Source organism: Macaca nemestrina, chromosome 20, assembly GCF_043159975.1.
Source record: "Macaca nemestrina isolate mMacNem1 chromosome 20, mMacNem.hap1, whole genome shotgun sequence".
Taxonomy (NCBI): Eukaryota; Metazoa; Chordata; class Mammalia; order Primates; family Cercopithecidae; genus Macaca; species Macaca nemestrina.
Window position 1 is genome coordinate 20,954,157 of NC_092144.1, and position 50,962 is coordinate 21,005,118.

The following is a 50,962-nucleotide window of genomic DNA, read 5'->3' on the forward strand; positions in this document are numbered from 1 at the left end:
GACTACAGGCGCCCGCCACCGCGCCCGGCTAATTTTTTGTATTTTTAGTAGAGACGGGGTTTCACCGTGGTCTCGATCTCCTGACCTTGTGATCCGCCCGCCTCGGCCTCCCAAAGTGCTGGGATTACAGGCGTGAGCCACCGTGCCCGGCTTGAAAATATATATATTTTTAAGTAACAAATATAGGTTAATACAAAACTCATACATAGAAATATAAGTAATTTTACATCTTCCATAATAGCTCTTCACAATTCTTGTATTTCTCATCTAATATTGTTCAAATAGACTTTATTTATAATTTTGTAGTGGATCTTAATGTTTAATATATGAGATTTTATGATAGGCTTACCAGGGAGTTTTTTACTCAATGTGTAAATTGATAGGGCACAAAGTTACAGAGGGAGAAGCAAATGTTTTTAAAGGATTATGAGAAACAGCAGTCACAGGAGTCATTCCTACATTTATTGACTGACACGTATATTGTTACTTTAAGAGAAACTGCATCTAACTTTAGACTGCGGTTTATAGAAGATGCTACTGTTACAAGAAAGGGGTTCTGATTCAGACGCCAAAAGAGGATTCTTGGATCCTGTGCAAGAAAGAATTTAGAATGAGTCAGTAAACTGAAAGCAAGTTTATTAGGAAAGTAAAGGAAAAAAGGAATGAGTACTCCATAGGCAGAGCAGCCCTGAGGGCTACTGGTTGCCTATTTTTATAGTTCTTTCTTCATGATATGCTAAACAAGGGGTGGATTGTTTATGCCTCCCCCTTTTAGGTCATCTAGGGTCACTTCCTGACGCAGCCATAGCATCTGTAAAATGTCAACAGCGCTGGTGGGAATGCAGCACTGAGGATGACCAGAGGTCACTCTTGTGGCCATCTTGACTTTGCAGGTTTTAGCCAGCTTCTTTACTGCAACCTGTTTTATCAGCAAGATCCTTATGACTTGTGTTTCATGCCAACCTCCTATCTCATCCTGTGACTATTTTTTTTTTTTTTTTGAGATGGAATCTTTGTCACTCAGGCTGGAGTGCAGTGGCACGATCTTGGCTCACTGCAACTTCTGCCTCCTGGGTTCAAGCAATTCTCCTGCCTCAGTCTCCCCGAGTAGCTGGGACTACAGGTGCATGCCACCACACCCAGCTAATTTTTTTGTATTTTGAGTAGAGATGAAGTTTCACCATGTTGGCCAGGCTGGTCTCGAACTCTTGATCTCAGGTCATCCGCCTGCCTAGGCATCCCAAAATGGTGAGATTACAGGTGTGAGCCACCACACCCAGCCCATCCAGTGACATAATGCCTTAACCATCTAGGAATACAGTCTAGTATGTTTCAGCCTCATTTTACCTAGCTCCTATTGAAGATGGAGTTTCTCTGGTTCATATGCTTCTGACATGATGAACCAGTAGCAAGTTATATCCAGAACTGCTCACTGCAGAGGATTCTCTTTTCTAGCTGTGCCATAAAAATTATGCTCTCTATAACGGTAGTAGATTTAGGTGAAGTGAAGCCCCCTCACTGCCTCCCTACCCCTTGCAAACTGCTGGAAGCAACACCTTGAGCATGGTGAGGAGGGCATGACATTGTTGCCTGCCTTGCTGCTGTTCACCTCTACATGCTAAGTCACTGCACACCTCGCAGCGGAGCTCTTCCTCAGTACTCAGCACCACAGTCTGGAGGCCAGCAGCCATGTATGCAGAATGGGCCAGTGAGGAGAGCACTCTGCGGGGACACAGGAGGGTTGGCCAGTTTCCTCACTGCCTGACCCTGCCTGCAGCCCTCACCTTGCACGTCCAGCATGTCCATCTGCAGGATGCTGCCGAACTCATTCTCCACCACACTCTCCAAGACCACGCTACACGGCTAATGTCACAACTGTGGGTGGATGCTCAGGTGAAAAAACTGAATTACAGGTTCTGCTCTGGAAAGCCCTCTACCCTAGACCTCACCACCACTTCCTTCCAGACCCAAATGTCACACCACTGCCATCAGGCCCACCTTGATGTTCTGGTTTTTTTTTTTTTTTTTTTTTTTTTTTGAGGCAGAGTCTGGCTCTCTTGCCCAGGCTGGAGTGCAGTGGCCGGATCTCAGCTCACTGCAAGCTCCGCCTCCCGGGTTCACGCAATTTTCCTGCCTCAGCCTCCCGAGTAGCTGGGACTACAGGCGCCCGCCACTTCGCCCGGCTAGTTTTTTGTATTTTTTTAGTAGAGACGGGGTTTCATTGTGTTAGCCAGGATGGTCTCGATCTCCTGACCTCGTGATCCGCCCGTCTCGGCCTCCCAAAGTGCTGGGATTACAGGCTTGAGCCACCGCGCCTGGCCTCACCTTGATGTTCTGATGTGATCCTCTCCGTGGAAGCTCTTGTGGTTTTTTAATTCAGAAAATGGAGGAAGTACGATGCTGGTAGCTGGACGGTGGACGCAAATGGGTTGGGTGGCTGGCTTGGCCAGCAGCGTCTTGTCACCCAGAACCTGGTGAGCCAACTGGCAGCCTGCAGCCCCAGAGGTCCAGGCATTCACCATCCTCTATCCTCCTCCCCTTTCTCCCTCCCCCAGCTCATTCACTTGTATATCACACTGGCCCCCTGGGCCACCAGCCCTTTCTCATGTCCCCACACTCATCAGGCAAGGGCCTCACTGTGTGTGGCTGCCAGGCTGAAGATGGGGGTATGTCATCTTGACTAGGTGTGCCATTTACATAGCCTGCGAAAACATGGCCCTCCGACCCTAACCTTATATTATGCAAATGTGGCTTCTACCTGGAGGTCACCATGACACCTACACATGTGCTTTCACCTGATGGCCACTATGATACCCGCACACGTGGTGACAAGAAATAGAGAACAGAATCCGCCATATTGAATGTACCTGGCTTCCAGGTACAGCTGCCGGCATTTACATATGAAAGCTTCTAGTTTGAATATCTAAGTTTGCAGGTCAGACTTTTCAGGTTGCTTTTGGTTAGAGAATAATTGATTTGGAGGCTGCTTTTTACTAAAGAGAAATTCCACTGAGAATTAACTTTTACCCTTTCTAGTTGTCTAAAAATAATTTCTTAACAACTCCTTTATTATGCCCCACTCAAGAGATGTAACCCTAGCTGTTGGTAGAGGGTGTTGGATGGTGATTCTTTTTGACTACTTCCTGCTGTAAAGGGGCATTATGTGGGGCAACAGCAGTTGGGGCTCCTCCTGAGGTTGATCTAGGGGTTCTTGGAAGAATTGCATATCCATGTGTGGCTCTGTTTGCAGCATCATTTGAAGTTTGATTGCTTCTAGGCAAAAAGAGATAAATTTTACAAGAAAGTTTAAAATATAGGGTTAGAATATGAGTATTAAGATTACCACTGACGGGGCGCAGTGGCTCACGCCTATAATCCCAGCACTTTGTGAGACCAAGGCAGGCAGATCATGAGGTCAGGAGATCGAGACCATCCTGGCTAACACGGTAAAACCCCATCTATACTAAAAATACAAAAAAAAAAAAATTAGCCCGGCGTGGTGGTGGGCGCCTGTAGTCCCAGCTATTCAGGAGGCTGAGGCAGGAGAATGGCGTGAACCTGGGAGACAGAGTTGCAGTGAGCCGAGATTGCACCACTGCACTCCAGTCTGAGCAACAGAGCAAGACTTAGTCTCAAAAAAAAAAAAAAAAAATTATCACTAATACTGGGGGTGCTATAGACCATAACGATGACAGTAGAGTTTGATATCTGTTAGTTATCCCAATGTACTGTAATACCGGTTTGCCTCTACTAGATGTCTCTTTACATTACCAGAAATGTTAATATAAAAGTAACATTTTCCTTGAGAAAAACATACATTTTCCCCCTTTGATTAGCAATTAGGGAATAATTTTAGGTTTAGGCCATTTTTTTATAACTTGTGATATGATTGAGAGAAATACGTTATTGAGTGGCTAAAATAACTTTAGTGTTAACCTTGGCAATTCCTAAGTTCTCTTATGACTTCCGTAGACAATCTTACAATGTATTTTAACTTTCTGACTTGTCCTAAACATCCTTCCTTTAAACAGCCAGTCATTTTCTTTTCTTTTTTTTTTTTTTTTTTTTTTTTTTTGAGACGGAGTCTCGCTCTGCCGCCCAGGCTGGAGTGCAATGGCCGGATCTCAGCTCACTGCAAGCTCCGCCTCCCGGGTTCACGCCATTCTCCTGCCTCAGCCTCCCGAGTAGTTGGGACTACAGGCGCCCGCCACCTCGCCCGGCTAATTTTTTGTATTTTTTAGTAGAGACGGGGTTTCACCATGTTAGCCAGGATGGTCTCGATCTCCTGACCTCGTGATCCACCCGTCTCGGCCTCCCAAAGTGCTGGGATTACAGGCTTGAGCCACCGCGCCCGGCCCAGTCATTTTCTTTTAGGACAAGAATTGACCATACAAGATTCTTTCTTATATAAAATCTCTTTCTGAAAGTGTTTTTCCATAGCTTAGAGTACACCATATTACTAATCTTCAATAAGATGTCCTTTCAAACTTAGTGATAGTAAGTTTCTTCTCTTTTTCTTTCTTTCTTTTTGGTGGGGGGAAGGGATGGAGTTTCACTCTTGTTGCCCAGGGTGGAGTGCAATGGTGGGATCTGGGCTCACTGCAAACTCTGCCTCCCGGGTTCAAGTGATTCTCCTGCCTTAGCCTCCTGAATAGCTGGGATTACAGACATGCAGCACCACGCCCAGCTAATTTTGTATTTTTCGTAGAGATGAGGTTTCTTTATGTTAGTCAGGCTGGTCTCTGAGATAGGGAGTTTGGGAGTTCTCCTTGAGAACTCCCTATCTCAGATGATCCACCCACCTTAGCATCCCAAAGTGCTGGGATTACAGGTGTGATCCACCATGCCTGGCCTCAAAACTTTCATGCTGACTTCTTGTCTGTAACTATTACTCTTGCTGTACGTGAAACAACCTGGACTAAATATTTTCTGCAATTATTAATCCTGTTATTAAGATAATAATTAGGCAAAATATAGCAGTTGCAATTTTACAACCAGAATTTCACATTGTGGGTGCCATATAGTTCTATTGCAAATAAGAGTGAACACAATTCTTAAAAAAGTAGCATAGTAAATAATTTCTGTTTAAAACTTTACTTGCCGGCCGGGCGCGGTGGCTCAAGCCTGTAATCCCAGCACTTTGGGAGGCCGAGACGGGCGGATCATGAGGTCAGGAGATCGAGACCATCCTGGCTAACACGGTGAAACCCTGTCTCTACTAAAAATACAAAAAAAAAAAAACAACTAGCCGGGCGAGGTGGCGGGCGCCTGTAGTCCCAGCTACTCCGGAGGCTGAGGCAGGAGAATGGCGCAAACCCGGGAGGCGGAGCTTGCAGTGAGCTGAGATCCGGCCACTGCACTCCAGCCCGGGCTACAGAGCAAGACTCCGACTCAAAAAAAAAAAAAAAAAAAAAAAACTTTACTTGCCAAGATATAACATTTCCCTTTGGGGATCTACAAAGTTACAATTGCAATCCTATGTATAATTAAAATTTCCGTGGCCGGGTGCGGTGGCTCACGCCTGTAATCCCAGCACTTTGGGAGGCCGAGGCGGGCGGATCACAAGGTCAGGAGATCGAGACCACGGTGAAACCCCGTCTCTACTAAAAATACAAAAAATTAGCCGGGCGCGGTGGCGGGCGCCTGTAGTCCCAGCTACTCGGGAGGCTGAGGCAGGAGAATGGTGTGAACCCGGGAGGCGGAGCTTGCAGTGAGCCGAGATCGCACCACTGCACTCCAGCCTGGGCGACAGAGCGAGACTCTGTCTCAAAAAAAAAAAAAAAAAAAAAAAAAAATTTCCTTGCAAATATGCATTAAAAAGAAGTGCTAATATTTGGTGGTAAATTTTGAGAGGAAAGGTAGAAATGACAAAAAGTATCAGATGAGGTAGGAATGGGGTTGAGCAAGGTGCATAACCCTCACTCAGTTACTTATCTTTTTATGATTTTCAGCTTAAGGTCTTCTATTTCTTCACATTTATATTCAGGACGTTCCTCCAAGGGCTTTTACCTTCAGCTCTTCAGGCTTTGATTTGCATGTGATGTATTCAGAATTTGATACCTGAAATTTGACTGCTGACGGGGTTGAAAGAAGAACTATGTAAAAGCCTTCCCAGCTTGACTTATGGAAAGAGAGAGAGGGGAAAATTTGTAATAATACCAAATATCCTGGGTTAAATACAGAAGGTCCTATTTATTGGGGTTGGGCTTCTGCTAGTTGTATCAATTTCTGCTGAAAGGGAGCTAGAGAGGTTACATGCTTAACCAACATAGAAGTTTTCGCTTGAAAATAATCTCTGAGCACAGTGATAAGTTTTATCCTTTTCTAAATGAAAAGCTTAGCAAAGGATTTTAAGGACTTTCCATTGGCTGGAGGCTGTCAAATGGAGTTTGACATCACCTGACTGTAGTCATCCAGAGGGCTGGGAAGAATACCCTCAAGAAGTGGCCTATTTTATTTCTGCAGGGGAATACTGAGGTTTAATTTCTGTTATGGAGTCTTCCTAAATTAGAAGATATTGAAGTGTGTTGATGTCTTAAGGCTTCCTTGCCGCTGACTTAGCAGCCTGATCAGCTAACCTATTTCCTTTGGCTACTTTATTTGTTCCTTTGTGATGTTTCCTATAATGTGTCACAACTATTTCTTGTGGAAGAAAAACTGAGGATAATAACTTTCTAATTTTTTGGTGATATAAGAGATTCATCAGTGTTAAAAGAATGTCTTTCAAATGACAGCATGAGCATGGAGAGCTACGAAAGCATACTTGGAGTCAGTGTAAATGTTAGCTACCTTCCTCTTACTTAATTTAAGCGCTCTTGTAAGAGCTACTTGTTCAGCTAATTAAGTGCTTGTGCATCAGGAGAGATGTTATTTAGAGTGACGACTGCTTATTCCGCCTCACGTATTTCTTGCTTTACTGGCTGTTAGCTAAGGGATCCCCCTGGAGGACAGTAATTTTGCCACATTATGTTGGGTGTAAACAATTACATTATTTTCTAGGGTTGATTTGGAGGCTTTTCTGACTAGTACAGCCATTGCGACAATGGCTTGAAAGCACGTGTAAACAATAGGTCCTCTTAACTGCAATGAAGGGGTGGAGAAAAATATTAGATTAGATTTTTTCCTGAGATTCTCTTTATAGTCATGCTATGGGAGGAGGGGAGATCTGAATTAGAGTGGAGAAAAGAGAGAGACTGGCTCTAGTGTTTAAAAGGAGGTTTACTTTCCTTCCTTTAATTTCCAGAATCACCTGGGGTCTCCTCTGCTCTAATGGCAGTTTGGGCTGTTAGAGCCAAGGTTTGAGCCCTGGGACACTCAGTCCTGCTGGACCATCTGTGAGACTGGTTCTGAGCCCATTGATCTTCACTTCTGTGGGCAGTTTGATCTCCATTGGTCACCACCACAGGCTGGACAGGATGAATATGGCTTCCTCTTGCCATCTGGGGACTCCTTCTTGAAGTACCCTGGCTTGCCACACTGATAGTAACTAGTAGATGCACATTGGAGATCCTGCACTTTCCAAGCCTGCAAAGAAGCTACTAGAGCCTTTGTCAGTCTCCTGTGCTTTCTCTCTCTCTAGAGCCTCTTCTTGGTTTCTATTACAAAAGACCAAAGTGGCCACCTTCAGGAGGGTCTTTTAGGTGCTATTGGTCCTATAGCTTGCTTCTGTAGTTTCCTTCTAATATATGAAGCTGACTGTGTAATAAACTTGTCCTTTAGAATGAGCTGTTTCTCAACCAAATCAGGGGATAAGGAGGGTGCCCTGTTAGTGCCTCTCGGCAATTCCATAAAGGCTGCAGGATTCTCATCTGGCTTTTGGTCTATCAGACACAGTTTAGAACAGTTAGGAAGTTTGGTCTTAGTTCTTTGCAGACCCTCTAAAATGCATATGAAAAAGTGTTTCCTTTTCCATTCATCCGCAGAGCTACTGGAGTCCCAATAATGGTTGTCAAGAGAAACTGCTTCACTCCTATTGGAAATCGTGTTTTTGCTATTTCTTCATGTTCCCTATCTCCTTTTGGTGTATTATAGGAGTTATATTGCTCATTTCTGAAAATCTCTGCTGCCTGCAGAGCTGCCTGCTTTTCAGCTGTGGTTGGGGTTTGGTTTAGAAGCTGCATAACATCCTTTCATGTGAGGAGATACACTTGAGCAAAATTCTGGAAACCTTCTTAAACCTATTAGAGTTGTCAGAGAATTGGCCCAAGCTTTCCTTTACTTCCCTAAGATCCCATAATAAGAAGGGAACTTGAGGTGGCCCCAAATAAGGGAAGTTCCCAGTTGGTTCTCCTGTAAGTTGCTTTTCTAATTCTGGGGGATTATTCTCTATTGTCCTGCCTGATATGCCTGTTAAAATAGCGGGGTTGATTTTACAATGCTTGCAAAGGTTCAGTAAAAATGCCATGCCCTTACCTTGTGCAAAAGAAAATGAGTTGCTTTTCTCTTCAAAGTCCTGAGGTTAAAGAATTTCTAGTGTTTCACAGTGCACTCCAGAGTGGTGCAAGCTGAAGACGGTCTGTTATCCATCTAGAAAAAGAAGTGAGAATAAAAGCATCCTTTTAGTTTTCCTTGTCTCATTGTTACCCAGGGTGGAGGGGAAGACAGTGTGAGTGTCTCCATGACCATTCTCTTTTCTTGGTTCCTGGCACCACGTTAAATATTCTGCCCATGGTTGTAGGTGTGACTTTCCAAGCCACGAAACCAGATGAACTAAGTGATGGGATTAACCGTGCTTTATCCATGCAACCTCAGCTTATCCACCTGCCATCCCCTTTGACTTTCTAAAAATGTGTGATCTTCCTGGCTCCCCAAAAAATGAATCTCCACAGAGGCTGAAATAGTCGCCTTTGGGCAAGGTTTCTTTAAAAAAGGGAATGTGCTAGATTGCCTGCTATTATGGCTCATAATAAAACATTCACCCTTAAGAAAGTGTTTCTGGTTAAAATTCTCCTTACTAATTAAGTACTATTCTAATTGGAGACAGATTAGGTGGCTTAAATGAAGGTAGGGACCTAATGGAGATTTTTCCTACTGATGGGACAGTATCAGAGCTAAAATTTGGCTATGGAGGTCATTTTACTCCTAATTGTTGAAGGCAGAGCTTTCCCATTCACAGGAAGGATTTTTCTAGCAGCACAAAAAGAATTAGGAAACTAGGCCAGGCATGGTGGCTCACGCCTGTAATCCCAGCACTTTGGGAGGCTGAGATGGGCAGATTATCTGAGGTCAGGAGTTCAAGACCAGCCTGACCAATGTGATGAAACCCCGTCCCTACTAAAAATACAAAAATTAGCCAGGCATGTTGGCATGCACCTACCTGTAAGCCCAGCTACTCTGGAGACTGAGGCAGGAGAATTGCTTGAACCCGGGAGATGGAGGCTGCAGTGAGTCAAGATCATGCCATTGTACTCCATCCTGGGCAACAAGAGCAAAATTCCGTCTCAAAAAAAAAAAAAAAAAAAAGGTAAAAGAAAAAGAATTATGAAACTGCAGTGTTATGGTAAAGGACCAAGTGTCTCATGAAGAGAATTTCTATTTTCACTAGGTGGCACTGTTGGCTTAGAAATACCATGTGCTCACAAGAGAAAAGATAGATGCTTATTGAGTTACTATCTGCAGCGTTTACCAATCTTTCCTAACAGAAGTGTTTCCCTGAACTGTAAAAATTCCCGCACATTGCACACACAGAGACAATAGGACACATCGTGACAGCAGATAGAAAGAAAGGAAAATTAGGGAAAATTTTGTGACAGGATAGCTGAAGATCATTTACCAACTCCCGGATGGGCTGTCAGAGGCCGGGTTCAGTCCAGAAGCCCTTGAATAATGTCAGAATGTGCCCTGGACAGTAATCCTTAGTTGCTTCAGACTTCTCCCAGCCTCACATGATGGTTAGGACCTCAGTGAATAAAACTGGTTTGAAGAAAGCATTGAGATTAAAGGACAGATTTGAGGTTCACTCCATACTCACCAATCTGATGTTTGTATCTTCAGTTCTGATCCTGATCCCAAGTGAGAACCCCCAAATGAAATAGCTTTGTTCTCTGGGCATCTACCCGTGGTTCTTTGTCTTGCATCGAGAAAGAATTCAGGACACAAACACACACAAGCAGTGGGTTTAGAAGCAGAAAGCTTAATAGACAGAAAGAAGAGAGAGACAGAAAAATCTTCGTCATTCTGAGAGAGTGTGCTGCCCAGGACAGGGTCTTCAATCTGGGGCAGAATGTGATTGATTTTGTATAGTGGCTTGAGGAGGCAGTGATTTATTTACATAGGTTATGATTAATTTACAGGGGATTTGTTTGACTAGGTGTGCCAATTACATAGACTGTGAAAAGAAAGGCCCTTAAAGTATCCACCCATACCAGAAGGTATTGGGATGCCCTTTGGTTTTGGCATGTGGGTGAAGTTCACCTGCCAGATATCCCTTCCCATCCTTTGGGTTCAAAGAGGAATAAGCTGTCTGTTGAAAAGATTATGTTTAAGATAAACTTCATAAGCCTTAACAACCTGTTGAGCTGTTTTGCATAATTTCTCCCCTGAAAACAATCTCTGGGCATATTGGTAAGTTTTATCCTTTCTGAAGTGGAAAGCTTGGTGAAGGATTTTAAGGACTTTCCATTGGCTGGAAAGATATTTCCAGAAGGTATTGGATGCCCTTTGGATTTGACATGTGGGTAAAGTTTTTCTGCCAGATCTCCCTTGAATACCTTGCCATTCTTTGGGTTCAAAAAGAAAGAAGCTGCCTGTTGTGGAGATTATCTTTCAGATAGACTTCACAAGACTTAACAACCTGTTTGATTATTTTGAATAAGTTCTCTCCTGAAAACAATCTCTGGGCATATTGATAGGTGGTATCCTTTTCCAAGTGAAAAGCTTGGTGAAGCATTTTAAGGATTTTCCATTGGCTGGAGACTGGTGAGTGGAGTTTGCCAGTCTCTGACTCTAGTTATTATGAGGTCTAGAAAGTGTACCCTTGAGTAATGACCAATTTTATCTCTGCAGGAGAGTACTGAGGCCTAATTTTTTCTTTTGGAGGTCTAATTTTTCTTGTGGAGCCTCCCCAAATTAGAGGGGTATGAAGTGTGTTGATGCCCTGAAGCTTCCTTGCTGTCAACTTAACTGCCTGATCAGCTAAAATATTTCCTTCGGCTACTTCTTCTGTTTTCTTTTGTTGTTCCTTACAATGCATTACTGCTCTTTTGTGGAAGGAAAATTGAGGATGATAACCTGTTAATTTTTTGCTTTTCATTTGACTTTGGATTTTTGCACTCCTAATATTAGGGTGTTACAGGGTTTGAGGAGGCCCTAGATTATTATTAATAATGGCTTCTAGCCTTTTTTTAGCCTTTGGTTTTAGGAGATATTTTTTCTGGTTAGAAAAGAAAGTGGAATCCACCAGGCATGTTGGCTTACACCTGTAATCCCAGCACTTTGGGAGGCTGAGGTGGACAGATCACTTGAGGTCAGGAGTTTGAGACCAGCCTTGTCAACATGGTAAAACCCTGTCTCTACTAAGAAAAGAAAAGAAAAGAAAAGAAAAGAAAAGGAAAAAGAAAAGAAAATTAGCCAGGTGTGGCAGTGCATGCCTATAATCCCAGTTACTTGGGAGGCTGACAGAATTGTTTGAACCCTGGAGGTGGAGGTTGCAGCGAGCCGAGATTGTGCCATTGCACTCCAGCCTGGGAAAGAAGAGTGAAAACTCTGTCAAAAAAAGGAAAAAAAGAAAGGGAGAAAGAGAGAGAGAGAGAGAAGAAGGGAGGAAGGAAGGAAGGATCCTTAAGGTGGATCCAGACTGCCCTCATGTTTGCAGCTTGACCTATTCTCCTTTGAATTGCTCACACTTCTGGATTAATATTATCTATTATCAGGGAAAGACAAAGAATTTTTCCTGGCGCCGTAAGGATGCTGGTCTCCATGTGAGCTAGAATGTCTCTACCTAATAGAGGAGTGGAACTTTCGGGTATGATTTAAAAGCCATGCATAAATAATAGGACCTTTTAACTGCAATTAAGGGGTTGAGAAAAATATTGGATTAGAATTTTTCCTGAATTGTCTCTCATGGTCATCCTATAGAAAATGAGGAGAAGATTAGAGAGAAGAGAGAGGCTGACTCCAGTTTCCGGAAGAAGGTCTACCTTCCTTTTTTCGATTTTCAGAATCACCTGGGGATCCTGTGCTGTAATGGCAGTTTGAGCCATTGGAACCAGGGGTTTGAGCCCCGGGACCCGTAAGTCCTTCTGGACCATGCCACAGGCTGGACAGGGTTGAGGTGGATTCCTCTTGGTGCCTGGGCACTCCTTCTCAAGTGCCCTGACTTGCCATGTGGGGAGCAGCTAGTGGATGCACCTTGGGATCCTGGACTTTGTAAGCCTGCAAAGCAGCTACTAGAGCCTTTGCCCTTCTCTTGTGCTTTCTCTCTTTCTTGGGGGACTCCTCCTGGTCCCTATTATAAAAGACAAAGGTGGCCACCCTCAGGAGGTTCTCCAAGGTGCTGTCTGCTCCTATAACCTGCTTCTGCAGTTTTCTTCTATCAGGAGCTGCCAGTGCAATAAACTTGTTCTTTAGGATTAGTTGTCTCTTAACTGAATCGGGGGATAAAGAAGTGTGTTTTATTAGTGCCTCTCTCAGCCTTTTCCAAAAAGGCTGCAGGATTCTCATCTAGCTTCTCGTCTGTCATGGACAGTTTAGAGTAATTAAGAGGATTGGCCTTAGTTCTCCATAGGCCCTTCAATATGCACCTTAAGAAGTGTTTGATTTTCTATTTATCTGTGGCATCACTGGGATTACAATCAGGATTCTCAAGAGTTACTGCCTCTCTTTCTATTAGGAATAATGTTTCTCCTATTTTTTTATTCATTATTTTATTTTTTCCTTTTTGGCCTACTACAGGAGAAATATTGCTCAGCTCCAAAATTCTCCACTGCCTGCAGACCTTCCTATTTTTCAGGTACAGTGAGGGCTTAGCTTAGGAGCAGTATAACATCCCTCTATGTAAGGTCAAACACCTGAGGTAAATTTTAAAAGTTTCTATATACCTACTGAGGTCATCAGAAAATCGGCCTATCTCCCTTTATTTGACTAAGGTTCTGTAATGAGATGGGAATTCGAGGGGGTCCTGAATAAGGGGGATCCTCAGATGGTTCTCCTGGAAGTTGCTTCTCTAATTTTGGAGAATCATTCTTATGGGCCTGGTTGATATGACTGCTAAAAGAGCTGGGTTCATTTTGCAATGCTTGCAAAGGTCTAGTAAGAATGTCATGCCCTTGTGCAAAAGAAAATAAGACACTGCTTTTTTTTTTTTCCCCATGTCATGGGGTTAAAGGAGTGCCAATGCTTCTGAATGCACTCAAGAGGAATGCAGGCCAAAGATGGCTTGTTACCCACTAGAAAGAAAAGAGAAAGGCATCCTTTTAGTCTCCTTCCTTTCCCTTGAAGTGGCCCAAGGTGGAAAGACAGTGGTTTTGACTGTGGTGGGACACTCTGCTCCTAAAAAATTCACAAAATCAGAAACTCCTTGAGCTATATTTCTAGTTACTATTGGCATTTTCTGATCTTGCCTAACAGGATTACTTTCCTGAACTGTAAAAAATCCTGCAGCATTGCACACGAAGAGAGGATAGAAGACATGGTGGTCACAGATAGGAAAAAAGAAAACTGTGATAGGGAAAGTTTGGAAATCCTGTTGCCAACACCCAATCAAGCAGTCAGAGGCTGGGGTCAGTCCAGAAGCCTTCAGATAAAACCAGGGTGCGGCCCAGGAAGGAAATTCTCAATTACTTCAGGACCTCTACCAGTCCCAAGTGATGGCTAGGTCCTCAATAAACGAAAAGAAGTTCGAAAAATAACCAATATTCACAGCAACCTGAGGGCACTGGGGGATTCATTATGTTCTCCCCTGTCATCTGAGACTTGAGAATGGCAGCTCACCCTAAAGGCATTCAGATGGCCATAGGATGCCTGGCATTTCTGATTTTATTTGATTTAAAATGTAGGGTGAGACCCTCAAAATAAAAGAATAAATAAATAAATAAATAAATAAATAAATAAATAAATAAAAAGTTGGAGTCTACTTTTTAAAAAAATTTTTTTGACAGTCTTGCTCTGTCACCCAGGCTGAAGTGCAGTGGCATGATCTCTGCCTCCTGGGTTCAAGTGATTCTCCTGCCTCAGCCTTCTGAGTAACTGGGATTATAGCCATGCACCACTACACCTGGCTATTTTGCATTTTTAGTATAGACAGGGTTTCACCATGTTGGCCAGACTGATCTCGAACTCCTGACCTCAAGAGATCCTCCCACCTCGGCCTCGCAAAGTGCTGGGATTACAGGCATGACCCACTGCACCTGTCCGAGGTCTGCTTTTATAGTCACCCTTCTGATAATCCTGGACAAGCCCCTACAATGAAGCAGTGTCATTCATCTGGGGTAATACCTGAGGTTCTTTGCCTCACAGCAAGAAAATTAAGGATGCAAACACATGAGGAGTGAGGTTAAGAGTAGAGGTTTAATAGGCAAAAGAAAAAGAAAACCTCTCTCTCCTACAGAGACAGATGGGCTCTCCAGCAGGTCTTCCAGTTCTGTGGTGAAACGTGTGGAGTTTTATAGATGAACTTGAGGAGGTGCTGTTTGATTTACATAGGGCCCAAAAGATTGGTCAGACCAGGTGTGTCATTTATATAGTGTGTGAAGAAGCTGGCCACTCTACTTTAATTTTCTATTATGCAGATGGGTTCTTTACCTGGCCAGTGCCATGTTGCCTGTTCCTTTACTGTACATGTGGTTGACCAAAAAAAAGGGGGAATATGGTGCTTCCATTTTGAAAATGCTTGGCCCCAGGTAGCCTTTTCCTATTGGCACAGCTGCCGACATTCATCCATGCAAGATTCCAGCTTGCTTATCTATGTTTGCAGCTGGATTTTACAGGCTGCTCTTTGCTGGAAAAAAATCATTTGGGAGCTGCTTCTTGTTAAAACGGAAGCTTTGCTGAGGACTCTTATCCTCACAATCTGCCTAAATAACTTCTTTTGTGCTCCTGTATCAACAAAAGCAAAGCATAGAATGATGATTGACTGGGCCTGGGGGTGGAGAAGATGTTGGCCATAAGTAGTAAGTACTCCCTACACTTTTTTAACTTAACAAATAAGTTATTCTCCTCTCAGTTTTGATTCACTAGGAAATTGAATCATATTCTGAAAAATCAAAACTGAAGGAATATTTGTTAAAGCAATAAAGGTTTTATACTGAAATTTTAGAGGCTTAGAAAAATAATATATTTACTGCTCATATCACAATCCCTACAGGTTGTTTTGTTTTGTTTTTTCTGGTTAAGGGGACTTCTAAATAATCTTTCAGGGATTATATCTTCTTTACTCTTCTACCTGCATTCTCCTTTCTTCAGCCAACAAATGATGCAGAGAAGACACATTTGCTTCTTACCCAAACATAACTTTTACCATTAGTCAATGTGGGTAGAGCTGAGAATAGCAGTTTCCTGGCAGGACAGCCACTTCTCAGCAATAAACACCACACTGAAACAAAAGTATAAATCTTTCATCAAAACCTAATGTATTTTAAGCAAAATAAGTATATGCATCAATAATAAAATGCTCATGGTAAAATATTTCTTTGGTTGATTTCTACTGAGCTCAGGTAATATGTCACTGAAAGTTAGCAAATATCTAGCAGGAAAAAAATATTTGAAATAAGCATATTGTGAATGAAGTTATTCTGTCAAGAGAAGAAAAATATGATGACCTCATACTAAGTCTCATCTACAGTTACACAATGTCAAATGCAACTTTTTATTTTAAAAGTAGTTCATATAAGTATTCCACTTGTATTTACTTTTATTTTATATAAGTATTCCATTTATATCAGCTTCCTTCATTATTTCAATGTCCTCTCCATTTTATATCAGGGGAAAACAGTCCAGCTGGTTTCAGGAAAGCACATGGTGCTGTTGCTCCTTTAATGATGATGATAAAGAGCACTTGTTTGGTTGATACTCCTGTGCCAAACACTGTTATTTGGCCCAAAGTATTGGTTTTCTATTTCTCTCTAAATTTAGTAATAAAATAAAATTCTTGGCTAAGAAGACTTGATCTTATTCAAATATGTCTTATGAAATTTGGTTAAGTGTTTCTGACCTACCTGGAATATGGGAATTTTTTACAAATCCAAATTGAGTACTTTAAATAAACAATCTTTTACTAAAAGGCTTTGCAAGGCAGAGTAAGATTCATAAAATTTCTTTATAATATGAAAGAAATGTGTTAACCACGTTCCCAGTAATCACTCTGAACACAGCATTCTCAGTTCCCCGGAATTCACCCTTAGTCACAAAGGAGAAATTGGTATCCCTGTAAACAGGCACAAGAAGGTGCTGAGTGGAGGTGCACCAGGCTGCACATCAATGCTTTCCACATGCACCAATTAGCGTCCTAATTTTATTGAACTGTCATTTGCATGACTAGATACTTACTGAATCTAGTCATGCTATTTTTTTGACAGCTCCTGGCATCTGTTATCCATTAGTTTTATGCAATTATTTGCCTAGCTGAAAAAACAACCTTTTGTTAATTTACTCTAAATTGAGAAACTAGATTTGCAATCTTTAATTTTTTCAATGTTAAAGCAAATCAGAGAAGCAAAATGTGTATATGTAGAATGCATTTTCCTGCCTATTACAATGTTCTTGTATTGCCTTGGAAACCCTAAAAAGCCACCTAAAAATATTCTTTTAAAAATCTTTAGCCAGGATTTCAGACTTCAAAATATTAAAAAACTTAATAATTGAGCAAAACCAAAGTCTTGTGTTTGCATGTTAGTAATCTAGCCATTTTAAAAAGCACAGCAATTATGACCAATTATTGAAAAGATATGGTTTTAATTTTATCCCATTCAAATGTTTTTGCTAATTGTTCTTTTATGTTAATCTACGAGAAACTATCCGCATAACTTTTCCTGCATTCAGGAAATATTTATATTAGGCTGGGCATAGTGGCTCACGCCTGTAATCTCAGTACTTTAGGAGGCCAAGGTGGGAGGATCATATAAAGCCAGGAGTTTGTGACCAGCTTGGCCAATATGTAAAAACTCAATTTCTACTAAAATACCAGAATTAGCCAGGTATGGTGTTGCACATCTGTAGTTCCAGCTACTCAGGAGGCTGAGGCATGAGAATCGTTTAAACCCAGGAGGTGGAGGTTGCAGTGAGCCAAAATCAAACCACTAAACTCCAGCCTGGGCTGTTGTGGCAAGTTGTTTTTTCTCAGTGGCTCTTTTTGTTCCTCTGTAAAATGAGAATATTTATAATACCTATGGTATTAAGTTATTGGGAGAATTAAATTCATTGACACATATATAGCGTTATGGTTAGTGCTCAGTACAAACTATTAGGAAGATATTTAATGCTGAATTGCATTAATACCTGCTTAACACAGAAGTATCCTTTCATAACACAAATTTTTCAACTAGTAATAAATACATATTTAAATTAATTTTAAAAAATTTTGACACAGATACTGAATGGAATACTATTCAGCCTCAAAAAGAGGAAAATCCTATCATGCAAAAAAATATGGATAAATTCAGAAGACATTACGCTAGATGGAAGAAGTCTGAGACAGAATAATACTGCATGACCTCATTTATATGTAGAATCTAATAAATTTTAACTCACAAAAGTAGAAAGTGGAACAATGGTTACCAGTTGTTTCACTGGTATGGTGAGAAGAAAATAGGGAGTTGTTGGCTGGGCGTGGTGGCGCATGCCTATAATCCCAGCTACCCAGGAGGCTGGGGCAGGATAATTGCTTGAACATGGGAGAGGGAGGATGCAGTGAGCCGAGACTGCACCACTGCACTCCAGCCTGGGCAACAGAGTGAGACTCCATCGAAAGAGGGGAGGGGAAGGGAGGGGGAGTTGTAGACCAAAGCATACAAAGTTTCAAATAGACAGGGTAAATAGGTTTTGAGATATATTGCACAGCAGTGTGACTACAGTAAACTGTAATGTATTGTATATTTCAAAATGACTAAGAGTAAATTTCAAATATCTCACCACAAAAATGATAAGACAATTGATGTTACTTAACTGGACTTTTTCATTCCATATTATATACATATACTAAAACTTCATATTGTTCCCCATAAATGTATACAACTCTGATTTGCCAATCAAAAATACTAATACTTTTTTAGAACCAAAGACCAAAAAAAGCTTTAAGAAATTTGGCCAGAGAAGAAAATGCTTGTTCATCTTAAAATTTCAGGAAACACACACACACATATGTGAATATATGATAATTTGGCAAGGATAGTATTAGAAACATTCAACTACTATACAGCCTCAGACTGACTGAGTAGAACGAACATAGGTACAATCACTGATGTGGTTACCTGGTTTTTAGGCTTAACATTGATCACAATCTAACAGAATTGACAAATAAGAGCTAAATATTCTGTACATTTGCCATGTGTTGGATGCTCTTCTGGCACATTATTTGTATTACCTGCTTTAATTTTAACAAAACCCTAGGATTTAGGCACCATTATCCTCACTGTACAGCTGAAGGGTCAAGCAGCCCATAAACAGCAGAACTGAGATGCAATCAGGAACCACTTGATACCGAGTTTCACTCTTAACTATTATACCCTCTCATCCATTTTGGCTTTGAATTTTCCAATTTAGTAGACATAAAGAGGAATTTACAAACCACTTCTTTTTACCCTTAGATAGTATGTAGAACTTGATTTTGGTTTAAAGTACTCATTTCTAAGCCTAATGAACAAATGTGAAGTTTCTTTTAAACTTATTTTTAAAAAGCTAATTTTATTGCTTTTTCACTTTTTTTTTTTTTTTTTTTTGAGACGGAGTCTTGGTTTCTCACCCAGGCTGAGTGCAATGGTGAGATCTTGGCTCACTGCAACCTCTGCCTCCCAGGTTGAGAGGGTATAATAGTTAAGAGTGAAACTCGGTATCAAGTGGTTCCTGATTGCATTTCAGGTTCAAGTGATTCTCCTGACTCAGCCTCCTGAGTAGCTGGGATTACAGGTGCCCAAAACTACACCCAGGTAATTTTTGTATTTTTAGTAGAGATGGGGTTTCACCATGTTAGTCAGGCTGGTCTCAAACTCTGACTTCAGGTGATCCACCCGTCTTGGCTTCCCAAAGTGCTGGGACACCTGGCCACTTTTTCACTTCTATTAGGAAAAAATATTAAAGCTTCTGTTACTGCAAACTTACGAATTTTGTACAAATCTAAACAGTGCTAATTTTAAAAGGCCTGGGCTTGGAGAGGTGGCTCACATCTGCAATCCCAACACTTTGGGAGGCCAAAGTGGGTGGATCACGTGAGGTCAGGAGTTTGAGACCAGCCTGGCCAACATGGTGGAATGCTGTCTCTACTAAAAATACAAAAATTAATGAGGCATGGTGGCAAATGCCTGTGATCCCAGCTACTTGAGAGGCTGAGGCAAGAGAATCACTTGAACCTGGGAGGCAGAGGTTGCAGTGAGCCAAGATTGCACTCCAACCTGGGCAACAAGAGGGAAACTCTGTCTCAAAATAAATAAATAAATAAATAAATAATCTGTATGCTTAGGGTTATAAAAACCTATTCTCCACCTATACTTAGGAGATAAATAACTGCTTTCCAGTAAACCCAGTGGGGGCAACTGTGATTCACAATCATAAGCTATTAAAATATTAATACTATCATTTAGATAAAACTTTTTGGTATCTCCATGTTCAAGTTGTTTAATTTATAATAATTCAGGGACTATAAATTTTTATAAACTATAAAAAAGCTAAAAATATAAAGTATCAATTTACATTTCTATATGTTGAAATACTGCCATTATTTATTGTTGACATAACACATTTCAGATGTTTTGGTTGTAGAAACTAGAAATGTCATGGTTAACTCTGCTTTATTTCCTGTCTTCTTATTTCACACAAACACAGCAGCACAAAGAAAGCCAGAAATGCTACACATTCATTGCAAACACACCAGCACTTTTCTAGGGAAAATATATGTGTGAGCATATTAATATAAGATTCATGGCTTTTTAAAGTACAGACTTCTATATGATAGATAATAAAGACAAAATTTTAAACACTGCAATAGATTTTAAAAAGTACTCTAAAAAATACTTTCTGACCCATTATTTCTACTTCTTGTGATGGAGTAAGCATTTGCAGCAGTGTGGTCTGAAACTACTCTTTGATTCATTATTCTTAGGCTATGGACATTAGACTTTTATGCATTTTTTTAAGAAAAATGTCTTCTTTTCCTAATGAAAGAATTTAGCATGATTTTCACAATCTCACATTGTCTTTTACTTTATCTGCATACTTGGGAATAAAATATTTCTTGAGCTATAGGCCAAGAGCTTTCAGAGAGGCTAGCTTATAGAACATGGGGAGACCTGGTATAAAAACATTTACCCCTATGCTCAAAGGGGCAAATGATTCCATCTCTCAACCCTAATTACAACTAATTCAGAACTGGAGAAATGTAACATGGCATTATACCACGAAACATTTTATTATTTTCAGATTCAGGTGGTACATGTGCAAATTTGTAACAAGTATAAATCAGGACGTTGAGGTTTGCACAGTTAATAATTCCATTACCCATGTAGTGTACATTATACCTGATAAGCAGTTTTTCAAGGCTTGTCTCCCTTTCTTCCTTTTTAAAATTTCTAGTGTTTGTTTCCATCTTTGTTTCTATGTGCACTAAATGTTTTACCTCCCACCTGTGAGTGAAATCATGCATTTGTTTTTCTGTTCCATGTTAATTTGCATAGAATAATGGCCTTCGGCCCCGGCGCCATGGCTCATGCCTGTAATCCCAGCACTTTGGGAGGCTGAGGAGGGTGGATCACGAGGTCAGGAGATCAAGACCATCCTGGCTAACACGGTGAAACCCTGTCTCTACTAAAAATACAAAAACTTAGCCAGGCGTGGTGGCAGGTGCCTGTAGTCCCAGCTACAGGGGAGGCTGAGGCAGAGAATGGCATGAACCTGGGAGGTGGAGCGTGTAGTGAGCCAAGATCACACCTCTGCACTCCAGCCTGGGCAACACAGCGAGACTCTGTCTCAAAAAAAAAAAAAAAGAAAAGAAAAAAAGGCCTTCTGCTACATCCATGTTGCTGCAAAGGACATTACTTTATTCTCTGTGGACACACAGTATTCTATGGTGTATAAATGCCTCATTTTAAAATTCCAATCTAATATTCATAAGTACCTAATTCTATGTTTTTGCTACTGTAAATAGTGCTGCAATAAACATGTAAGTGCAAGTGTCATTTTGGTAAAATACTTTCTTTTCCTTTGGGTAGATACCCTAAAAAGAGGTTAATGGGTAATATGGCAATTCTATTTTTAGTTCTTTGAAAAATCTAGAAACTGTTTCACAGGGGCTGAATTTGCATTTCCACCAACAGTTTATAAAGATTTTCTTCTCTCCAAAACTTTACATCTCTATGATTAGAGATCTTGAGTAATTTTCTGCGTGTTTATTGGCAGCTTTTATGTCTTCCTTTGAGAAGTATTTATATCACTTGTCTGCTTTTTTATTAAATTTCTTTTAGATTCCATGTATTAATTCATTGCTGTATATAGTATGCAAATATTTTATTCCATATTGTAGGTTGTATGTTTGTTGATAGCTTTTTACTGTGCAAAACTTTTTAGTTTACTTAGGTGCCATTTTAAAACTTTTATTTTTGTTGCATTCATTTATAAGATGTTAGTCATAAATTCTTTCCAGAGGCCAGCGTCTAGGAGAGTACTTTCCAGGTGTTCTTCTAGGATTTTTGTAGATTGAAGACTCTCAGAGTTAAGTCTTTAATCTATCTTGAGTTACATTTTTTATGACATGAGGTAGGGATTCAGTTTTCTTCTGCATGTGACTAGCCAGTTTTTCCACTATCATTTATTAGATAGGAAGTTATTTTCCCTTTATTTCTGTACACTTTTTCAGTAAGTCAATTGTAGTAGTGTAGCTTTATTTCAGGCATCTCTCATCTTTTCTGTTGGTCTATATGTATACTTTTGTACCAGAACCATGTTATACTGATAACTGTAGCTTGCAGTACAGTTTAAAGATAAATGGGAGGTCTCCAGGTTTGCTCTTTTTGTCTAAAGTTGCTTTGACTATTTGAGTTCTTTGATTCTTCCATATTTTAGAATTTTTTTTTTTTTTTTTGAGATGGAGTATTTGTCGCCCAGGCTGGAGCATGCAGTGGCATGATCTCGGCTCACCACAACCTCTGACTCCTGGGTTCAAGAAATCCTCCCATCTCAGCCTCCTGAGTAGCTAGGATTACAGACATGCAACATCACACCTGGCTTTTTTTTTTTTTTTTTTCTTTGTATTCTTAGTAACGACAGGGTTTCACCATGTTGGCCAGGCTGGTCTTGAACTCCTGACCTCAAGTGATCCACCCACTTCAGCCTCCCAAAGTGCTGCGATTACAGGTGTGAGCCACTGCACCCAGCCTTTTTTTCTTAATTCTATAAAAAAAAATTGATAGTTTAATAGAAATAGCTCTTAATCTGTAGTTTGCTTTACGCAGCATGAACGTTTTAATTATGCTGATTCTTCAATTCATGAGCATGAAATGTCTTTCCATGTATTTGCTTTGTCTCTGATTTTTTTCAGCAGCTTTATGTTCTCCTTGTAGAAATATTTTGCTTCCTTGATATGATGCATTTCTAGGTATATTATTTTTTCTTCGCAGCTATTGTAAATAGAACTATGTTCTTGATTTTTTTCTCAGCTTGAATGTTATTGGTGCACAAAAATGTTACTCATTTCTGTATATTAATTTTGTCTCCTAAGATTTTGCTTTAGTCTTTTTTTAGGCTGAAGAGTTTTCTGGTGAAGTGTTCTAGAAAAAGAATTATATCGTCAGTGCAGATAATTTGACTTCCTTTTTTTTATTTGGATGCCTTGTTTGTTGGATTGCTCTTGCTAGGACTTCCAGAATTATGTCGAATAGGACTGTTTAGAGTGAATATTCTTGTATTATTTTTATTCTTTTTTTTTTTTTTTTGAGACGGAGTCTTGCTCTGTCGTTCAGGCTGGGGTGCAGTGGCCAGATCTCAGCTCACTGCAAGCTCTGCCTCCGGGGTTTACGCCATTCTCCTGCCTCGGCCTCCCGAGTAGCTGGGACTACAGGCGCCCGCCACCTCGCCCAGCTAGTTTTTTGTATTTTTTAGTAGAGATGGGGTTTCACCGTGTTAGCCAGGATGGTCTCGATCTCCTGACCTCGTGATCCGCCCGTCTCGGCCTCCCAAAGTGCTGGGATTACAGGCTTGAGCCACTGCGCCCGGCCGTATTATTTTTATTCTTTTTTTTTTTTTTTGAGACGGAGTCTCGCTCTGTCGCCCAGGCTGGAGTGCAGTGGCGCGATCTCGGCTCACTGCAAGCTCCGCCTCCCGGGTTCACGCCATTCTCCTGCCTCAGCCTCCCGAGTAGCTGGGACTACAGGCGCCCACAACCGCGCCCGGCTAATTTTTTGTATTTTTAGTAGAGACGGGGTTTCACCGTGGTCTCGATCTCCTGACCTTGTGATCCGCCCGCCTCGGCCTCCCAAAGTGCTGGGATTACAGGCGTGAGCCACCGGGCCCGGCTATTTTTATTCTTAAAGAGAATAAAAATAATCCAGCTTTTGCCTGTTCAGTATGATGTTGGCTGAGGATTTGTCATAGATGCCTCGTATTGAGGTATGTTTCTTGAATGCCTGCTTTTTGAGAATATGTTAATGAGTCAGTATTCAATTTTCTTGAATGCTATTTCTGCATATACTGTGGTATAATTTTTTGCTTAAAATTATCTTCACATGGTGAGTTACAGTTATTAGCTTGCATATGATGAAATATTCTTGCATTCATAGAATAAAGCTCACGTGATTGTGGCAAAATAACTTCATTTCTTTATGAACTCAGCTTCCTAGTATTTCATTGAGGATTTTTGTTTCAACGTTCATCAGGAGTATAGGCCTGTAGTTGTTTTTGTTGTTGTGCTGTCTTCACTACATTTGGTATCAAAATGATACTAATTTTACTTAGTAAGTTAGGGTGGAATCCCACCTTGGTGTTTTTTTTGGAAAACAATCAATACCACTAGGACCAGCTCATCTTTGCATATGTGGTAAAATTTTCTGTGGATTCATATGATCCAGGACTTTTTGTGGTTGGTAGTTTTTTCTTCTAATTACTAATTTAATTTCATTATACATTTTATGCATTTTTGCTCTCTTCAAGACTTCTGTTTATTTCTGGTTCAATCTTAGAAGCGGTATGTATCCATAGGTTTATCTACTTTCTCTAAATTTTGTAGTTTCCATGCATAGAGATAGATGTTCACAGATAGAATTAGTTGTGATTTCACAACTCTATTTAAACAGATGCAGAATAAAAGTTTGAAAAAATTCAACATTCCCTCATAATAAATCTGAAAAAAAATAGATATAGGAGAAATGCACCTCAAGCTGATAAATACCATTTACAACAACAAAAAAATGCACAGTTAACTACATACTAAACCAAAAAAAGTTTAAGATTTTACTCTAAGAGCAAGAACAGGACAAGGATGCCCACTTTTTTAGTCTTACTAAACATAAGTGAGAAGAAAATAAAACCAAATGCATCCAAATTGGAAAAAGTAAGTTAAATTATCCCTGTTTAATAATCTTCTATTTCTATATGTAATCTTAAGTATAGAAAGGCCTAAGACATTACTGAAAACTATTATAATAAACAAATTCATTAAACTTACAGAATACAAAAGCAATACCCAAAATTCAGTAGCATTTCTATACAGAATATATCAAAATGAAATTTAAAAACAATTCCATCTACAAAAACTTTAGTAACTATACTTTGAAATACATTTAACCAAAAAGTTGAAAGACCTGTACATTATAATCTAAAGAAAAGTAAAGTAATAAACTAAATACATTTTATACAAATGTAAAGGTGACAGTTTCTTAGGGAAAGAACAGTATCTTCAATAAACGGTGTTAAGGAAACTTTACATCCACAAACACAGCAATAAAACGAGACCCTAATCTCACACCACATATAAAAATCAACTCAAAAACATTAGGTTCTTAAACACAAGGCCTGAAACTCTAAAATTTCTACCAAAAAATACAGTGAAAGCACAATAACATTGGCGTGGGCAGTGAATGTATTTAACCTCAAAATCCCAGATAACCAAATGAAAAATAGATTACTCCGATTACTTTTTTTTTCTTTTTTTTTTTGAGATGGAGTCTCGATATTTTGCCTATGTTGGAGTCCTGTGGCATGATCTTAGCTCACTGCAACCTCTGCCTTCCAGGTTCAAGCGATTCTCCTGCCTCAGCCTCCCAAGTAGCTGGGATTACAAGCAAGCGCCACCACACCCAGGTAATTTCTGTATTTTTAGTAGACAGGAGGTTTCACCATGTTGATGAGGCTGGTCTTGAACTCCTGACCTCAGGTGATCCACCCATATCAGCCTCCCAAAGTGCTAGGATTACAGATGTGAGCCACTGGGCCGGGCTCTCACATTACTTCTAATTAAAAAGCTGCTGCACAGAATCTGATAGAATAGAATGAGACAACTAAAAAATGGGACAAAATATTTGCAAATCATACATGTGACAAGAGGTTAATATCAAAAAATATAACAAACTCAAATAACTATACAACAAAAAACAACGACTAAAAATAAGCAAAAAGCTTAAATAATTTCAAGAAAAGACATATACATAGCCAAAAAATATAATAAAAAATGCTCAATGTCAATTATTATCAGAGAAAGGCATGCCCCCCCCCAAAAAAAACTATGAGATATCAGCTCACTACTGATAGAATGATTTTTATTAAAAATAAAAGAAAGTCTTGTCATAGATGTGAAGAAAAAGGAATGCTTCCACACTGTTGGTTTTAATGTAAATGAGGACAGCCATTATGAAAAACAAAAGAGATCTCACAAAAAAACATAAAATCAGAACTATTACATAATACAATAATTTCAATATTGGACATATATCCACAACAAATAAAATCAGGATGAAGAAACATTTGCACTTCTATATTGTTTGCAGCACTCCTCACAATAGCCAAAATACAGTCAATAGTTTGACATCTAATGCGTAAATAAAGACAATATGGTATACTTATACAATACTATTCATCTTTTAAAAAAGAAAATTCTACTACTTTCAATAACATGGATTAACCTGGAGAACATTATATTAATTTAAATAAGCCAGGCACAGAATTAATAATATCTTATGATATCACTTACACATAAATTCTAAAAAACAATGTTATTGCTGTAGAGAATATAAAGGTGAATGCCAGATGCCAAGGTATTTAGAAGAAATGGAGTGTTGGAAAAAAATATATAAAATTATAGTTGAATAGGAGGAATAAGTTCAAAAGATTCGTTATACAGCACAGTGACTATAGTTCATTATAATGTATTTTTATTTTTGAAAAATGTTAAGACAATGCCATGTGACCTCTCAACAAAAATATTAACTATGTGAGGTAAAGCATTAATTACCTAGAATTAAGCATGTCACCATGTATACAACTTCAAAATATTGTTTTGCAGAATACGCATTTTATCTGTCAACTTGAAAATATATTTTTAGCTTGGCATGGTGACTCATGTCTATAATCCCAGTGCTTTGAGAGGCAAAGGTGGGCAGATCACTTGAGGTCAGGAGTTCAAAACCAGCCTGGCTAACATGGTGAAACCATGTCTCTACCAAAAATACAACAATTAGCCAGGAGTGGTGGTGCATGCCTGTAGTCTCAGCTACTCAGAAGGCTGAGACAGGAGAATCACTTAAACCCAGAGGGTAGAGGCTGCACTGCACTCCAGCCTGGAGTACGGAGCGAGACTGTCTCAAAAAAAAAAAAAAATCATAATAAATAAATAAATATATATGTGTGTGTGTGTGTATATATATATAAATTAACTGTATGCAGTGGCTCACATCTGTAATCACAGCTACTCAAGAATTTGAGGCATGAGAATTGCTTGACACTGAAATGCAGAAGTTTTAGTGAGCTGAGACTGTGCCACTGCACTTCAACCTGGGTGACAGAGCAAGATTCTTGTCTAAAAATTATCTCTCTATATAAAATTATATGTACTATATATAATAATTATAATTATATATATTATAAATATATTATATATAATTATATATTACATATTAATAACAATGTTTCAGATACTGTATTTTTGTCATTAACAGCTCAATAGTATCAAAAATATATAGTTTTTGTGCTGTTTTTGTCATTTGTCAGCCATGAACATAGGAACTCTCATATTTATTTATTATTTATTTATTTTTAGATGGAGTTTTGCCCTTGTCACCCAGGCTAGAGTGCAATGGCAAAATCTTGGCTCACTACAACCTCCACCTCCTGGATTCAAGCAATTCTCCTGCTACAACCTCCTGAGTAGCTGGGACTACAGGCGCCTGCCACCACGCCCAGCTAATTTTGGTATCTTTGGTAGAGTCAGGGCTTCACCATGGTGGCCAGGCTGGTCTCGAACTCCTAACCTCAGGTGATCTACCCACCTTAGCCTTCCAAAGTGCTGGGATTACAGGCATCAGCCACCATGCCCGGCTGAAGAACTCTGATATTTAACAGCATTTTCTGATCCAGCAGAGTGTATGGGAAGAGCCAATGTAAGTTAGGGCTTTTAATTCGAGCATGGGGCACCTGGAGTTTCTGTTGTTGATGGTAATAGTATGAAAAACACTAAAAGGTGAAGTTGTTGCTTATGGTCCCATGAATGGCCACTCTGTGAACACAGTAAACTAGCTTTTATGCGAAGTAACAGGAAATATTTTAACCCAAAAGCAGCCATGTTCTCCAAAAGTTTTCCAGAGAAAATGACCAAGGAGTTGACTGCAGTTGGGTGACTAAGAATAAAAACTGTAGACTAGAAAAAATGAGAAATTCCTCCAAATTGTAATATCAACATGAAAAAAAAAATATTACTTCAAATATCAAGTCCACAGATGTCATTTTATTATTTTGCCAACTTTAACATTCACACTTAAAAACTAAAAATTCTGCATAGAAACATAAGTAGTTGTCCTATATTATAAAAAAGTAAATTTGAAATTGTTCACTTACAATCAACTCTCTTAAAAATTAAATTTCTAAGATACATATTTTAGTACACTACATTTTCCACAGTTTATGTGAGAATCTAACACGATTATTTATTTATTTATTTATTAGACAGTCTTGCTCTGTCACCAGGCTAGAGTACAGTGGCACAATCTGGGGTCACTGCAATCTCTGCCTCCTGGGTTCAAATGATTCCCCTGCCTCAGCCTCCCAAGTAGCTGGGACTATAGCGTGCAATACCACACAGGGCTAATTTTTTTGTATTTTCAGTAGAGACAAGGTTTTACTATGTTGGCCAGGATGGTCTTGATCTCCTGATGTCATGATCCACCTGCCTCGGCCTCCCAAATTGCCAGGATTACAGGCTTGAGCCAACAAGCCTGGTTGGTTTTTCTTTTATAAACAAATAAAACCATGCTAACTGATATATTCTTCTCACTTCTGGAAAGTATAAATCTTTTATTTTAATTAACTGATCTGAAAGTTATATTGATAAGCAAACTCTCTGGTTAAAACCAATTTTTCAGTGCATTAAAGAGTACCAACTTTCTCATCAGAACCTACAATGTACCATGTGACATGACATGGTATATAGACACCAGTGAGAACCTGCAGCCATAACAGAACAAGAAGAAAAAGGGCTATGATACATGCATAGTTAGAATAAACATAAAAAGTAGGGGGGGGGGAGAAGATAATTAAAGCAGCAGAATTTATTTTTAAATTCAGCATGATTCAGCTTTATAGTCTGGAAAAAAGTGTCCTCTCCATATCAAAAATCAGTGTTATATTTTCATCATTGATTTTTTTTTTTTTTTTGACAGAGTCTCACTCTGTCACCCAGGCTACAGTGCAATGGTGCTATCTCAGCTCACTGCAACCTCTGCCTCCTGCATTCAAGCAATTCTTGTGTCTCAGCCTCTCAAGTAGCTGGGATTACAGGCAACTGACATCATGCCTGGCTAATTTTTGTATTATTGTAGAGCCGGGGTTTCACCATGTTGGCCAGGTTGGTCTTGAACTCCTGACCTCAGGTGATCTACCCACTTCAGCCTCCCAAAGTTGGGATTACAGGTGTGAGCCACCACACTCAGCTGATATTTTCTATATCTGACTCAAAGTTATGAACTAATTTCAGCACAAATATTTCTGCCTTATTATGAAGCATCTGTTACACAGCAAGCACTGTCATGGTTGATACATTCATATATAAAAACATCCTCATGCTTATGAAACTTCCCTAGCATTTACCTGAACAAATTGACTCGATAAATAAATTCACTTATGTCAATTGTAAAATTTTTTTTAAAAACACAGTAATTAAATAAAAGTAGGCTTCCCTGGATGCGGTGACTCACATCTGTAATCCCAGAACTTTGGGAGGCCAAGGTACGTGGATCACTTGAGGTCAGGAGTTTGAGACCAGCCTGGCCAACACGGTGAAACCTTATCTCTACTAAAATTACAAAAATTAGCTGGGTGTGGTAGCAGATGCCTGTAATCCCATGTACTTAGGAGGCTGAAGCAGGAGAATCACTCAAACTCAGGAGGTGGAGGTTGCAGTGAGCTGAGATTGTGCCATTGCACTCTAGCCTGGGTGATAGTAGTGAAAGTCCACCTCCAAAAAAAAAAAAAAGTAGGCTTATATAACTTTCTGCCCTTAAAAGAACAAAATGGAATGTTCTAACTAAATAAAACTTAATACACTAATGGAATTACATTTGAAAATTATTTTGTGTGTACTACTAAATTTCATAAAATAATTCCTATAACTGACCAGCTAACATAACAAATATTTTATACACTATAAAACAAAAAGAAATAAGAATCAAGAAAATCATGCATCTGAGTACCAGAAAAGTAAAAACAGGATTTTCATGAAGAGATTCTGAGCTGTAAGCCATAAGAATTTACAGAAATTAATTTAATACACTTTAAAGGTTTATATTTTCTGAAAGATCTTTTGACAGTAATTGCACCTTTAATGCTTGTATTAACTCTCTGATGTTAAGATGTGAGCAGATATTAATAGCTTTGTCACATTCTGTATATTTGTATAATTTGTCTCAAATGTAAATTATTTCTTGTACATTAAGGTGTGAGCAAAAGTGTGAGCATTTAGCAAACCAGAGAGTTTGCTTATCACACTTTAGGTGTGAGCATTAAGAAGGTGTCAAAAGTTTTGACACATTCTTCACACTTGTAGGAGTTGCCTCCAGTATAAAGTATCTTACCTACAATCAAGTGAGACAACATATTTCTAGGAGTTCTCACCAGCATTATTTATGTTAAGAAAAGTTTGAAATTTGGTAAAAGCATTGTCACATCTTTAAGCTTTATGGTACCTCTTTAGTATGAATTAGATTATGTCTGTTAAAAACTAAGGACTTGTTAAAGTCTTTGCCACATTCTTCACATTTGTAGGGTTTTTCTCTAGTATGAATTATCTTATGTTTACCAAGGGTTGAATACTAGTTAAAAGCTTTGCCACATTCTTCATATTTGTAGGGTTTCCTTTTAGTATGAATTATCATATGTTAGGAAGGGTTGAGGATTGGCTAAATCCTTTGCCACATGGTTTACATTTTAAGGTCTTTCTCCAGTATGAATTATCTTATGTGTATTAAGAGCTGAGGATTGGTTAAAGGCTTTGCCACATTCTTCACATTTGTAGGGTTTCTCTCCAGTATGAATTCTCTTATGTATAGTAAGGTGTCCAGAGAGGTTAAAAGTTTTGTCACATTCTTTACATTTGTAGGGTTTCTCTCCAGTGTGAATTACCTTATGTCTAGTAAGGTGTGAGGACTGGCTGAAGGCTTTGCCACATTCTTCACATTTGTAGGGTTTCTCTCCAGTGTGAATTACCTTATGTCTAGTAACGTGTGAGGACTGGCTGAAGGCTTTGCCACATTCTTCACATTTGTAGGGTTTCTCTCCAGTATGAAGTCTCTTATGTGTAGCAAAGTATGAGGACCCGGTAAAGGCGTTGCCACATTGTTTACATTTGTAGGGTTTCTCTCCAGTATGAATTCTCTTATGTTGAATAAGGCTTGAGGACACAGTAAAGGTTTTGCCACATTCTTCACATTTGTAGGGTTTCTCTCCAGTATGAATTCTCTTATGTCGAATAAGGGCTGAGGACCAGTTGCAGGCTTTGCCACATTCTTCACATTTGTAACAATTCACACTAGTATGATGTCTTTCATGTTGAGTTAGGTGTGAAAGCATGCTAAATAATTTGCCACATTCTTTACATTTGAAAGAATTATTTCCAGTATGTCTTGTCTTATGGCTATTTGAACTTGAAAATTTATGAAAGACTTTCACATAATTATCAATTATTTTGATAATATTTTGCTGAAATATTTTGCTTGGGGTTGTTGTCAAACATTGGTTAAGTTCATCATAACCTCGTTGGCGCATCTTACACTCATCCACACTTTCACAGCCTTTCCTTAATTGTAAATTGTCATGTCCATATTTTCCATATCTTTTCAGTATTACTTTTTGGAAAGAATCTTTTATGCCCTGCTCTGGCCATAGGTCTTGGGCAAAATGAGAACACACAACTGAGAAAAAAACAACAACAACAACAAATTGCTTCACTTACTGGACTCAGATGGATATCCTTAACAACTCTAAGCTATAAAATTATACAAACTACATAAGCAAGATGGCATGGCAAAATGCCACAAGCCATAATTACTTCATAGACATATAAATGTAACAAAAACATACAGACCAAAATACATTTGTGGAAAATTTACAAATGAGTTAAGTATGTGCAACGCCCCAGGTAAGCACAATGCAAAGAGCCTCATATGATGAAGAGAAAAGTTTGTTGTATCTACCCCAAACAGCTCTTCCAGGTCCACAATATAGCAAAGAGCCTTTACAAGTAAATTGTGAGCTCCTGAATTCTTGTTTAAAAGACAAGTAAAATACTGGCACATACGTCTTTATTTCTGTCTTCTAGGGGCTTTTCCAGACACTTTTTTCTGTCTTCAATGACATAAAGTGCTAAAAGAACTGGTCATATACTTTGGAATGACACTTTGAGTCTACTGAGACTAAAGGTAAATGTTACAGCAGTAGAGAGACTGCAGTGCCGCAGACAGAGAACAGGTGTAGCAAGTGATGACTATAGAGAAGAAACATGAATAAACTCCTTTAACTAGAAAGTAAACGCTAAATTCAGGGAAGACACGTCATAAGAACCTGTTGACAGACTCCCAGAATCACTAACCAAGACAACTGTTTTCAGACTATGCCAGAACAAAGCTACGCTATAAATATTGTGACAGGTAGCTTTTATTAGTGTCCAAATCTCAAAGATTACAATGTATACAAAATAGGTCACTACAGTCCCATCAAGAATATTATAAAATTTTCAGAAAGAAATTATTAAAGATGTATATATTAATTTTAAAAATTGAAAATAAATGGAATACTCAATGAATGAAATAAAAACACAGACAACCATAGAAAAACAGAAATATGAAGTTAACAAAAGTATTAAAATATCAAAAAAAAATTGTGGAGGTAAAAAGTACAAAAAGAAATTATAACTAAAGGCTGGGTGTGGTGGCTCATGCCTATAATCTCAGCACTTTGGGAGACCAAGGCGAGTGGATCACAAGGTCAGCCTGGCCTTGTTCAACACCAGCCTGGCCAAGATGGTGAAACCCCGTCTTTACTAAAAATATAAAAATTAGCCAGGCATGGTGGCAGGCACCTGTAATCCCAGCTACTCGGGAGGCTGAGGCAGAGAACTGCTTGAAACCGGGAGGCAGAAGTTGCAGTGAGACAAGATTGTGCCACTGCACTCCAGCCTGGGCTACAGAGTGAGACTCCATCTCAAAAAAAGAAAGGAAAGGAGAGGGGAGGGGAGGGGAGGGGAGGGGAGGGGAGGGGAAGGGAGGGGAAAGGACGGGAAGGGAGGGGAAGGGAGGGAAAGGAAAGGAAAGGAAAGGAAAGGAAAGGAAAGGAAGAAGAAAGAAAGGAAAAGAAGTTACAACTAAAAAATTCTAAAAGTAAGAAAAAAACTAAAAATGAAGAAGCTCAACAAACAAACTAGGATACACACAAAGATATTTATAGCAAACACATATATAAGCACATTTTTAAAAGTCACAGACAAGAGAATCTTGAAGACTGCAAGAAAAATGTCCTGTATCACTTACAAGCATAGTCTTTCAGACAACTGGTGAATTGTCAAAAAAATTTTGCAGGTCAGAAGAAAACTATGTGATATAGTCAAAGTCCTGAAAAACTAGCTATCAACTGAGAATAATACCATCAGTAAATCATTCCTGACAAAAATAAGAGAAACAACCTTCCGAAGTAATCAAATTCTGAAAAAGTATATTGGCACTGCATGTGCCCTATGTATAAACGACATCGAAAGCAGTTTCTTCCACTGAAAACAACATGAATCAAGAAAATAACACAGGCCAGGTGTGACAACTCACACCTGTAATCCTAGCACTTTGGGAGGCCGAGACGGATTACCTGAGGTCAGAAGTTCAAGACCAGCCTGGCCAACATGGCAAAACCCCGTCTCCACTAAAAATACAAAAATTAGCCAGGTGCGGTGGTGTACACCTATAATCCCAGCTACTCAGGAGGATGAGGAAGAAGAATCACTTGAACCAGGGAGGCAGAGGTTGCAGTGAGCCAAGACTGTACCGCTGTACTCCATCCTAGGTGACAGAACGAGAGTCCATCTCAAAAAAAAAAAAAATAAATAAAAAGAAAATAACGCCGGGCGCGGTGGCTCAAGCCTGTAATCCCAGCACTTTGGGAGGCCGACACGGGCGGATCACGAGGTCAGGAGATCGAGACCATCCTGGCTCTCACGGTGAAACCCCATCTCTACTAAAAAATACAAAAAACTAGCCGGGCGAGGTGGCGGGCGCCTGTACTCCCAGCTACTCGGGAGGCTGAGGCAGGAGAATGGCGTAAACCCTGGAGGCGGAACTCGCAGCGAGCTGAGATCGCGCCACTGCACTCCAGCCTGGGCGACAGAGCTGAGACTCCGTCTCAAAAAAAAAAAAAAGAAAATAACACATAATCATATACAAATACATTATTTTCTGCACATTCACAAAAATGAACGTCTTACCATTATTATAATCGTGCAAAAAACATTGTAAATTATTCTACAAAATTTTTAAAAATTCTAGGGAATATAGAAATAAAAAATTGAGGAAGAATTTTTGTATTCAACTAAAGTTCATTTTTTACTAGATTAAAATATATCCTTATATCTTTTAGAAGTTTTGTGTAACCCCAAGGTAACACAAAGAATATATGTTTAGATACACAAAACAGAATAAATAAAAGCACATTAACACAAAAATGAAACGGACACAAGAGAGGAAAGAAAGAGAGAAAATGAGGGGCAAAAATACAAGAATCAAATAAAACAAAAAATTATTAAGATTTTCTGTTTCAGAAAAATTATTTAAATACATATATATACAATTAACTTTCCAATCAAGGGACATATTTGCAATAAAAGGATTTACTAAAAAATTTTAAAAACCAAAATCCAACTTGTTTTCATGCAAGTGCCGGCTGAGATCTAATGACAAAAAAAGACTGAAAGTGGCAAGATGGACATAAACATTCTACGCAGATATTAACCAAATGAGAGCAGAAGAGATCAAAATAATATTATTACATGAGCTATAAGTCAAAAACTGTCATATTTTAAAAAATGTATTCTAAGTCAAATCTACAAGGAGACAAAGAAGGAAATTAAACAAGAATAGATTCATTTACTGGAAACATAACAAATTTGTGTGTGTGTGTGTGTGCGCGTGTGTGTGTATCTCACATTTGGCTTTCAAATATATAAAGCAAAAATTGACAGAAATAAACACATAGAGAGCAATATAACTACAGTAGGATATTTTAATATCCCCCTTTCTGTGATAAAAATAAAACAAGATAAAATATTAGTAATAAAAGAGAAAACTTGAAGGCACTATAAAACATTTATTTCTAAAAGAAGTATAGGTGAAGGATTACCCAGGTGTCGAGGCAAGAGACTGAATGCACAAACTGTTGCAGTATAATTGAGAAAATAATTAGAAGAATAGTTATAATACAAATTAGATATAGAGATGATCATGGACATTATTAATCATTAGTATACACATTATTAATCATTAGCTTTTAATACTACTCTTTGTCGTATTACTAATATAACTAAGGAATAACCGGCGGGTATAGGGTCAGGTGCTGAAGGGACATTGAGAGAAGTGACCTAGAAGGCAAGAGGTGAACCCTCTGTCATGCCCGCATAAGGGCTGCTTGAGGGCCCCTTCGTCAAGCGGTAATGCCAGTGCCTGGGAACCCTTACTTAGCAGACGGTGAAAGGGAATCTCCTTTCCTTGGAGGAGTCAGGGAACACCCTGCTCCACCAGCTTCTTGTGGGAGGCTGGATATTATCCAGGTCTGCCCGCAGTCATCCAGAGGCATAAACCCCTCTCTACGGTGCTGTGCTTCAATGGTCATGCTCCTTGTCCACTTCCATGTTCCTCCCGTACTCCTGGTTCCTCTTTGAAGTTCTTAGTAGACAGCAGTAGAAGAAATAGTGAAAGTCTTAAAGTCTTTGATCTTTCTTATAACTGCATAAAAGAAAACGCTGACGTATGCTGCCTTCCCTCTCTACTTTGGTGACCTAAAAGGGAAGGGCCCCCTGTCCCATGATCATGTGACTTGCTTGACCTTATCAATCACCTGGACGGCTCACCCTCCTTACCCTGCCCCCTTGTCTTGTATGCAACAAATATCAGCGTGCCCAGTCATTTGGGGCCACTGCCGGTCTCCGTGTCTTGGTGGTAGTGGTCCCCCAGGCCCAGCTGTTTTCTCTTTATCTCTTTGCCTTGTGTCTTTATTTCTTACAATCTATCATCTCTGCACACGGGGAGAACACCCGCAAAGCCCTGTAGGGCTGGACCCTACATCTGGTGCTCCAACGTGGATTCACTGTGTGAAGTTGCGCTTTAAGTGTGGGACCCAGCGGAGGGCTTTCAATGACAGATTGCTGAGGATTGCGGTCGTTAAGCTTGGTGGTAAGCTTGGGCACTCAGAGTATCTCGGGGACACCATGGGACAAGCCAGTACTAAGTACTCGGCCTATTTAAACTTCATAAAAACCTTTCTTAAAGAAGGAGGAATTTCAGTTTCCTCTGACAAGCTAATTGAACTCCTTGAGGTCGTCGATCTCATTTGCCCTTGGTTTCCAACTGAGGGAACTCTAGAACTTAAAGATTGGGAAGAGGTGGGCTGACGGTTTAAAATCGCTCATAGAAGGGGACATGTTATCCTGCTGGCCATTTGGACAGTTTGGTCCTCGGTTCACTCCATCTTAGAATCATTGCAGCCACAGGAGGAAGAAATGGAGGGTACTCTAGCTTTCCTCTCCTCCAAAGAGGTTGAGGAAATCCTCAGTACCCTCTTTCCAGAGGACACTGCACAACTTGAGGCTGTCATTTTAGAAACGAACCTCCACTCTGATATTCCTTTGGCACCACCAAATACACTACAGCCTACTCTGCCTACCACGCTCCGAATATTGCTTTATGAGGACCTTATGAAAAGATCTCCTTACCTTAGATCCAAAAAATCCCTCTGAAATGTACTATCAGCAGCCAATGCAGCTGGAACCTCCTGTACTGTCTCAGTCCTGCTGTAGGGCTCTCAACCATCCATCTGTTTTGCCTGGTTATAAGGCTCTCAACTCTATCCCTGTTCGGCCTGGTAATGAGGCCCACAACACTATATCTGCCTTTCCTCCTATGCATCAGGCTCCACAGAAGCCTGACCTGCAGTCCGTTCACCAGTCTGGAATTCAGGTCCTGCAGTCCACGCAACAGCCTGAAGTTCAGGCCCCTGAAAGACCTGCAAAGCAGGCAACCGTGCATCAGCTTGGCTTAAAGGCTCTCAACTTCTTCTCTATTCAAAACTCCAATTTCTTTTCTGCTTCTGATCCAGTCATAACTGCTGTTGCTACCCATAGGCAACAGGTTACATACATTCCTGAGAATGACACCCCTCTTATGAGGGTCATTTCTCAGGCAAGGGAAGATGGGGATCCCAAAGCATGGCAGTTTCCTGTTATTCTACAATCTCCTATACCTGCCGCCCCTGTTCCAGCCACTCCTGTTCCAGCCGCCCCTGCTCCAGCTGCGCAGGATCAGTCACAGCCCGCTGACCAAGGTCAGCAGGCGGCTGATCCCGCTGCTCCTCCACACCCGCAGCTCAATGATCAGGCTCCTCAGCTGGTGCCAACAAGGGCCCGCTGTTGCAGCACAGCCAGTTCCTGCCATACCTGCTGTTCGGGCTGTGGTGCAACCTGATCCTTTACACCCTGGTGGGGTCCACTTATGACCTGCTACTTGGGAAAGTTTTTCTTTCAAATTCCTTAAAGATTTCAGAGTCGGTTAAACAATATGGTACTAATTCCCCGTTCGTCCGTTCCACCTTAAAATCCTTAGAGGAAGATAAACGTTTGGTGCCTTATGACTGGGAAATTCTAGCAAAATCTGTCTTATCTAAATCTCAATATTTACAATTTAGGACATGGTGGGTTGATGCTGTCCAGGATCGAGTCCGCCTTAATCAGGGCTCTAATCCTCCCGTCAATGCACAGCTGACCAGTTACTGGGAATGGGGTAGTGGGCTGCAATTAGAAACCAAACTATACTGAATGATGAAGTCATTGAGCAACTCTGAAAATGCTGCCTGGATACTTGGGATAAGATTCAGGATGATGGCACTAGATGTCCATCCTTTACAACCGTTAGATAAATGCAAAATGAACCATACCCTAACTTCATTGCCTGTCTTCAGGATCCAGTAGAAAAGGCTATTCCTGATGGAAATGGCCAATGTTTGGTTGTGGAACTCATGGCTTATTAACAAGCAAATCCAGACTGTCAGGCTGCTGTTCGTTCTGTAAAAGGTAAAATCCCACCAGGAAGTGATTTAATCACATCTAATATTAAAGCATGTGAGTGTGTTGGCGGAACTTTACATACTGCTATGGCCATGGTTCAGGCTATGGCCAGCATTAGAATGCCTGGACAATTTCCTGGTAATTGTTTTCACTGTGGCCAATCTGGACATACCAGAAAAAAATGTCCTCGGCATTCAGACCACCACCCTGTACAACACCAACCCCAAAAGGCCATACAACAGCAAGTCCCACCATTCACACCATGCCCAAGATGCCATAAAGGCAATCACTGGGCAGCTCACTGCCACTCGAAATTCGACATTGATGGCAACCCTTTACAGCCACTTCAAAACCAGGGAAACGGGAAGAGGGGTCAGCCCCAGGCCTTTCCAAACAATGGGGCATTCCCCAACTCCCAGCCTTGGCCTTCCAGCCAGATGGGTGCATTCCCAGCCCAACCAATCAATCCAACCACAGTTTCCACTACAACCATTTGTCCCACAAGCACAGATGTCATAACCCCAACAAGGATCTCGGTTCAATGTTTGTCCCCCGCCACTATAGGATCTGCTGCAGTAGATCTCTGCTATATTAGGGACATTTTCCTTTTGCCTAGAGAGTCACCAATAGCTGTTCCCACGGGTGTTTTTGGGCCCTTGCCACCTGGCTCTATTGGTTTATTGCTTGGTCACTCAAGCTTAAATTTAAAAGGTGTTCAGGTACATACTGGTGTCATTGACTCTGATTACTCTGGGTAAATACACTATCATTAGTTCTGCAGTTCCTTGGCAAGGTTTGGCAGGAGATCAAATTGCTCAACTTCTTCTTCTGCCATACATTCCACTCGGATCCAGTTCTCATAAAAGAACTGGAGGTTCGGGGAGTACGGATCATTAGGGTAAAGTGGCATACTGGGCTAACAAAATTTCTGACACCTGACCTGTTTGTTCTGTACATATACAGGGAAAGAGATTCATGGGCATGATTGACACGGGTGCTGATGTCTCTATTACTGCTTTACATCAATGGCCTTGTCACTGAAGAATGTGCATCCACCGGATTGGTGGAAGTTGGTCAGGCCACTGAGGTTTATGAAAGTTCCACTATTTTACATTTTGCTGGCCCGGAGGGACAGACTGGTACCATTTGCCCTCTAATTACACCTATTCCAGTTAATCTCTGGAGAAGAGATCTTTTACAATGGGGTGCACAAATTTCATTTATGCATGCTACCTACAGTGAGCAAAGTAAAACATTATGACAAAAATGGGATTTGTTCAAGGCACTGGTCTGGGAAAATCAGCTCAAGGTATTACTGACGCTATTCAACCTTCCTATAAATTCGACTCAAAAGGGCTTGGTTATTCTTTTTAGAAGTGGTCACTGTCAAGTCTCCAGATCCCATCCCTTTAACTTGGAAAACTCAGAAACCAGTTTGGGTGGATCAGTGGCTGCTCCCAAAAACTAGGCTGGAGGTTCTCCATAATTTAGTCATAGAACAGTTAGAATTGGGTCACACTGAGGAATCTTTCTCTCCATGGAATTCACCTATCTTTGTTATCCAAAAGAAGTCTGTTAAATGGAGAATGCTCACTGATCTCAGGGCAGTTCATGCTGTACTTCAACCTATGGGGACTTTACAACCTGGCTTAACCTCCCCCTCTATGCTCCCTGAGTACTGGCCTCTAATTATCATAGATCTTAAAGATTGCTTTTTTAACATTCCACTGGCCTCTCAGGACTTTGAAAAATTTGCTTTTATTGTCCCTTCCCTCAACAATGTTGCTCCAGCTGCACGCTACCATTGGAAAGTCCTATGACAGGGCATGCTTAATGGTCTCACTATTTGTCAGTATTTTGTGGGGCGCGTGCTTCAACCTGTCAGGGATCAGTTTCCCCAATGTTACATCATTCACTATATAGACGATATCCTCTGCTCGGCCTCTGTGTGTTGTTTTGATTTCCTGCTTTTCTGTCATTCAGCAGGTCATTTCAGAAGCAGATTTGACTATCGCACCAGAAAAAAATTCAAACTTCTTCTCCTTTTCAATATTTGGGCATGCAGTTGGAAGACAAGGTGATTAAACCACAAAAAGTTTAGCTTCAGAGAGACTCCTTAAAAACCTTAAATGACTTTCAAAAATTACTTGGGGATATTAATTGGATTCGCTCTTCTTTGGACATCCCTACATATGCTATGTTTAACCTTTTTGCCACATTACGTGGATATCCAGATTTACACGGTAAAAGGTTTCTCATACCTGAGGCTGAGTCTGAGTTACGGTTCATTGAACAAACAGTTCAACATCTCAGGTCACCAGATTCAATCCAAAATTATCTTCTACTATTTTAATTTTTCCCACTGAACACTCTCCAACAGGATTTATCATTCAGGAACACGATTTAATTGAATGGTGTTTTCTTCCCCATAGCTCTCTAAGGACACTTACTATTTACCTTGACCAAATTTCTACCCTTATTGGACAAGCCTGCTCCTGTCTGTTATGACTTTTGGGACAGGAATCTCAAAAAATTATTGTTCCCTTAAACCGTCAAGAAGTCCAACAAGCTTTTACAAATTGTGTTACTTGGCAAGTAAATTTGGCCAGTTTCCCTGATATAACTGATAATCATTACAGTAATGTAAAATTGTTCCAGTTCCTGAAACTCACTTCCTGGATTTTACCTAATATATTAACTGGAGTCGTTACTGTTTTTACTGACGCTTTCTCTAATGGCCGTGCTGCGTACACAGGGCCACAGGAACACGGAACACGTTCTTAACACAGGACCTATTTCTGTACAGCAAGCTAAACTTATCATTGTTATGGCTGTCCTTGAGGATTTTCCTGGGCCTGTCAACATTGTTTCCGATTCTGCATACATCATGCATGTTGCACGCAACATAGAAATGGCGTTTTTGCCGGATGAAAGTTTACTTTCACTTTTTTAAAGATTTCAGACAATAATCAGAGCGTGCTCTGCCCCCTTTAACATTACTCATATTCGAGCCTATACATCTCTTCCAGGACCTCTTTCAGCTGTAAATGCCAGAGCTGATGCTTTAGTCACATCCATTTTCACGGACATGCAAAATTTTCAAGGCCTAACTCATGCCAATGCTGCAGGACTCAGAAGCAAGTTCCCCCTCACGTGAACAGGCAAAAACCATAGTATGGCACTGTTCCTCTTGCCAAGTGTTAATTTTACAGCCACTTCCTTTGGGAGTTACTCCTCGAGGCCTTTCCCCCAACGCACTATGACACATGGACATAACCCACTTGCCAGCTTTTGGGAGACTTTCTTTCATACATGTAACAGTTGACACCTTTTCCCATTTCATCTGGGCCACGTGCCAAACAGGAGAAAGTACTGCTCATGTTAAATGACACATTCTTTCCTGTTTCTCAGTTATGGGCTGCCCCACTAAGCTTAAAACTGATAATGGTCCCGGCTGTACCAGCATTGCCTTTAAAAAGTTCACTCAAGCATGGGGCATTACTCACATTACTGGAATTCCCTATAATTCTCAAGGACAGGCACTAGTGGAACGAGCTAATAAATCTCTCAAAGACCAGCTTCGCAAACAAGATAACAAAAAGAAAAGGGATGCCAGTACTCCCCATGCTCAGATAAATTTAGCTCTATTCACATTAAATTTTTTAAACTTGGCTAAGAACCAGCCTTTTACAGCAGCAGAACAACACTTTAGTAGTAATAAATTTGACCCACAAAAAGGCAAGTGAGTATGGTGGAAGGACACAAAAACTAATAAATGGGAATTAGGCACTGTAATAACATGGGGTAGGGGTTTCGCTTGTGTCTCCCCAGGAAAGGAACAACAACCTGTTTGGGTTCCCTCTCATCCACTGAAATTGTACCATGGCTCCAGCCCTGAAGAACCATCAGAAACAAAAGGTGAAGAGCCATCAGAACTCGAAGCGCAAGGCTCGTCACCTGACTAATAAAATTTATAATCCCAACTTCACATCACAGCCTCGCCCTATAACTCCCCAATACTAAAAATTCCACCCCACTGACGTGGGGTCAGATAAAAGTAATGTCCAAAGTGGTTGAGAGACACCTGAAGGACAAAGGGATTCCAAAAACTATGGTTAATATTATCTTGGCTGCCATTCTGGTAGTTACTGCAGTGGTAAGCATATCCGAGGCTGCAGCAACTCAAAATTACACCTACTGGGCATATGTACCATTTCCCCCTCTTATTTGATCTGTTTCATGGATGGACTCCTCAGTGAAGATTTATACTAATGGCAGTGCATTCATGCTGGTCCCTAATGATGACAGATTTCCAGCTCAACCAGATGAAGGAACACCTTTTAACGTGTCCATTAGATATAAATTTCCACCACTGTGCATAGGAACTGCACCTGGTTGTTTGGCATTCTCTAATCAAAATTGGATGTGGAGTGTACCAATCTCTAGTAATGATTCTTATCAGGTGCATAATGTTTTCAGTAGTTACTCTTTTCAGGTTCTGACCATTAAAATAAATTCATTTGAGGAACAGAGAATTCCTGTCACAGTAAAACATAATAAAACAAAAGGATTGCCAGACTGTTTAAAAGAACCTATAAAGAGTCTAAGAGACGAAGGCATGAGAATCACTTGAACCTGGGAGGTGGAGGTTGCAATGAGCCAAGATTACACCATTGCTCTGCAGCCTGGGTGACAGAGTGAGGCTGTTTCAAAAAAAAAAAAAAAAAAAAACAATATTTTTATCTGCACCTGATGTCTTCTTTTAGGACACATAACAAGTGCTACCACATTTAAAAATACCAGCTAGGTGCAGTGGCTCACACCTACAATCCCAACAACTTGGGAGACCAAGGTGGGAGGATCAGTTGGGACCAAAAGGTTGAGACCAGCTTGGGTAACACAGTGAGACCCCATCTCTACAAATAATTTAAAAAATTTGCCAGGCATGTCTGTAGTCCCAGCTATTCAGGAGGCTGAGATGAAAGGATCAGTTGAGCTCAGGAGGCTGAGGTTGCAGTGAGTCAGAATCATGTCCCTGCACTTTAGCCTTGGTGACAGAGAGAGGTTCTGTCTCAAAACAACAACAACAAATAAACTTAAGAAGACCAAAATTATACACTGTGTGTTTTCTGACCAAAACAGAATGAAACTAGGAATTAAAAGTAAAAGTAAAACAGGCAAATTCAAAAATATATAAAATAAAACACACAGGCCAGGCGTGGTGGCTCACGCCTATAATATTAACAATTTTGGAGGCCAAGGTAGGAGAATTGCTTGAGCCCAGGAGGTTGAAGCTAGCCTGCACAACATAGCAAGACCTTGTCTCCAAAAAAAAGTTAGAAAAATAAAATAAAAATAAAACACACTCTTCAACATATTCTTGCTCAAGGGTCAAAAATTTTAATTTTGTTAAGATGTCAATACAACCTACAGGGGTGAACAAATTTAATATCTTTATAAAAATCCTAATAGCATAGTTGTTTTTTTTTAAACAAAAATGTTGTTTAAAATTTTTTAATTTGATTATGAACTATAATTCGCCAAACATCCCCTGAAAAATAGGTATTATACTTCCTGATTTCAAAACATATTAAAAGCTACAATCACAAAAACAATGTGATACTAACAAAAAGATAATTCAACAGAAAAAAAAAGAATAAAGAGCTCAGAAATAAACCCTTCTGTATATGACCAAATGATTTTTCACAAAGTTGCCATGAGCACACAACAGAGAAAAAATAATCTCTTCAAATAATAATTCTTAAAACTGGATATCTACTGATAAAGCTGGATCCCTTCTTTGAACTATATACAAAAAGTATTTTAGGACCGGGAGCGATGGTGCACGCCTGTAATCCCAACACTTTGGGAGGCCAAGGTGGGAAGACCACCTGAGGTCAGGAGTTCGAGACCAGCCTGGCCAATGTGTTGAAAGCCCGTATCTACTAAAAATACAAAAATTAGCTGGGCAAGGTTGCAGGCACCTGTAATCCCAGTTACTCAGGAGGCTGAGGCAGGAGAATCACTTGAACCTGGAAGGCAGAGTTTGGAGTGCATCAAGATGATGCCACTGCACTCCAACCTAGGTAACAGAATAAGACGTCTTGTAAAAAATATATATGTATATATATATTTTTAATAAGATACTAGACATAAAAAAAACAAATCTCTTAGAAAAAACATAGGGGAAGGACATAAAATTAGTCTTGCCACCATTTTCTTAGATATGACATTAAATGCATGAGCAACAGAAAAAAGAAAAGAAAAATTTACACAACATTTCAAAATTTCTTCACATCAAAAAAAAAAAAAAATTCAAAAGAGTGACGACTTCTCTCTTCAAAGGAAATTGGTAAAATATTTGCAAAACACATGTGATTGGCAAGACATGGTGGCTCACACCTGTAATCCCAGCACTTTGGGAGGCCTAGGTGGGTGGATCACCTGAGATCAGGAGTTCCAGACCAGCCTGACCAACATGGAGAAACCTGAGCTATAGAAATACAAAAATTAGCTGGGTGTGGTGGCACATGCCTATAATCCCAGCTACTGAGGAGGCTGAGACAGGAGAATCACTTGAACTCAGGAGGTGGAGGTTGCAGTGAGCCAAGATCGCGCCATTGCACTCCAGCCTGGGTGACAAGAGCAAAATTACATCTCAAAAAAAAAAAAAACAAAAACAAAACACCGGGCTTAGTGGCTCACACCTGTAATTCCAGCACTTCAGGAGGCTGAGGGGGGCAGATCACCTGATGTCAGGAGTTCGAGACTAGCCTGGCCAACATGGTAAAACCCCTTCTCTACTAAAAATACAAAAATTTGCTGGGCATGGTGGCACGTGCCTGTAATCCCAGCTACTCGGGAGGCTGAGGCAGGAGGATTGCTTGAACCCCAGAGGCAGAGGTTGCAGTGAGCTGAGGCCAATGTACTTCAGCCTGGGCAACAATAGCGAAACTCCATCTCAAAAAAAAAAAAAAAAAGTCCTGTAGTATCTTTTACATAGTAATGTAAAATACAATCCTAAAATTTACATGAAATTTCAATAAACTTTAAATAGCCAAAGTAATCTTGACAAAAAAGAACAAACCAGGAGGACGTCATACTTAATAATTCCGAACTGAATTTCAAGATTATACTAATAAAAACAGGATGGATTATGTAGAAAAACAAAAAACAAATGGAACAGAAATCACTACTCTCCATATTTCCAACATGAAAAAACAAGAGAACTTAAAACATTGTTTAACATAGTTTTTGTTTGTTTTTTACTTTTGAGATGGAGTTTCGCTCTTCTCACCCAAGGTGAAGTGTGATAGCACGATATCGGCTCACTGCAACCTCTGCTTCTTTGGTTCAAGTGATTCTCCTGCCTCAGCCTTCCGAGTAGCTGGGATTACAGGTATGTGCCACCACACTCAGCAAATTTTTGTATTTTTAGTACAGAAGGGGTTTCACCATGTTGGCCAGGCTGTTCTTGAACTCCTGACCTCAGGTGATCCACCTACCTTGGTCTCCCAAAGTGCTGGGTTTACAGGCGTGAGACATTTGCCCGTCCTAACATACAGTTTCATAAAATTATGCAGATATTTATGGTTCACCTGAAAATATTAAAAAGTAGATTGTGCAGTCTTTTATATGCCACGAAGATGACTTTGGCTGTCACTGTAAACTTCAAGGAAGATCACAAAAGGGAAAGTAGAATCCTTAGAGAATTAAAAAGCATAAGACAGAAGACGCCCTTATGTGAGAGTAAAATTTTTTAAAATCTCAGGCTTTCCTGAAACTATTTTTTTCGTAACACAGCTTCCCAAATTCTATTGCAAGGACTGCTTTCTCCTTAATCTTTGGACCTCTGATCTGTGTTGTCCATTGTGTTCATTCTCACCTACCTGGGGCTTTGGCCATCATCTCATGTCTCTTCATATTCCAGGGCTCTTTTCCTTGCTCCAGACAGGTGATTAAATCTGGCTTAGAGACAGCAATACCTGTTTTATTAAAAATAAATAACATGAATGTTGCTCATATTCTTCAAATAATGTCCCCAGTAAAGAGAACGTAATAGCCTATTCTAGCACATTAACCCCAAAATTCTAATTTATAAGAATAATTTCTAAATATTTAGAAAATGGGCCAGGCACAGTGGCTTATGCCTATAATCCCAGCACTTTGGGAGGCCGAGGAGAGTGGATCACTTGAGGTCAGAAGTTCAAGACCAGCCTGCCCAAAATGGTGAAACTCCGTCTCTACTAAAAATACAAAAATTAGTTAGGCTTGGTGGCACATGCCTGTAGTCCCAGCTATTCAGGAGGCTGAGGCTGGAGAATCTCTTGAACCGGTAAGGCAGAGGTTGCAGTGAGCCAAAATCATACCATTATACTCCAGCCTGGGCAACAGCAACACTCCTTCTCAAAATAATAACAATAATAATAATAATAATAATAATAATTTCACTACCTAGTACCACTGAATCAAAAGCTGGTGGTGACAATTATATTTTAAGGTGTGGGCAACAATATTTTATGTCACTAAATTTTGAAATTATCACTAATATAGAGTAAAAAATACAGGTCTGCTCAGGAATGTGGAAAGTTCAGATCAAGGTAAACTTCAAGAAATTTATCTTGAAGAAATCCTTCTCTACACTGACAAATTCCCAAGATTTTCTTCAAAAACAGTGATGTGAAACTCATTTATGTAAAGCATCAGTTACCAAAAAACATTTTACCAAAAAAAAAAAAGAAAAAGAAACACTTAGAGTATCTTAGGAATTGTGTATTGAAGTTATTCTCACCCAGGAAGATCAGGTTTCTGTAGTTCTCTAACATCACATCCCTATATAAATTCTGCTGTGCAGTGTCCAGGAATTGCCACTCCTCTAGAGAAAATTCTATGGCCACATCCATGAATGTCAATGGTCCCTGAAAAACATACACACACACACACACACACACACACACATTTACCAGGAGGCCAAGGGCAGAATTTTTAATTTGACTCAAGGTGAAAAGAGAGACTTAAGAGAACAGGTTCTGACTTACAGGAGTGACTGAAATCATCCAATTAAATAATGCTTTTTTCTTTTTTTTTAAGGCAGAGTCTTGCACTGGAGGCAATGGTGCAATTTCGGCTCACTGAGACCTCTGCCTCCTGGGTTCAAGTGATTCTCCTTCCTCAGCCTCCCAAGTAGCTGGGATTATAGACACTTGCCACCACACCCAGTTAATTTTTGTATTTTTAGTAGAGACTGGGTTTCATCATATTGGCCAGGCTGGTCTCAAACCCCTGACCTCAGCTGATCCACCGGCCTCAGCCTCCCAAAGTGCTGGGATTACAGGCATGAGCCACTACACCCAGCTGAAAATAATTTTCAATGCAGAAATATTCTCTGATGTATTCTCTAACTCTGAAAAAACAGTGCAATAAGATCCACAACATCAGTTTATATATGATAATTTTCTGGATAATAAAGCATAAAATTAAGGACATGAGCACAGGCATATACATTTTTGAGTGCTATATTTCCATAATAGAGAATGAATTCTGTGTATTTTTGAGACTAAAAAAATATGTTGAGTTAGAAGCTATCTCTCAAATTTTAATGTGTACAATAAACTGGAGATCTTGTAATGGAGATTGTTTCTTCCAGATAATCTGGAATAAAGTCTGAGTTTCTGAATTTCTAACAAGGTCACCAGTAATGCCAATGATTTTGGCCTAAGAAGAATATTTTATCAAACATCCAGTATGTGGAAGAACCTGTGTTTTTCCCAGTTTTTCTGGACTATAAAGGAAGATGAAAGTATTCATTTTCCAAGAACAGATATATGCAAAGAAATCTTAAGAAAGAGAAGCAACTGCCAGATTAAATTTGACAGTTTACACAGATCAGCTACATAAAGATACTTAATAATGAGGAGATTCAAAAAAAAAAAAAAAAATAGCTGGGTATGGTGGTGGTTGCCTGTAGTCCCAGCAACTTGGGAGGCTGAGGCAGGAGAATGGCTTGAACCTAGGAGGCAGAGGTTGCAGTGTGCCAAGATAGCACCACTGCATTCCAACCTGGGTGACAAAGTGAGACCCTGCCTCAAAAAAGAAAAATAATAAAATAACAAAGAAAAAATAATTAACTATATAGTAAAACAATCTGTCAGAGAGCTCTTATCCAAGTGAACATCAACAGCAGTAGGACAAATTTTTATGATGTGCTGATACACCCAGAAGAACACAGCATCACTGCTGAAATATTGTTCCCAAAAAGTATTGTTCCCAAAAAGTAAATTATAGGCTGGCTGGGCGTGGTGGCTCACACCTGTAATCCCAGCACATTGGGAGACCTAGGATGGGGGAGTACCTGAGGTCGGGAGTTTGAGACCAGACTGACCAACACGTAGAAACCCCATCTCCACTAAAAATACAAAAATCAGCAAGGCATGGTGGTGTATGCTTGTAATCCCAGCTACTTGGGAGGCTGAGGCAAGAAAAATCGCTTGAACCCGAAGGCGGAGGTTGCAGTGAGCCACAGCACATCAGCCTGGGCAATAGAGCAAGACTCTGTCTCAAAAAAAAAAAAAAAAAAAAAGTACACACACACACACACACACACACAAAGTTAAGAATGCGAATTGGGGAGGAAAAGCTGGCGTCTGGAATTGTCAGAAGGTGCTGGTAATTTAGTATTTTACTTCAAGCCAGAGTTAGGCTGGAGAAAAGTAGGGCTGGGGGGTACAATTGAGACCCTGCTTGAAAAACCTAAAAAGTGCAGGGCACAGCCAGACGCAGTGGCTCACACCCGTAATCCCAGCACTTTGGGAGGCCGAGGCGGGCGAATCACAAGGTCAAGAGTTCAAGACCAGCCTGGCCAGCATGGTGACAGTCCCATCTCTACTAAAAATACAAAAATTAGCTAGGCATGGTGGCATGTGCTTGTAGTCCCAGCTACTCGGGAGGCTGAGGCGGGAGAATCGCTTGAACCCGGCAGGCAGAGGTTGCAGTGAGCTGAGATTGGGCCAGGGCACTCCAGCCTGGGCGACAGAGTGAGACTTTTTCTCAAAAAAAAAAAAAAGAAAAAGAAAAAGAAAAAAAGGGAAGAAAAGAAAAAATACGTAGGCCATCATCAGCCCTCTGCGGAGTGTGAAAATAGTTAAGTGACATGGAATTAACTATTCCATGAGGTGGAAATCTAGTCCCTGGATTCCTACTTTTTTAAAATATCTAACTCAAATGCATTTATTTATTTTTTTTATAAATTACTAAATTAGAGGAAATGAAATTCAGGCTTATCCAACTATAAACAGCCAATTAAGCTCTGATTACATAACCAGGAAATTTGGAGGCTAAGGTGGAAATTAGGACACTACGGAACAGTACCTAACTACTGAATTTGGGGTTTTTTTTTTCATCATGCACCGTATAAAAGTATTTTCTTCAAGCCGCTCTAATGGACCACAAACTACAACCATAGGGGTGCTCTATAATTTTTAAACAACTCTTTGATTAAATTCTTCAATATTTTTGCGACGACTCCCACAAATTTTTAAAAGGCTTCTCCCCTCACGATCCCACCGTGATCCCTGCGCAATCTGGGAGAAACGCCGCCCTGCGGATGCAGAGCTGCCCAGAGAGCGCTCGAGACCAAGGAACAGTCACTACCCAAGGAAGAGACAGGACGCCCCAGTGGCCGGCTGTCCGCGCAACCGCCATCTTATGGCTGAAGGGGACTGAGGCTGAGCTGGTCAAAAACTCTGGGCGCAGATTGTGGAGCTGACTGCTGGGAGGCCTGAGTCCCGCTAGTCACTTCCCAACGGTTCTAACCAGCCCCTCCCCTCTCCCGGGAGGTCGGACCGGCACTCTCACCATTTCGAGGCTTCCAGGGGGTCCTGACGTCTTAGCTGCGGATCTCCCAATACTTGCAGGTCACTAGTCCACAGAGACCAGAAGTTCCCGCCACAGCAAGAGACAAAGCCCCCGCCAAATCCCGGAAGCCGCTCTGGCCGCTCTACCTGCGGGCCTGATTGGACGGCTCTTAGCCATTCATCCCTGATTGGATGACGTTTAAGTCCCCGCCTCCTCAGGCCCTGAGTGATAGAAGATATGATCAGATGCTGGGTTGAACGAGGAAAGAGTGACAGCTTGGGCTGAATGAAGGAAGAGTGACAGCTTAGGCTGCAGCCTTTTCAGGCAGGGCTTCCTCCCAGAGGTGAGCCAGGCCCACCCCAGAAGGTATTTGCCTTTAACTTTGTGTACAAGGTCATACGCATCTATAAATAATATACTATATGGCTATTAACGAAGGAAAAGTACATAATAACAATTTAAAACTTCGGCTTTTATGTTCTTCCGGACTTCTGGCGCTTTAAGGAAGCAGCCTAAGTTTTTTTGTGTTTGTTTGTTTTGTTTTGTTTTTTTGACACGGAATCTCGCTCTGTTGCCCAGGCTGGAGTGCAGTGGCACCCTGTCGGTTCACTGCAACCTCCCCCTCCCAGGCTCAAGCGATTCTCCTGTCTCAGCCTCCCGAGTAGCTGGGATTACAGGCACCCACCACCACGCCCAGCTAATTTTTGTATTTTTATTAGAGACAGGGTTTCACCATGTTGGCCAGGCTGGTCTTGAACTCCTGACCTTAGCTGATCTACCTGCCGCAGCTTCCCAAAGTGCTAGGGTTACAGGCGTGAGCCACTGTGCCTGGCCATTACCAAACTTTAAAAAGAAAAAAGTGTTCAAGACCATTTGAGCCCTTCCCTAAACTAGCACAGTCAGTTCACAGGTTTCTACTGCCTTGAGCAAATAAGGTCAGCCAGGGTTAGGCTTTGTAAAACAGAT

General features: G+C 40.3%; 1 protein-coding gene across 4 annotated transcripts; it reads right to left on the reverse strand.

Annotated features, from left to right (window-relative positions):
- Positions 1–5,776: 5,776 nt before the first annotated feature.
- Positions 5,777–50,433, reverse strand: LOC105489686 (zinc finger protein 723-like). 4 transcript variants are annotated; one of them, XR_011617963.1, is made up of 5 exons: positions 49,997–50,433; positions 46,033–46,128; positions 9,971–10,131; positions 8,413–8,526; positions 5,777–6,071 (listed from the first exon to the last, which is right to left on the reverse strand). XR_011617963.1 is itself a non-coding variant. In XM_024795346.2 (4 exons), the coding sequence occupies exons 1-4, from the start codon at positions 49,997–49,999 to the stop codon at positions 30,760–30,762; spliced, it is 1,209 nt and encodes a 402-aa protein (XP_024651114.2). In that variant the 5' UTR covers positions 50,000–50,433; the 3' UTR covers positions 30,522–30,759. The 4 variants fall into 4 exon arrangements, 1 of the variants encoding a protein (XP_024651114.2); XR_003019846.2 differs by having other exon boundaries at positions 5,777–6,074; XR_003019845.2 differs by lacking the exon at positions 9,971–10,131 and having other exon boundaries at positions 5,777–6,074.
- Positions 50,434–50,962: the final 529 nt, after the last annotated feature.

Bases quoted from the DNA above. Each gene is read 5' to 3' on its own strand.
- LOC105489686 (XM_024795346.2), bottom strand. The intron at 46,129-46,934 runs GTGAGAATAACT...TTAATAAAACAG, and splicing joins CAGAAACCTGATCTTCCTGG to GTATTGCTGTCTCTAAGCCA. The intron at 31,743-46,032 runs GTAGGTGAGAAT...TTTTTTTCTCAG, and splicing joins GATGATGGCCAAAGCCCCAG to TTGTGTGTTCTCATTTTGCC.